Genomic DNA, 72,089 nt, shown 5'->3' with positions numbered 1-72,089 from the left:
ATTAATTGACTCCTTGTGTTGTTAAGAAGTAGTGCGCTATACTGTGGTGGTCAAGAATCTGGCGCTTGACATGGCTAAAAACTGGATTTAAATTATACACCTTCAACTTTGAAATCCTGTAATTGAGTTAGCCTCTCTGAGTGATAGGTTTTCTTACGTAAGAAATGAAGGTAGCAATGCCTACTGCACGGAGTAGGTATAAGAAGTACCTATGGATGCTTGCTGCGTGTTTATAGGTTGCTACTGTTCCTGGCACCACATTCCAATCTCTGCATGGTTCTATCTCTGGTGCTACAGAATTCTCATTGTCTTGATGTCTCTTATGCCCTCAGCTGGCTTAATTCCTTGAAGCTGAAGTATGAATCTTCTTCATCTTGGGAACCTGAAACAGACTTTGATGGATATTTTTGGAAGAACTGATGCAAGGACAAATATTTGTGTTCCATGGCACTGGATCTTTCCTGAGATCCAACTGTATAATCACAGTAGGAAAACATGTCATATCTTTTTGGTTAAAGTCCAAGTTACTCGTGGAGCCAAACCTTAATAAACAACTATCTAGCCGAATGTAATACTTTCAGGTATTTACTCTTTTAAATAAGATAATATTTAAAAGTGAATAAGCAAACGTAGAGGTAAACTAATAAGCTAAAACTCCATTATCCCAGTTAATTTTAGCTCCTCTCTTTCCATTATGTCTATGTCTACACCTGAATGAATTTATATACCCTCAAATAAACCACTCTTTCCCCTGTCCTGGGACTTTTTATTGAGCCTGAAACACTATTCATCAGTCTTAATGTTACATTATTGTTTGGAGGAAACTTGCACAATCTCCAAATCAGGCTAAGGCGTCCCATTACTTCCCCAAAGCTGCACCAGGGTCCCACTTGAGAGGGAATGGGTTCCTGGTGTCATGGAGAGTCACAATTCTTACTCTTTGCTCAGCACTGAGCATGTAGGCAACACTTAGTGGGTCGCATGACTGATAAATGACTAGAGCTCTGGGTTTCTTCTGCTTTGCTACAACACTGAAATGTAACACAGGAGTTCTCCTGTCAGAGTACAAGACTAAATCCTTTGAAAGTGCTTCATGGACAGGAGCTATAGATTTGTCCTATAGGAGGAAAGACTGGACAGAAGTAAAGTATCCTCTGTGTCAACCAAACGACCAACAGACATTGTTTAACTGAGGATGCGATGGTGAAAGGTTTTCAAAACTAAAGGGGGCCCAAGAACAACGCTCTCAACCCACAGTGCTAGGCAGTGCTCCACCTAGTCCAATGGCCCCATCTGCAGAATTCCTGACAAGCCATGTTCATCTCTAGACTGTTTCTACGACAGCTATCAGTCACGTTTTCTGTGATCTTCTAAATGGTTACTGCCTTGGAATCTTGCCTTGTTTCTTTGCCTGTATAACATTATATATGCACCCCCTTCCTGAAAACTCAATAAAATATTAATGACTAGTAGTCTATAGTTGTGTCAATAGACAAACATTGTCAATAACCCTCTACTAATGGAAATGATCCTGTAAAGTTTATAAAATACTCTGTCTACCTAACAGGAGCATTTGTCATTGCCTATTCTGTATGCTCATGTGTGGTGCCTTCTCTTGCCATTTACTCCCATTGATGGGTCTTCCCTAAATTCTTCCCACACAGCAGCTTTGGCAGAAGAGACAGGGCATTGAGCTAAATTCTCCCTTAGTCATCAAAATCTGTCCACTGCTCAGGATCTCCTCTGTGCAGTGAACCACAGGGGCAGAGCCAGAACCAGGGGGATGTCCTGGCAGCAACTGAACAGATTCCCAGAAGCCACTCCTGTATCCTTTCCCAGTCCCACCAGGCCTGCTGTAGCTGGCTGGCTGGCTCATCTCACATCCACTTCTCACCCTCGCTTGCTCTTTCAAAGGACACTTGTAGGCTATATTTCCCAAGCCAGCACAGCCACTTCTGATGCACGGTACACTGCTAAAGCAGGACAGCTTTTGACAGCTTTCAAGTAACTCTTTCCTCTTGAAGTGTTGAAGAAAAGTCTGTGTTAAAAATTCAGGACCATAATCAAATTAATCATGACAGCTAAATGTACAACATCAATAGAGTTGCTCTATACCAAGGTCAAAGCCAAGATCAAAAGTGAGTAGGGTCCTGAAACCTGGAATGTAGAACCCTTAGCTCAAAGAGTCGGAGATTCTTAAATATCAACCATAGCAAAAAGCAGGTATTCCCAAAGAACTGTTTACCATGGAAACAATCCCAAAGAGAGAGAGGGGGGTGATTCGTAGGATGCTGTTTTCTTTTAGAATCTCTAATTTGGGCTGGAGATGTGGGTCAGTAAGAAGTTTGCTGTGTAAGAGTAAGAATCTAAGTTCAAATCCTAAGAACCTATATAAAAACCAGTTGCACAGCATCTATAATCCAGTACACTTATGTGAGAAGCAGAGACAAAAGACTCTTTGGAGGCTTATGAGCCAGCTATCCAGGCATAATGGTGGAAACCAACAAAGAAACCCTGTCTCACACAAACTGGAAGGCAAAGGTCAATATCCAAGGTTATCCTCTGACAACACATGTGTTCCCACAGTCACATATGACACATGTGCACCCACAGTCATGGATACAAATGCACACACACACACACACACACACACACACGAAACACACCACATCCCATGGTAAAAAGACCCTTCAGTTAGAACACACATATCAGCACAGAGCAGGGAAACATAGCCTGCCTGCTTCAAGAAATGTAGGGTATTGCTAGTATGTATCATCAAATATTAGATGTGAAAGAAAATTTCAAAGTAGTTAAATGAAATGGAGAAAATGGAAAATGCAAAAATATGATAGTACACACTTCATTACTGTGATGATACCTACACACTCTCAAGAATCAGGTTCCAGCAAGGATCACCGAACCTAGTCCTCATGGCTGAGATTTTCTCTTAAAACTTACATGTGATAATGGCCTACTGAAATTTTCAAACTGTAAAGACATTAGAATGGAGTTACAATGAAATTTCAAGAGTCTACTGTCATGCTATGATTACCAGGACAAGCCAAGAACACTCCTTTTGTGTTAGTAGAAATACTAAATTCCAGAATAATAGAAACCAGGTTTGCAATTGATTTTCTGTAACCATGAGAATATGATTATCATAATGGTCCAGAAAGCAGGAGCCAACCTTTAGGGATATACAGAAATAGTTAATCAATCTTTTGTACCTAGGAGAGAGATAACTGACAGCTGACCAGGATATTGTTCAACCTGTATGTTCCAAAACCTTGCGAGTAAGAGAGCAGATGGTAACCTCACCTGCCTAGGTAGAAAAGAAACAGCTGTTCATGCAATAATGTCCCTGACTGATGCTGGTTTACATACAAAGCGCCTTCTTTGAAGAGAAGATCATATCTCCTTGAGCAAGACTCTACCTAGCAATTATAGTAATAGGTAACATATATTCTAGTTAATCTCTCACAAAGAGGTTTTCCACCATAGTTAGTAGGACTGTACATTGTGAAAACATGCAGATCTTCTGTAAGGGAGTAAGTCTGAACTGACATTGATAAACCCAAAGTGCCCTCCAGATTCTCCTGATGATATTTAGATGTACTAAAGTGGTTTGCATGTGAAAGTGAAATCACATGCCAATATCTGTTTCTCAGTGAGTTCAAAGAGTTCACGGGTCTGCTATCTTACATCCTCTAGATTTAAGCTCATATTGAGAAAAATACACTTGGAAGAGGCCAAGGCTTTATATTAGTCTTGTTAGATGTGATACAGGGGCATTACGATAGGAAAGTACACGTGGAATGCCTTGAAATTGACTCAATTCTTATCCCACATACTGTAAGAAGCAATGTCATGTGCAGAAGAAGTTTTAAATTCTTCCTCAAAAGTTTCCTTTGATTCCAGGGTTATGTTCCCCATGGCATCCTTAGTCAATGGCTGCTGTGACCCTTCCAAATAGCAACTACTCATGCAAGGAGAGGTTGTACAACGCGTTCATACAACCTGTGACATCTGTTGGAGGATTTCTCCATTAATGGGAAATATCATATCCAAATCTCTGACTTGATCCAGGGCAGAATACACTCTGTTACCCTTCATTGTAGCATGGTCCATGGGGACCTTGATTTTTTTAACATTCAGCTGACAATGTTGATAACATCAAGTTAGTTAGCCCTGTGTCACAGGAAATGGCAAGTTCCCCAGATAGCCTGTGAAGATAATATATACAGCAGAATGGGAGCTAAATGACATGGATATTTAGGAGCTTGCCACATCAGAGGTTTTAGGACACATACATATCCTGGGAGGACTGAAGAATCCTTTCCTGGTAAAGGACAAGTTATTGTACCTCTTTTCTCTGCCAAAACAAGAAAGCAGTACATATCTTGGAGAGCCTTTCTAGATTGGGGCGGGGGGGGGAGGGCAAATACTGTTTAATTCATGTTAACTCCAAAGGCTCTCTGCTCAATTCAAGCTACCATGTATGCTTGTACTTCAAGTGCATTGGTCATCTTTCTATCACACTATCATGATCCCCAAGACACTTGACAAAAGGAATGGTTCGTTTGTCTCACAGTTCACAAGATGCCATCTGCAGTCTGTTGACACACTTTCCTTTTGCATCTGTGGCAAAGCAGTGTGAGATGGAGACAAGTGGTAGAATGAGCTTCTCTACTCGTGGGTGCTGGGAAGCAAGAGAGAGAAGCAACCCTATAGGATCACAGTACCTCCTCCAAATCACAATAGCATTTCATCAATGATATAACCTCCTCCCACTAAACTCCACCTCTCAAAACGTTCGCCACCTATCTACACAAGTACAGGCTGGTGACAAGGCCTTGATCATACTGTCCCTTGGATAAACATTTATCTAAACTTGAACACTCACCTTGAGTGATGAACTAAATGTTGGTCGTGAAATTTCTGGGAAGACCCAGCAAGAGAGCCGAAGCATATACTTCCTGAGTTCTAGCGGAGAGGCTTGTTTTTCTTCAACAGTACTGGACCACTCGCCATCTGAAAAACATAGTTTTTAGTATCTACGGTGGTAACAATTTGTTATCAACTTGGCAAGACTTGCAGTCACCGTGGAAAGCTCTGGGTGTCTCTGGGACAGTTTTGAGATTGGGGCACATTTGGAAGACCTTCCCTAACCCTAACGTGAGTGGCAACACATGCTAAGCTGGAGTCCTGAGCTCAATTAAGAAGAGAAAGCAAACTGAGTGCCAGCATCCATTGCCGTCTGCTTCCTGTCTTCAAATGCGATGTGGCCAGCTGCTTCCAAACCCTGCAGCCATGACACCCCTAATATGATGAACTATACCCTCAAAATAAGCCCTCCTATCTCCCAGTTGCTTTTATTGTGTCACAGCAAAGAGAAAAGTAATAAATATAACAGCTTTAAAATGCATCTGATGACCCTGGCGTCAGGGTCAAACCTGAGGGTGTGAGAACAACAGAGCTGGCTCCGCCCCCCCCCCCCCGCTGCCATGCGGCGCCGCATGAGTGAGGGGAAGATGCGCTCCACCTTTGCCCCCTGCTTCCTGCAGCAGGCCAGGAGATGGTTCCAGGGTCGTGAGAGGGAAAGAGCAAGCCCTGCCCCTCACCAGTTGCAGCACAGAGGAGAGAGGACCCTGTACTCCATCTGGGGAGCACACTAGAGCTGACCCTGTTGCTGGTGGCACAGGTGAGCCAGCCTTTGGGGCATGTGAACAGGAGAGCTTACCCCCCCCCACCATGTCCCCTACAGAATTGTGAGAAAGGGCCCTGCACCGTGAACAGTAGAAGTGGCCCTGGCAGTGTGAGTGTGGGTGGCCCAGACCTGAGGGCCTGAAAACAGGAGAGCTGGCCCCACTCCTTGCTGCGGGCTGCATTAGGTGAGCTAGCCAAAACAGTGCGGGAGAGCTTGCTCAAGTAGGAACCATGAGGGAAAGCTGGCAGGCTGACCAATCCCGCTACCACCCAGGCTCAGAATCAGGGCCCACGCCAACGTCCACCTCATCTATGAACTGCTGGAGCCTGTGAAGGGAAGAAACCTACTGATCCAAAACAGCAGGATCCCCATGACACAGGACGACAACCGGATATCCAAGAGAAGCCCCATGACAGCCCATTAGCAGTGAAGTAGCTGAAACGAGAGGCCTCAAGCCAGACCAATGACTTGTTGCAGTGAACACTTGCGAGCAAAGTGTAACACAAAGGGCCACACTGCAACTTCCACGACAAAATCCTTCTATTTTTTTGTTTGTTTGTTTTCTTTGTTTTATATGGTTTTGGGTGTTTTTTTTTTAATATAGAAATTTTGTTTTGTTTGGGGGGTTTGCAAAGGAAGATGTAGGGGGATGGGGAGATGAGTGAGATATGAATGCATGATGTGAAATCCACAAAGGATCAATAAAGGTCAAAAATAAATAACTAATAAAAATAGTTAAAAATGCATCTGAATATAGGATATCAACTACGCATGTCATCAGAAGTTCCTGTTGAGAAGGGAATAATACCACACAATCATGAGGTCAGTGTGCACGGTGACAAGAAGAATGTTATATTTAGAAACATCTAGATGTTCCAGGGATTATATATCACATAAATAGATGACTAATAAATGGCCTGTATTCCCATGTCATCTGTCTGTATTGCATGAATGGCTCTCCAGCAACTTAATATCTGCTTTGAAGGGTGTTTCTCTATGAACAATCAAGGAAGTAGGAAATTACCGAGGTCTAGTTCACAGCTGGGTTAATGTGATATGTGGGTATTAGCCCAACATATACCTATAGGCTTACAGAAACAATTCTAAAGGAATTGGTAGAAGAGATTTGGAGCAGACACCAAAGAAGCCGGAAAATATATCCAACCATCTACTCCCCAGAGAGAAAAAGGGTCTGGAAGGTACATACATGAATGTCCCTGATGACAACCAAAGGCTTGGCTTGTTTTTAAAAAGCAGACCATTTAAAACTGACCATTAAAACTGAAGGAAAAGAAGGCATGTGGGAAAGGTTGTAAATGAACTTATAACAATGGGCTCAAACTGTACAGCTCTTCATGTCTTAAGAGCATCTCCTCCTTAAGACTCCTGCAAAAAGCATGGGGGAAAGGGGAAGGAGGTAGGAGAAAGAGGAGAGGAGAAAGGGAGAGGAGAACATGAGGGATCAGGAAGATTGAGTCGGGGGATGAATAGAGGAGAACAAGGAAATAGATACCTTAATAAAGGGAGCTGTTACAGGTTTAAAGAGAAATCTAGCACTACGGAAATGTTCAGAGATCCACATGCATGACTCCAACTAAGAATCTAAGCAATAGTGGAGAGGCTACCTTAAATGCCCTTCCCCGATAATGAGATTGATGACTGCCTTATATGCCATCCTAGAGCCTTCATCCAGTAGCAGACACCCACAGCTAAGCACTGAGCCAAACTCCTGGAATCCAGTTGCAGAGGGAGGGGTGATGAGCAAAAGGGTCAATACCAGGCTGGAGAAACCCACAGTGACAGCTGACCTGAGCAAGTGGGAGCTCATGGACCCCAGTCAGACAGCTGGGGAACCAGCATAGGACTGAAGCAGCCCCCCTGAATGTGGGTGACAGTTAGGAGGCCTGGGAAGTCTATGGGACCTCTTGCAGTAGAACCAGTATTTATTCCTAGTGCACAAATGGACTTTGGGAGCCTATTCCCCTTTGAGGGATGCTCTTTCAGCCTAAATACATGGAGGAGGGTCCCCACGGGGAGAGCCCTGCTCCAAATGATGTGACATCCCCCATGGAAGGCCTCACTCTCCCTAGGGAGAGGATGGAGAATGAGAGGGAGAGGGAACTGGGATGGATATGTAAAATAAGATTGCTTTTAATTTAAATAGAAAAATAAAATTTTTTAAAAATGTGGGGGCTCCTGAAATAACCACATTGACAGAGTAGCTTCTCTGGCAGGCCTCCCTAATGCTATTGCAATGAACCTGTTAAGTCGAGTGGCCACGTTAGCAAAGGTGAAGACACAGCACAGGTAGAACACGGTCCATTCCTCTTCCCAGAACAGGTTGCTGTGGATGTATAAGCATGAGCTAAAGGACTGTGTTAAAGCCTTGTTTTCCCAGGATTGCACTAATGGGGTGGGGAAAGGGGTTTCCTGAAAGGCTCTTGGGTTACAGGAGGTATACTTGTGAAGATGGTAGTCGGACCGGCTTCTCGGTCTCCCTTGTCTTCTCAGTTCATGAGGTTACCAGTTTTCTCTACCATGTACCCCTGCCATGATCTGCCACACACACACACACACACACACAGACACAGACACAGACACACACACACACACACACACACACACACACACACACACACCAGAGCCCCAGATAGGTGGGACTGCTGGATTAGGCCCTCCAGAACCATGGCCAACGTGGACTTTTCTTCTTAGAGAATTCATTGCTTTGGGTATTTTGTCATAGTGAAAGAAAGTGACTACCATTCAGATCTAGCTGTTTTTATTACAGAATGACCTACTTGTTTGCAGCAAAAACACCAAGTTAGTATCAGTTGACTGCACTTGACCTCAGCCTACGTGAATCATCACTTGGCCCTACTAGAAATTTGTATCTACTCCACATACAGTTTCCCTTTATTCAGTCTACATTCTCATCATCACCACACTTAAAAGCTTGACTTACCAACATACCTTCTCTTCCATCCAGCACTGCTTCCACTAAGGGATTCATTTCATGCACACAAAAAAAAAAAAAAAAAAAAAAAAAAAACGAAAAATCTTAAGAATATATTATGTAGAACCGTGGGATCCAAAACCCCTGAAGGGACCAGGCATTGCTTGACTTGAAAGTGATTAATAAAGGATACAACAGCATGGTGAAGACTCTGGGACTACCCTAATACCAGTTATGGGTTGGGACATCATACTTCAAGATGGAATAACACACTGAATGGCAGTGTTGTGGCCCCAATATCTGCAGTACACGGCTCCAGTTGGAAGGAGCCTTCTCTCTTTCCATTACTTATAGTGTACAACTAACAAGGTATATCCTTCCTTATCCTAGAAATTTAGTTTCTCCTGGAGAAAGGTTTACCTAGGAGATACTAGAAAACCTCAGTAAGTCATTGTAGCCTTTAAACCTATACCAGTGAGAGGACTTTTTAAGGAATTTTATTTTACACAGCTGGATGGATCTTTTAAGAAGATTACAAATAGCAGTGCTCATATGTCTGCTGCAAGATGGAACAGGCAAGTGGGAAGGAGAGCCACACACAAAATGGACAAGAATAGGGATACCTTAGAATCTGGCAAGGTGGGCTATGACCCCAGGAGGGACTGACACCTGTGCTGTTCTTTGAGGCTCCACGTTCTGTAATTTAGATTCTGCAAGCCAGAGACCAAAGATTGCAGGTGAGGGAGCACGTGTGGAGGACTGGGGGTGCTGTTGATCTGACTGCTTCCTCGGTGGACTTCAAGCACAGTGGCTAGATGGCAGAAATTGGGGTGCATATGTTCTGGGGAATCTGAACTGCTCACCAAGGCAGATCTAGTTAGGACGTCAGCTGAGTATGGGGGACAGGTTGTGAGGAGAAAACACAACCCATTCATACACACACACACACACACACACACACACACACACACACGCACGCACGCACGCACGCACGCACACGCACGCACGCACATGCACACACACACCCTGACCCCAACTGCTACAGGCTATCATTCTATTTTGCCAGAAGCACCCCCTGGCCACCTGATGGCAGACTGTCCCATGGGGGACACTCCAGGATGAAAGGTAGTGACATTTCCACTAAAGCTCATACTACTGATCCTTGTCAGCAGAATCGAACTTCACGGTCCTTCGACTTGTGAAATTCTAGTTACTATTACTGAGTGTGCCACAGCCTCAGAAGTCAGAGGAAGACCACTTTTCTTTCCGCCTTCAAATGGGTTTCCGGGGTTGAACTCAGGTTGTAAGGCTTGAGCAGCAAGCACAGTTGCCAAGTTAGCCATCTCACCAGCAATGATCTCATATTCTTGGATCCATTCTCAGTAGCATTCCTTGCATATCTGGAGGTGAGTGGAAAACAACCTGTTCGCATGGGGCATGGGGCACAAGAGCTGCATTTGCAAACAGAGGAGTCTCAGCAGGACAGAAGAGTCCTTAAACCTTCAGCGTTGTGATAATGTGCCCGTATTTCTCCATCCCAAGTCTTTGCTTGCCTCTAGTTCCCAACTGAAGTCTCCATCTAACACAAAGTATCTCATGATTTGGGGGTTATTGATTATGTAAGTCATTCAGAGAACTAGGCTTTGGGTATGGTTTCCTGAAATCTTAGCTCTGTGACTAAGCTGTGTGAAGGACTTGTTCACTGTTTTGTCTGTTTGCTTTGCTTTGGTTCTGGCTGGTCTGATCTTGTCTAGTTGGGTTTGTCTTGGAGGACCGGCACTCCCTGAGGTTCCTGCTGCCCTTTGTAGTTCTTAAACTGGAAAGTCAAAGCAGTGAATCCACCACTTTCTCCAGAATTTCCAGCATACTTCATTATTGTCATTTCTTCTAAAAATGGAGACACAGACTTAGCCCCATAAAGCCTTATGTTCCCCAGGTACATGATTACAGAAGAAAATTCAACATTTACCTTGGAATGTGATGAGCTTTCAGTGGCTCCCTTGCCATGGTAATGGTTACTAATGTTTTAACATTTACGCAGATAAGAAGATGGGCTCAGAATGCTCACCCTTAAGGTTCTGCTTGTTCCCCTCTAGTACCAAATGTAGCCTCACTCAAGATTTGAACAAGGACTAGAATGTTGGGGCTGCTATCAAAAAAGGGAGGGGGATTTATTTGGGGGCCTTGCCTACACTACTGAGGAAGCTGATTAAACAGACTGTGTGGGGCAACTCCTTTTGTGTTTGGAGTGACCCTGAAGTCACAAGGGTTTGTAGTTGAGAGAAAAGACGAACATTTTATTTTCATCTGAAATGTTCCCCCAAATGCTCATGTGTTGGCTTTGTCTCTAGCCTGGGAGATACTGGGTGGTCATGCAGCCTGCAAGAGGTTGGATGTAGTAGAAGGGAATTAGACCACTGGGGATACTCCTTAGAAGAAGGAGGAGACACTGAGCTAGCCAGCGCTCTCTCCCTCCCCCTCCTCCTCTCCCTCTGCTCCACCAAAGCAGGGTGAACAAGTTTGTGTGAACACACACTCCTAGCGATAGTGCACTGCCTTGCCACAGACACAAAGCAAGTAAGCACAGCAAACATGGACTGAAGTTTCTGAAACTGTGAGCCAAAATAAACCTTTTCTTGCAATCTCATTGTCTCTGGTGTTTTGTCACAGCAATGAAACACTGAGTAAAGCAGTAGACATGTAGTAGACGTGGTAAAGAAGTATTCAACGATAAATTAGAACCCGTGCGTATCCCTCACTGCCATGAACTTGGGTGGTGCAAGCTACCTCGTCTGAGATGCTGGAATCCCTCCTCATGGAGTTACAGCAGTTACACCAATACTTAGCCCTGGACACAGGACAAGCAGTAAGTCAAACTAGTTCAAAATCGTCCTAAAAGTGGTCATGCTACTTTTCATATCACCTGAAATTATTAACTAACATTAATTTTTATGATGATCTGTCCAAAAGTGAACAATACATTTTCCAAGTAATTTCATGATGCCTAAAGCCATGTTGTGAATGCCCTGGGCTACCACCTGAGACAGTGTTAATGTCTGTGGCCCATGCTGTAACACAGGGCTGGGTTTATGTCCATGGTCTATACTGCCCCAGAGACTGGAGGTCGATGGCATGTCCTGATTATGGAGACCATGTGGAAGCCCACAATCCATGCTCCCACTTATGGCAAAAGGCAAGAAAGCTACTTTTGCCGTGTACTGATAACTATAGACTCACAGAACGCCTATATGACAACTCCTACCTTCACCCTCCCCCACCCCCAGAAAAAGTAATACCTAGACAGAAAGCCATAGAAAAGAATCTTGAAATTTTTAATAAGGATGCTGAAGTGCAGCTCTCCACAATTGATGGCTTCTGATGAGCATGTGGATGGGGAAGGACTCAGTTTTCTTTAAGGAACATTTTTTGCTTGCATGTTTGTCTGTTTGCTTGGAGTTTTTTGTTTTTTTTTTGTTTGTTTGTTTGTTTGTTTTGTTTTTTTCCTTCTTTTTGTTTTTGGTGAGGGAAGTCACAAAGGTGAGGGATGGACCTTGAGGGACTAGGAAACGAGTGTAATTGGGGTAAGGGATGGGCCTTAGAGGATGGGGAAGTGAGTATAATTGGGGTTCATCATGGGAAATTCTCAAACAATCAACAGAAATGTTATGTAAAGAAAACATATGGTTACATTCTATCAAGCATAATATATAGTATTATTCCTAATTTTATATTTTCCCACCATATTTAATTTCAAGAAGATGATTTAGACCATTCTTGTTATATGCAGACTGCACAAGAGATGCTGAATATGTACACCGTAGGAAAAGAGTCCAAATTCTAAAAGCTCTGGCTGTGGCTAAATTTCACACAGTAACATGAAAGAAGATTTTAAATTAATTTTAAATCAATTTAAAGGAACGAGAACAACATCCAAGCATGGAAAAGTTCAAGGGTAATACGCTAAGGAGATAGCATTCAAGCTGCATTTAAAGCCTGAATTGAGTTCCTACTAAGGACTAGGAGAAGGTCTTTAAAGATGAAGAGAAAGCAATACAATATAGGCAATGGTGTATTTCAAAGGCAGCTCAGAATGGCTGCAGGAACAGAAACTATTGCATATTGGCTGGAATGTGAATAGATTTAGGACAAGAAGAGCAGATTGAAGGATTGATTCAGGAATTTAGGCTGAGTTTGGGCAATGACGCTGTATTCAATGGCCCATAGATATTCTAGGAAATTTTTTTAAGATGTATTTTATTTCATTTTATGTGTACTAGTGTTTTGTCTGCATGAATGTTTGTATATGTAACACATGTGTGCCCTGGGAGGCCAAAGGAGGGTAACAGATCTTCCCAAAACTGAAGTCACAGGTGATTTTGAACCACCATGTGGGTTCTGGAAACAAACCTGGGTCTTCTGAAAGAGCAAGTGCTTCTAACCCACTGGGCTGCCTCTTCATCCACACTGAAAGATTTTAAATATGAAAATGACATGTGCAAAGCAGTGTCAGTAGGCATAGAAGGAATTGTAAGGAGGAGAACTGGACAGAGAGAGTTCTAGATTGCAAGCTGGGAACCTGGTCACAGCTAACCAATGTCAGTTTTTAGGCAAGTGGTTACTCCCATGGGATCTGGTTTCCTCCTAAAAAAAAAAAAAAAAAAAAAAAAAAAAAAAAAAAAAAATATATCATGATGGAGGAATTAATTATCTCCTAATTATCTCTTTCAGATCTAGAAGGTGATATCTGTGGAAAGCCAGTGTGATGATGATAATGTGGGCAAATTATTGACTTGAATGAGTCAGAAAGGTAGATATTCACACTTTGGGGTACACTGAGGGCCTCAGATATGAAATGCCATTTAGGAATCAAACCAATGACATTTAAAGAACAAATGGCTATCCTGTAATTTAGAGATTATTCCAGTCGGACTTAAATGTTAAGGTTTAATAGACCAAATATTTTGTCTACTATTCCAAATATTTCCACTTTTGATTTTTAATCATACGTCTACCTAACATATTCCCAAGCCTTAACTAGAAATAACATTAAACACATTTCTCCAAGATAATCTTTCCAAGCATGTTAATCTCCATGTTATTGAACTCACAGGATATTTGCTGCATATAAAAAGAACGAATACTCAGGATGAATATGTGTGTGTGTGTGTGTGTGGATGAGGAAATTGTTATGCTACTGCAATGTTGTAATTACATTTCTTTAAACCTGGAAAGTTTTTTAAACCAGGCTAATGCAAGGTGGCTTCAGACACTGGGTGCTTTTGTTGTAAAGCTAGAAGGCCTTTACTTTCTATTTGCTGTCATGGCCTGATCCCTTTGTCTCAGCTCTGTAGCCAAAAACAAGACAATTAAAATTTCCCAGAGGTCCTTTTCCTTGGCTCTCCACAAAGCGGCTGCCAGGGCCCTGTCTCTTCACAGCAATGGTTCTTGCCTTCCACAGAGAAAGCTAAACTGAGTAGACTTTTCCAGACTGTTCAGAACTTGCACATTGAAATGCAAACTCCTCTGGCGCCTCCGAAAATTCTGAGAAATTTTTGGGCTTGGGTGGTGTTTCCAGGAAACCTGGCACTCTGGTCCTCTTGGTGGCTGGTTTGAGTTCTCCCTTTCCCAGTGACATTCGAGTCCAGCCAGCCCCTGACTGTCTCCTGAGGGCAAAATCCCAACTTGAACACTAAACAAAAGAGTGACTTTTTTTTTTTTAATTTGGAATGGTGACCAGCAAACCTCAAAACTCTTCCTTTGTTATATCTTCTCTCCAAATGTGATTTAGCTTCCTGACATGAACCCTTCTTCTTAACCCTGTGGATGGACCAGCGCATGCCTGCGCGCAGCTTTTAGCGACCTTGTGTGCCCTGCAGGATGGCCATTTGGATGTGATGAGGATGGTGTGGGCACTGTTCTGGTCTCTCTGATGTGACATCCTGACTGCACTAAACTTTGTTGGCCCACGGCTTCTACTTGTGTCATAGAGGATGTACAGTCCCTGCTCTGACTCTCGTGTAAAGTGAAGCCACCTGTCTTTTCTGTCTTCCTTTCCTCAATTGGATTGGTCAGAAAGCAACTGCCAAGCCCAATTGCCTCATCGCTAGCTCTAACCTTATCTAGAATCAGCTCCATTATATTGTTTTAAAAGGTGGTTCTGCTCCCATGACGTCATCATATAATGTTGTAAAAGATGGTATCTCCCCATTGTCTCTCACACACACCTCCACGGATAGGATAGTGCCTGGCTTGTTTTTTATTTTCCATAGATTTAGCTCAGTGGACATTTATGTAACAACGATGGCTTCAGCAAAAGCTTAACTACCTAGCATGTTGAAGGAACAACAGGGCAAATTCATGCCACAGCAGAAGGTAAGATCTCACTGGAAGTAAGGCTTAGGGGATCTAAAGATTCCAAGAGAAGAGCAAGTGAAAACTAAGAAGGAATAAGCTGTCCTCTGTCAAATGCTCTACAGTGCGTTGATGTAGGAAACTGTATACACTCCCCGAATCACAAAACAGGGTAATGTAAACACTATAATGAACCCAAGTTAAAAACACAATCCTATATTTAATAATAAACATGTGTGTATGTGTGTGTGTGTGTTCATCCGTGTGTATTGTATGCAGGTGTGTGTAAAGGCCAGGGGTTTACATAGTGTTAATTTTCTTACATGGCTCTCCGTCTTTTGAAATGACATCTTCTGTTGAACCTGGTGCTTGCTGGTTCAACTAGAGAGACTGGGCAGCAAGTCCCAAGGATTCCCCTATCCCATCCACTCAACACCCCTAATAACTTGGTTACAGAATACTACACTTGGTTTTTATGTGGGTGCTGGGTATTCAAACTCAGATTCCCAACATCCAGGACAAGCACTTCACTGGCTGGGCCATTTTCCCATTCTCAACAAGAAACTTCCAGGATACTATTTTATCTTGTGAAAAGCAAGGAATCTGACAATATGGTGCTCAGATCACACTGACTTTAACTCTGAGCCATGGCTATGCAGTCTTAAGGCTCTTATCTGAGAGCCTTTGACCCTAAATACACATAGAGATCATAGTGGTTTTCTTTAAAAGTTTAGCATTTTTCAATCCGGATGGAAGCACAGATCAAAATAGGAAGAAAACAAAAACAGAAACCTCCTGGCTTTTAGCTACCCAATACCTATAGTCCACACGTAGACATGATGAAGAATCAAGCAGTACAGTGCTGGACGCACAGTTTGTGCCTGGAGCAAACTCTCTGACTCTCTATACAAATGCCCTGCAGTATTCCAGAGAGCCAGGGCACCAGCTTCAAACCCTGTTTGCCTGTCAGCATGCCTTCTGGCTCACACGGGCACAGGGAGGGACGAAGCTACACCAGGGGTGCTGACCTCACTCTTATGGCCAGGGAAGGCATCACCAAGACTGGCTCCCCAGAGCCAATCATCCCCAACAACTCTCCATTTCCCTCAAAGGCGGGACAAAAGGCTTGCCTCTAAGCATCTGCCATATATTTTTGTCTGTCTGTCTATTTGGGAGATGTGGAGACCCAAATAGAATGCTAAGTCCACTGAGACATGGCTCTTGTCCTGCTACATGGCTCTTGAGGTTCTAGGAAATAGGTTTGTCTTAGTGTTGATGTGTGACTGCGGTTATAGGTTCCCAAATACAGCTTATAAATGATAATAAACTAAAATATCCCAAGAGTTATAAAACTTTCATTTGTAATGAAACCCTAGTTTGGAAACCAGCTATAGAGCAAACCAGCTCTCCCTTTCACTACAGATCTGCCCCACCTACAACCCACCTCACAATAAGATGAAAATCGCAAACATAAGAGTTATGGAGAATGTATGGAGGGTGCTCAGTTATCAATGCTTAATGTCTTCTGATAAATGCATCACTAGAAGAAAAGACTCTTTTTTCTTATATATGAGATATTATACAATTGATAGCATTCATTTAAAAAATTAAGATGAGAAACAAGATTTTGGATGAATGACCTATATATGTTTTAGAAAATGAAGTTGTTCAAAGCAATGTACCTAGTTCTTAGAAGTTTGCAAGTAAGCAGATCGACAGAGCAATTAGTACAAGCAGTTCAAGGTGAATACTGGAGAGGGGGGAGAGGGGTGTCTCCCGGTTAAAGCGTGAATGCAGGGCTGGGGACAGAGCCCAAAGGAGAGTGCTTGACTGATAGTCACAATGCTCTGGGTTTGTTCACCACCATAAACTGGGGGTGGGGGATGAATGAATTTAATCTTGTACCTGTAATCCTAGAACACAGGAGTCTGAGACAGAAGGATTACTATAAGTTTAAACCCTGCCTAAACTTCTACACAGTAAGTTCTAAGCCAGCATGAGCTAAAGAGTGAGATTGTTGTCAAAAAGACAAATAAAATAATGATGATAAAGATGATGAATATATGCCATCATCTTCACTCTGTCACACACTTCATATTTTGGAAGTGATGTGAGGGTTCTCATACTGGGCCCCGAAGCATGTAGAAGGTCACAGAACCCACCTCACAGGAGGCAGACGGAAACACAGGAACCCTTGGTAATACACTATAAAGCAGCCTTTTCATCAGAGAATAAACAGTGATGTGTCAGTTTGCAAAGGAAAAATAGCTTTCAAAGGCTTCAGAGTGGTCTCTGCTTTGAGGCATGGGGAAAAATTGATTTCAGTAATTGAAAGAGAATTGCACAGTGCATGAACAGTCAGCTCCATGGGAGATCCTGTCTGTATGGCAACCATCTTCAGGGACATCAGAACGAGGAAGTGTTCCATGCACAAACACTCCAGGTAGGCTAAGACCCCAGTCTTTTTTCCCAGGAGCTTGAAACATCACCATGTTAAGGTCTGGAAATGGAGAAAGACCGTTGCTCTGGTGTGGCCCTGTCAACACCTCCTAACCAAAAGAAAGATTGTTTCGTTGCAGACTAAACAGAAATTCCTGAAGATTGCATATTGAATCAAATATGCATTATAAAAAAAAGTAGCTAGCATAGCCAACATGTAATATTGTTAGACAGAGTGATGTTAAGTGGAAATCTGAACTGAGTGTGTACGTGTGTGTGTGTGTGTGTGTGTGTGTGTGTGTGTGTGTGTGTGTGTAGTTAAATATTACCTAAAGGCAATGACACATCTGAACAATGCATCAATTAGTGATGTCATCATACTGTGAACACCACAAAGCTCACTTACCAACAACCTACATGGTACAGAACAATCACTAAATATATCATATAGATGGGAGACATTTTTTAAAGGCTGTGTCCTTATGAAAATCTATACTTTCTTGTCCCACGATTTCCACCACATCTGGATTACACAGGCCTGACCCCTCTAAAATCAATTTCCCCATCTCCTTATCTCATGGAGGCATTAGAAAGACCAAATGAAGAAAAATAGGAGAAGGCTATATGTGGTTCTCTCAGAAACTGACCTCCCATCTACAATCTGATTATAGGGAAAGGGCATTTAAGGTAGCCTCTCCACTATTGCTTAGACTGTTAGTTAGGATCATCCTTGCAGGTTTCTGGACATTTCCCAAGTGTGAGATTTCTCTTTAAACCTATATGTCTCACTCTATTATGGTATCTCTTTTCTTGTTCTTTCATATTCTTCATTTTATGTGTCTGAGTGTTTTACCTGCATGTACACACATGCACCACGTGTGTGCCGATCCCTGCAGAAGAAAGAGGGTTGGATACCCCGAATTAAGCTATGGATGGTTGTAATCATGTGACTAGTGGGAGTCAGACCTGGGTCCCCTGCAAAAGCAACAAGTTCTCTTAACAGCTGAGCCTTCTTTCTGGTCCCTGGGTAAATACTCTTTTACAGGACCAAAGAAGGCTAAGAAGCAGCATTAAACTAGATAGAAAATAAACATGGAGAGTGAAGTTGAAGGGAAGAAAAACAAGTGTTCCTAAAAGGCATTGCATTATGGGTAAGATCTCTGGGATTAGAGTGACAGATTGGAGACTCTGCACTTCAGGTGAGAGATGAATGACTGTGGACAGCTGCCCTCGGTTCCCAAGGAAGGACTTGATACCACTGCATTGCCCTGAATTAAATGAGCTATCTCATGCAAGGCTTTCAACATCTGTGCTCAGCACTAACCATGATGGACCAAGTGCTCACTACAGCCAGAAGCTGCAGAGGGTCAAAGAAAATCAGAAGAGCGCTTGTCACATGGAGTCACAAAACCAGAACTTTCTGGGCCCTGAAGAGAGTAATCATAGGAAAAGCAGGGAATAGAAACTAGATCACAATGTTCTGCAAAGACCAATGAGTGTACAGAAACAAGAGACAACTATTCAAGAACAGATAGTTCTAACAGGGAAGTACTTTCAGATTCAGTGGTCTCTGGTAGATGACTTGGAGTTAAACATACAATTGGACATCCTTCCAAGATGGGTGATATTTGGACATGCTTAAAAGCTAGCAGAAAGGAGTGAGTGAAAAGTTATTAAGACAGCGATTAATTGTTTAGATCAGTATGTCTCATGGCATGGTCTACACGCCCCTCTGCATCCTTGAGATCTCTTCTGTGGAAGCCTAGTAAATGAAAACTGTTTAATAAACAAGGTAATGCATCGTTGTTTCCCTTGCTGTCCATCGATTCTGCTCTACCTGCATGAACCCAACAGTAGACCACACTGCTGGCACTTTGGCATGCATTAAAACACAGCCATCAAGACTTCCCCTCCACCATCATACACCTTAAAGTCAATGCCAGCTCCTTATAATGTCCCTAATGACGGACAGAAAGTGTGAATTTTGTGCATTCCTAACCCATGAGTACACATCATTTTAATATTCCATGTGGCAAAATGGGAAGCGTGTGGGAAGCGCTCGTGATCCAGACCCAGCCAGTGGTTTCGCTCACACCACATGTGAGCCAAACTCCTTTTTTTCAAGAAATACCATCTTGACTTTAAAGAGCAGCTGGCAGGCCATGGTTATTCAAATCCAACGTTTGAAAACAATTTCTTGCAAATAAACAAAATGAGCCTTTCACTCCAGGAAAACTTGACAGTATTATTCCCATTAATAATATTTGAGCTTTCAAGCAAAAATAATAATGTTGAAAATTATAATTTGTCTGCCCCTCCATGAGTTTGACCGTGCTCTCAATATTAAACACTTTCTTGATGTGATTAATGGCAGTGTTTAATGAATATGGTGTTCTTATGTTGTAAAACAAATGTCTCAGCGCTCAGGAGAGTGCTAGCACTCAGTAAACCAGCACTTTCCACATGACAGAGCATGCGTTAAAGCCTCTATACATTTCAGCTAAAGTTTAAAAAACTATTGTTCGGTGTGGCCAAAAGGATAGTATTCACAATTATCTGTGCAGATACTAAAAGCCCCCCTTCCCAGCAGTATCCACATCAGAGGCATGATTTCTTACCACACTTCCCCACATGACCTTTTCAGGCAGATGGCACACACAAGTGGGTATAAAAAGCCACTGTCTCTGTAAGGCCAGGTGTGGACAGACTTGTACAGAAGTAAACCAATGACTGATTCTTCACTAGTTGGTTTTATTTGGAAGAATTATTTGTATTGAAAACTTTGATCTGAGCCAGGCATGGTGGGTCACACCTGTAATCCCAGCACCGTGGAGGCAGGGCAAGAGGAGCTGCTAAAAGTTTGAGACCATCCTAGTCTGCACAGTTACTGTCAAGCCAGCCAGGGTTATAAAACAAGACATTGTCTCAAAAGTTTTTAAAATTCAATGTAGTTATTATATACTGGGTTATAACTGTTATTAACACTAGTAAAACTTTTAAGTTATTTGTTTCAGTTACTAATATAGTATCCACACCAAAAAAAAAAAATGCACAAAAGCTCATGGCAATATTCAGCTACTTTCCTCTGACAAGGGCTCTTGAGGATATGTGAGAAAGTTTAAGATGTCTCCAAAAACTGTCAGTTGCAGACCCAGTCTTGGGGGTGGGGGTCATGAAAAAATTGGCAGCAGTAATTTGTTGTTGAATTCCAATGACAATATTTTTTTTTTCAAAATCTAACAGGTGATGAATTTGATGTCACTGTAGTCTTGTTTCTGAAGACATAGCATGAGCACTCTGCACTCTGTCACACCACGCAACACCAGCGCATACTGCTAGAAATTCTTGGCTCAGATATAGGACTATTATGTGTTATGAATCTCGGTGTTTTTACTGCGCATGCCAAGTTTTCTACTCTTGTAGAAACCCAATGGTTTAATTATACAAATAATTATACAAAAATTGTCAACATAATTTGTCTTTGGACTGTATTGGGTTAAGACGTTTAATTTTGAAAGTAGATATTTGAATTATTGATTTGAGTTTCATTTAAAATGATTAAATGAATTTTGGTTCAGGATTAAGACAGAGTTTCCAACAATTTTTAAAATGCCCCTCAACATGCCCTGTCATTTTGTATTACATATCTATGTGAAACTGAGTTCTTGGCACTGATGATTATACAATAAAAATACTGACCCACTCTGAAAAATGTTGTAGATGCACTATCTGCAATGTCATACATAACCAAGAGTTATTCCCTTATGTAAGAGTAAATAAACATTTTATTACTATGCAAATTTGCTTTTACATCTAATAAATTATATTTGTTATTAGTTCTGATATATAATATCATTAAATATTAGCATATGTGTCAAAATTATTTAAGAATCTAGAATTTGATATCCAACTTCTTGATTTATGTGTTAATCTAAATACCTGGGTGCAGGTAAAGATTTCTCAGGTGAAAAGGTCTTAGGGGATCTGGATTAAAGAATGGTGCCACCCAAGTTGTTTCCCAATACCAAATGGTCACCCACAGAAACATACGTGCAAGTAACATTATACAGGCTGAACAAGTTGTAGGGAGGAATATATATGAGCATATATGCATGCAACAATAATTAATTAAAAAGAGGTCATAAATTTGAATGAGAGCAAATAGAAGCATAGGGGAGGGTTTGGAGAGAGGAAAGGAGATGAAAGAGGGATATAATTACAGCATAATTTATATACAATAAAGTACTATAAGTATAGTATGGTGATGTAATCATAATATAGTAAAAAGTAAAAGGAGTAATAGAAAAAGAAGAATCATGCTAAGGAGACAGCAAGGCATGGGGTAGAACCAGGAATAGAAGTAAAGTCGGTGTGGCAGTGCACACCTTTGATCCCAGCACTCAGGAGGAAGAAAGAAGCAGATGTATCTCTCTGAATACAAGGTCAACCTGATCTGCATCATGAGTTCCAGCCAGCCAGGGTACGTGGTGAGACCCTGTCAAAAATAAAAAATAAAAAATAAAAAAAATAAAGGAAAGAAGGAAGGGAGAAGGGTTGGAAGGAATTAAAAAAAAGAAGATTTTTAAAGGACAGCAGTAAAGGAAACACAGAATGATACCACCCACAAGAAACTGAGGAAGGAGATTAGGACAAGGAGCTCAGCCACTCATAGAACAACTCTAAGGGACAGAATCACCTGGCCACAACCACAGAGGGACAACTGAGCACCACGGACTCCAGGAAACAGTGGCTAGAGAAGGATCTGTTCCCAGATACTAACAGGTACCTGAAACCAGGAATAGTATTGCATTCTCTCTCTCTCTATCTGTCTCTGTCTCTCTCTCTATCTGTCTCTGTCTCTCTCTCTGTCTCTCTCTGTCCCTCTCTCTCCCTTCCTGTCTCTCTCTCCCTCTCTCTCTCTCTGTCCCTCTCTCTCCCTTCCTGTCTCTCTCTCTCCCTCTCTCTCTCCCTCTCTCTCTGTCTCTCCTCACTTCACTGTTTTTAATGCAGACAAATGTATAATAGAATTGGCTTTCTACATTGGAGTAATAGATTAACAATAATAATAGAGAAATCATCATATGTCATAATACAGTCATAAGAATATAGCACCTACACATCTTAGTGTGCACACTCACTACTGTTGAGGTGATGTGAGGTACCACGATGCCTGAATACATTGATGAGCTGAGGTAAATGACAGATCCTTGTGATGAAACCATTAGGCCACTATGTCCCTATGACAATATAGGAAGCGATGGTTTTGGTTTATCTTAGAGCATACGCCAAGGTGATGTCATCATCCCATTCACTCTGGCTGTGCCTGACCTTAAGGAGCTGAAACCGAGGAAAGTGGTACCACAGAGAGGAGAGTGTCTGTGTCTCTGAAATGGGGACAGACAACCCTGCACTTCTCACAAGCAGGGGAACGGAGCAGCAACACTGAGCATGCCCGCCAGCTGGCCTCTTCCCACACACCTGACCCCTACAGAAGCACGCTGCTAGCTCAAACTCCTTTCTGCCCACTCCCACTCATATTAACAAGTTTCTAATCTTGAAAAGGTCACACAGACTATAACTTTGCACTAATTTATATCAGAACACTATGAAATATTTTTAAACACTTGAGTAGTTGTTTAGTCCAGAAGTTGGGTTTTTGGTTTTGATTGTTTTTATAAATCAACAATTTGGAAATTCATTTTCTGTATTTGACCTTAAATCTAACTCTGCATTTGACCTTAAATCTAACTCTGCATTTGACCTTAAATCTAACTCTATAACTCTGAACATATCATATTAGCTGCAAGGACCAGACAATTTCCCACAGAAAATGGTTGAACAGTGTTAGATTCCTTCTCTGTTTTAAAAAGTCTATGATGACCTGCTGACTCATTACATAGTGAACAAATCCTGAAACAATAAAAAAGAAAAGAAAACTTTGTGTTTAGCTTCCTTAAGTAATGTGAATAAATTCAGTGTTGATGCCCATGTGTTCACCCAAACTCTAGAGTTTGCTCATGTCCTTTACTGTATAATTTTGACAAATGACTAAACATTAGAACTTTAATCTTGCCAACTCTGAAATCACCAGAATAAAATAGTCTACAGAATACATAATACTTTGAAACATTTGAATTGTATTCATGTTGGTCTGCAGTTGAGCCTAATGTTCTCAGCTGAGGCAAGGTGCTGAGATGGTTATACATTCAGATATCAACATCTTGTTTTGCTTTCCCAACAACTAATGAGCCATAAGCTACCTGGGAGAGCAATTATCACCTCTCAGAGCCAGGACACTACTGAGTCCTTTCATTCATTCTATGTAATAACTTTACACTGGAAAAAGTAGCATAAAGTTTCCAGCTCATGGCTGGTCCTGGTGCTGTGTCCTATCTCTAAATCCAGCAGATTTCTGCCACTAAGGTACAGGCCACACCAGCCAGAACTGGAGAGCGATATGCCTGCCAATGGAACTACACTTCTCCCTGGATTCTGTTTCCCAGGACCCTTTGTCCTGGCCATGCTGTCCTGGCCCCCCTTCCACCACCCCCCAACCCCCAGCTGCTGGGCCCAAGCCCTAACCCCAGTGGACTTCCACCACTCAGGCTCGGGGCACACTGGTTAGAACCAGTGAGTGAAGTGCCTGTCAGTAGTATCTCTCTCTAGATTCTGTCCCCCAGGGCCCTTCCCCAGGCCCACATCAACCCAGTTCATTGCTGGCCCCACTGCTGGGCCCTGCCCCCAGCCCCACCACCCAGGAGCGCCCACCAGTCAGAACCAGTAAGTGACCCACCTGCCTGCAAAACTGCCCCACTCATAGATTTTGAATCCCAAGTCCCTTCCCACAGCCCAGTACATCTCAGCTCATCTCCGCCCACTGCTGAACCCTGCCCCCAACCCTAGTGAACTTCTGCCATTCAGACACAAGCCACACCAGCCAGAACAGGGGCAAGTCACAGCAATTTGAGGAAACTCCAGCTACTCAGGTGCAGGCCACACCAAGCAGAAGAACAAAGAGCCCCTGCTACACCAAAGGCTAAGCTACTCACCAGAAGGACAACCCCCAGCTTAAACAGACTCCCAACTAGATCAAAGGTCATGCCAGGCACTAGAAATCCAGGCCATAAAGACTAGAAAAACAAAGATCAAACAGTAACCAAGGAATAAAACACCCATCCAACAAAGACAAGCTCAGAAATCAGGGAGTAGAACTAATCATCCCAAACCCAGATGCCTAAACACCAGTATAAAAATACAATCAACAACAGCCAAGGCAATATGGGACCACCAGAACTCAGCTATCATGTGACAGCAAGAACTAAATATTCCAACACAGCCAACACAGAAGAAAAGTACCTTTAAAATAACTTTATGAAGATGATAGCTGTCCTGGAAAAAGAAATTTAAAGACATCTTAAAGAAATTCAGGAAAAGACAACCAAAATGGAAATCAACAAATCCTTAAATGCCAAAAAGACCAAGAAACAACAATAACAAAAAAAAAAAAAAAAAAGCAAGTGAAGGAATCTATTTGAAAGTATTCAAAACATTAAAATGGAAATATAAAAATAGAAATAAAATAGAAATAAAGAAAGCACAGAGAATTCGGCAAATGGGAAATCTGGGAAAGAAAACAGGAACAATAGACACAAAGCATCCACAGAATACAAGAGGTGGAAAAGAAATAATTTCAGGGATTTCAGAAATAGATTCTGAAAAAACAAATAAATAAATAAATAAAAGACACCAGCTAGACAGTGGTGGTGCACACCTTTAATCCCAGCACTTGGGAGGTGCATCTCTGTGAATTTGAGACCAGTCTGTTCTACATATTGAGTTCCAGACAGGCGAACATAAAACATTCATGAAATCTGGGACCTTATGAAAAGACCAACTAAGAATAATAGAAATAAAAGGAGGAAAAGAATTAGAGCATTAAAACCCAGAAAATACATTCAGCAAAATCATAGAAGAAAAATTCCCTGACCTAAAGATGGACATGCTGGTAAGGTATAAGAAGCTTACAGAACACCAAATAGATTGGATCAGGAAAGAAAGTCCCCAAGTCACATAACAATCAAAACACTAAATATACAGAGCAAAGAAAGAATATTAAAAGCTGCAAGGGGAACAAGCCAAGTAGCATTTAAAGTCAAATTTATAAGAATTACATCCAATTTCTAAATGCCATAAAAGATCCTGGAAAGATATCTTGCAGCCTCTAAAATACCATGGATGCCAGACCAGACTAATATACCCAGCAAAACTGTCAATCACCATATATGGATAAAACAAGATATTTCACAACAATGTCATATTTAAACAATGGTTATCTACAAATCTAGCACTACAGAAAGTGCTAGAAAGAAAACTCCAACCCAAGGAAGTTAACTGTACCCACAAAAACACAGGCAATATATAATCTCACACCAGCAAAATCCAAAGAAGGGAAACAAACAAACACACACAGAGACACACATACACACACACACACACACACACACACACACACACACACACACACTACCACCAACAACAACAACATAACAGGAATTAAGAAGCACTCCACATCAATGGACTCAATTTGCTAATAAAACGATACAGGCTAAAGAATGGGTACAAAAACAGAATCCTACCTTCTGTTGCAGGCAAGAAACACACCTCAACATCAAAGGTAGACATTACCTCAGAGTAAATGGTTGGGAAAATATTTTCCAATCAAATGGGCCTAAGAAGCAAGTGGGTGTAACTAGCCTAATATCTAACAAAATGGACTTCAAACCAAAATTAATCAAAAGAGATATAGAACACTCCATACTCATCAAAGGAAAACTCCACCAGAATGACATCTCAATTCTGAACATGTATGCCCCAAGTGCAAGGGCACCCACATTTGTAAAAGACACATTACTAAAGCTTAAATTGCAGATTGAACTCCACACATTAATAGTGAGAGACTTCCATATCCAACTCTCATCAATGGACAGGTCATCTAAACAGAAACTAAATAAAGAAATAATGAACTAACAGACATTAGGACTCAAATGGTCCTTAAAAATATCTACAGAATGTTCTACTTAAACATCAAAGAATATATTTTCTTCTCAGTACCTCATGGAACCTTCTCCAAAGGTGACCATATACCCACTTACAAAGCAAGCATCAACAAATACAAGAAACTTGAAATCACCCCTTGTATCCTATTAGATCACCTTGGATTAAAACTGGATTTCAACAATCACAGAAACAAAAAAAAAAAAAAAAGATACAAACTCATGGAAACTGAACAACTCTCTACTGGGTTACCACTGGGTCAAGGAAGAAGTAAAGAAAGAATTAAAGACTTCTCAGAATTCAGAGGAAATGAATGTACAACACACCCAGACTTATGGGATATACTGAAAGTGGTGCTAAAAGAAAAATTCATAGCACTAAGTGCCTGAATAAAGAAATTAGAGAATTCTTATACCAAACACTTAACAGCATAATGGAACAAACTCTAGAAAGAAAAAAAGAAGAAGAAGAAGAAGCAGACACACCCAAGACAAGTAGACAGCAGAAAATAATCAAACTCCGGGAAAGAAAATAATACAATGAATCAATGAAACAAAGAACTGGTTCTTTCAGAAAATCAACAGGATAAACAAACCCTTATCCATACTAACTAAAAGGCAAAGATAATATCCAAATTAACAAAATTAGAAACAGTAAAAGGAACATAACAATAGACACCAAGGAAACCCAAAAAATCATTAGGTTATATTCAAAAACTTACACTCCAAAAAATTGAAAAATCTAAAAGGAACAGACAATTTTCTTGATAGATCACTTACCAAAGCTAAATCAAGATCAGATAATAAAAAAATTAAATAGACATAGAGGCAGTCATTAAAAGTCTATCAACCTATAAAAAAAATAAGGCCAGATGGTTTTAACAAAGAATTCTACCAGACTTTTAAAGAAAAGCTAACACCAATATTCTTCACATTTTTCCACAAAATAGAAACAGAAGGAACATCAAGAAAATTGTTTTAAGAAGCTACAATCCCCCTGACACCCAAACCACCCAGAATCAAGATGGAAAGAGTATTACAGACCAATTTCCCATGAACATAATGAACATAGATGCTAAAATATACACAAACCAAATCCAAGAACACATCAAAAAAAAAAAAAAATCCACAAAGATCAAATAGGCTTCATTCAGAGATGCAGCGATGGTTCAACATATGAAAATCTGTCAATGTAATCTACCAAATAAACAAATTGAAAGATGCTGGAAAAGTCTTTGACAAAATTCAGCACCCCTTCATAGCAAACTGAGAGCCAAAGTCAAATTAAATGGAGAGAAACACAAAGCAATTCCTTCAAAAAAAAAAAAAAAAAAAAAAAAGGAATGAAACAACATTGTCCACTCTCTCCATATCTATTCAATATGGTACTCAAATTTCTAGCTAGAACAATTAGACATCAAAAGGAGATCAAGGGGATACAAACAGGAAAGGAAGAAATCAAAGCATCATTATTTGAAGTTGATATGATAGTACACATAAGTGACCCCAAAAATTCCACCAGGGAACTCCTACAGCTGATAAACACCTTCAGCAATGTGGCTGGATACAAGATTAACTTTAAAAAAAATCAATAGCCCTCCTATGTACAAGTGGTAAACAGTCTGAGAAAGAAATCAGGAAAATAACATCCTTCACAATAACCACAAATAATATAAAATATCTTGGGAAAACTCTAACCAAATAAGTGAAAGACCTGTATGACAAGAACTTCAAGGCTTTGGAGAAAAAAAAATTGAGAAGATATCAGAAGATTTAAAGTTTTCCTATGCCCATGAATCAGCAGGATTAACATAGTAAAAATGGTCATCTTACCAAAAACAATCTACAGATTCAATGCAATCCCCTTCAAAATCCCAACGCAATTCTTTACAGACCTTGAAAGAATAATACTCACCTTCATGTTGAAAAACAAAAACCCAGGATAGCTAAAAGAATCCTGTATAATAAAATAACTTCCAAATTAATCAATATCCCTGATTCCAAATCTATCACCATCCCTGATTTCAAGCTCTACTACAGAGCTATAGTAATAAAAACTTCTTGGTATTGGCATAAGAAACAGACAGGTGGACCAATGGAATCAAATCAAAGGCCCAAACATAAACCATCACACCAATGAATGGCTAATTTTAGACAAAAAAGTCAAAATTATACAATGGAAAAAAGAAAACATCTTCAACCAATGATGCTGGCATGTCAGCATGTAGAAGAATGCAAATACATCCATATTCTATCACCATACACAAAACTCAAGCCCAGTGGATTAAAGACCTCAACATAAGTGCAGATACATTGAACCTGACATAAGTGAAAATGGTAATAGCCTCAAATGATTTGGCACAAGAATCAACTTCCTGATTATCAAAAATTAATAAATGAATCTGAAAAGCTTCTGTAAAACAAAGGACACTGTCAAAAGGACAGAACAGCAATCTATAGAATGGGGAAAGATCTTCACCAAGCCCACATATGACAGAGGGCTAAAATCCAAAATATATAAAGAGCTCAAGAAACCAGACATAAACAAACCATATAAGATAATTTTAAAAATTGGGTACAGATATAAACAGAGAATTCTCAATAGAGGAATCTCAAATGGCTGAGAAACACTTAAAGAAATGTTCTGATGTCCTTAGCCATCAAGGAAATGCAAACCAAAACTACCCTGAGATTCCAGGGTTGTCAGAATAGTGGAGATCAAAAACACAAGTAATGTGGACTGAATGTGGAGCAAGAGGAATACTCCTCCATTGCTGGTGGGAGTGTAAACTTGCACACCCAGTTTGGAAATCAATATGGCAGTTTCTCAGAAAATTGGAAATCGATCTACCTCGAGATCACCCAGCTAAACCATTGTGTGTGTGTGTGTGTGTGTGTGTGTGTGTGTGTGTGTACACTTCTAGGCTTATATCCAAAGGGTGTTCCACAAGCACGTTTTCACAATTATGTTCATAACAGTATTATTTGTAATAGCCAGAAACTGAAAACAACCTAGATGTCCCTGAGCCAAGGAATGGATAAATAAAATTTGGTACATTTACACAATAGAGTATTATTTGGCTGTTCAAAACAGTGACATCAGGTAAGTTGCTGGCAAATGGATAAAACTAGAAAAGATCACCCTGGGTGAGGCAACCCAGGCCCAGAAAGACGAACAGAGTATGCACTCACTCACAAGTGGATATTAGCCATACAGTAAAGGATAACCATGTTACAAGACACACACCCAGAGAAGATTAAGTAACACGTGGGGTTTGAGGGGGAGAGAGGCATGAATCTCACTGTGAAGGGGAAATAGTATGGACATTGTCTGTGGAAGGGAGGCCTGGAAGGGAAATGGGGTGGGAACAGGAGGGGTCAGTTTGGGGGGGTGAACAGAGAGAGTAATGGGAGAAACAACTGGAATTGTCGGGGGGCAGGGGAGGGGAGCATCTCTGGGATGAGCTAGAAACCTAGATCAAAGGAAACTCCCAGGAACTTATGAGGGTACCCCTACCTAAGACTCCTAGCAATGGGGGATACAGAGCCTGAACCAACCATGTCCTATAAACAGGCAAGACTTCCAGGGGGAGGGATTGGGACAGCAACCCAGCCACAAGCCCTTTGACCTACAATTTGTCCTGCCTACAAGATGTGCTGGAGTAAAGAAGAAGAGAAATTGTGGGAGTGACCAGCTAATGATGGACACAGCTGGAAACCCACACCCTAAGAGGGAGCTCGCCCCTGAGGATCAGGACCCAGGGACTAGATAGCCCAGAGACACAGGATAGAACCAAACACTAATGGGGAAAAAGTCAACGAGGCTTCATCCAGCAAATGATGGGGAACAATACAGGGACCCACAATCAAACATCAGGCAAAGTGCAGGGAATCCTGCAGAAGAGGGGGCAGAGGAAGGATTGTAGGACCCAGTGGTATCAAGGACAGCAAAAGAAAATCCACAGAACCTACTAACAATAGGCTCACAAGGGCTCACAAAGACTAAACTGACAGCCAGGGAGCCTGCATAGGACTGACCTGTATGTTACAGTTGTGGAACTTGGTCTCCGTGTGAGACTCCTAACAGGGAAAGCAGGGGCTGTCTCTGACTGTGTTGCCCACTTTGGAGATCCATTCCTCTTACTGGATTGCCTCACTGAGCTTTAATAAAATAGTGTGACTGCAACTTGATACACCATGGCTGACTGAAATCCCTGGGAGGCCATCCTGTGTCTGAAGAGAAACAGTGGGGGAGGAGTGGATGGGGTGGGGATGGGTGGAGGGGAGAGGATCTGGGAAGAGGGGAGGGAGGGGAAACTTTGACTGGTATGCAAAAACAAAACTATATAAACAAATAAACACACATAGATAGCATTAAGGGCTCGGGACATAGCTCAGTAGTGAAACCCATGGCTAATTACTCATGAGGCACTGTGTTCAAGCCATGTAAATAACAAACCTTTAAAATACAATGTGATCAATAGCAGCCCCATGCTCTCATCATTCATAAAACCATTATCATGGGCCCCTTGGTGGATTATAAAAACTATTTCAACAAGTGCACATACATGGCTGGCTTTTTGCATAGTTGCTGGGATCAGAACTCCAGTCCACAGGGATGCATGGCAAGCACACTACCCATTGAACCATCTCCCCAGTTTTGTGTGATGACCTTTTAAGAGACTTAGGGATAAGGTTTTGCTGCTGCATTAGTTACTTTTCTGTCCCAGTGATTAAATACAATGATCAAGGCAACTTGTAGAAGGAAGGGTTTATCTGAGCTTATGGTTCCAAAGGGACAAGAGTCCATTGCGGAAGGGAAGCAGAGCATCAAGCCATAGCATGGCCCCTAGGGCAGGAAGCTGAGAACTCGCATTCCCAACTATTAGCACAAAAGATAGAGTGAATGAGAAGTAGAGGACAAGGCCTCAAAGTCCTCCTTCAGTGACATTCTTTATGCAGCAAGGCCTTACCTTGGAAACTCCCTAAACAGCACCACAAACTGGGAACCCTGTCACGCTTCAAACCTCCCCAGATGGGACTCTTCAGTGAAGAGGTGACTGCCCAGATGTATTTAAAGACAAATCAGAGAATCGCATGACAGACTTGGGAAGGGGTCACCTTTAAGACCACCAACGTAGGGGGTGGCAAGGTGTGGCAGCATGGGGTCTCTACAACAGGAACACAGACCAGTGTGCAACAAAATACACAAACACGGGAAGACAAAAACCACTGGAAAGGAGACTTGACGCTCCTGGGATCTGGTGAATTTCTTCAACTACACCTTTCTAATGGCAGCAATGTAGGGAAAAGGACATGCAGAGGTGCAGGATGGGAGGAAGTTCTGTCCCGAGTCCATCAAAGCTCATCCCACCAAGCGTATTCTTCATTGCTTGATGGCTGCAAAACCAGTTACTTTGACAGAGTTGTACCATGCAATCGCCATTAGCTGCTTCTGCTTTGGAAAACATTCTGACTCTAGCATTATTGTAAAACTTTTTTTAAAAACCTAAAACATTTTTCTTGCTCAACCTGCTGTATCATGGTAAGCACAGAATTTGAAACACCTACTCTGCTCTAGTATACTGGGGTGGGGGTGGGGTTGTGCGTGCGTGCGTGCGTGCATGCGTGCGTGCGTGCGTGCGTGTGTGTGTGTGTGTGTGTGTGTGTGTGTGTGTGTGTGCACGTGGGCCAGAAGCCAGAAACCAACATCCGGGTGCTTCTGCAATACTTCTCTGCCCTGTTTCTTTTGAGATAGTCTCTCATTGAACATGCAGTTCACTAATTGACTAGATTAACTAGGAACAAACCCCTGGGCCCCTCCTGTCCCCTCCTAACCAGCACTGGAATTATAGACTCACTGCCCTGCCAGGGTTTCATGCTGGGGTTGGGATCCAAACTCAGGCCCTCAGCTTGCACAACCACTGCTCTGCCGAGCCCCCTCCTCAGCCCATGATCTACTCACGAAACTGAGTGCATATCTGTTAGTCTGTACAGATTCTGAGCTGCTCTTAGTGACCATTATGGGTGATAGTGACCACCAAAGTGCTGCTTTAACTCAAATACAGTCTAATGAATTCAAACTTGGAGCAATCCCTATTCCAAGCTACATTCGGTTGATTGATTTTTTTTAACCTGGTCCAGCTCAGCAGATCCCCCTGTTATTGGCTTCCCAGCAAGTCGATTTTCCCCTGCAGTATCTACGTTGCCTCTAAAAGACTAGCCGCACTCTGGACTGTCATATTAGCTGGGCAGGAGATAAGCAAGAAGAGCATCCAGTCATCCAACCACATTTCTGCTTTTTTGTACGAGCTGCAGATGAAACATGGTCACTCAATAAAGTCCTGTTTCTCTTTCCCTCCCTCCCTCCCTTTCTTTCTCCCCACTTGCCTGAGCAGGGGAACCCTAGACCCTTTGGAGGTCCGCCAGTCACACCAAAAGAATCTCTTGACTCTTTTCCCAGGGAATTCCTGCCTTAAATGTCAGCAGAGCACAGCTCAGCAGCAAAGGCAGTGGCCTACAGGTCTGAATCAAGGGAAGTGAACTTGCTCTACCAACTCTAACACTCCACCCCATCCACGAGGCACTGGGGAAAGAAAGGGAAGATTCATTTTTTAAATATTCTGCATTCACTGGGAAGCAAGTTTGCTCACCTCCACTTCAGCTAGCTGAGCTCATCAATCAAGTCCTTGCTGCTGTTTAATCTCTGCTCTTCTCTGGCTGTGTGAGAGGGGAGAAAGGCTGGAGATCAGCCTGGATTACCACCCTGAGACAATGTCTCTGATGAGAGCACAAAGCTTCCCTGGTCCTTTTGCTGTGGTGGCTTTAGTGGCTGTGGAAGGAGCTGTCGTTATTTTTTTTTTTAATGTGTTAGTTTCTAATAAATATACTGATACAGAAGACTTTGGGGAGAGGGGGGGACTCATGATGCCAAGATTTGTGAATGTAAACAAGATTATTAGAGGGGACCCAATCTTCTCCACCAGGCTGCAGATACTTCCCAACTGGTACTGAGGCATTTCTGTGTGTGTGTGTGTGTGTGTGTGTGTGTGTGTGTGTGTGTGTATGCATGTGCATATATGAGTACATATGAGTGTTTTTCAGTCAAATGTCAACATGGATGTCTTCCACGTGCCCTGCACCTTCCTTTGTGAGGAAAGTGTCTCACTGAACCTAGGGCTCACTGATGCAGGTGAACTGGCTGGCCAGAAAGCTCCAGGGCCCTCCTGCCTCTACCTTCACAGGTCTGGGATTGTAAGCACATGTCACTATGCCCGCTCTTATAAGGGCGCTGGGGATCAAGCTCAGGTCCTCAGGCTCACATGGCAAGTACTTTACCAACCGAGCCATTGCCGAAGCCCCATTAGTCCACCTTTAAAAGACTTAGGCTCTTGCTACCCAATGTGAGGAAACAAGTTAATTCCTACCGTCCTTTGCATCTAAACCCAGATCCAAGCAGCTCAGTTTAGAAGCTGTTATCACCTTGACTAAGTTTCCTACCGTCTTGCCGCCATTACCTCAAGCTTCCTTCCTCCCTGTTTTCTGTACCCATGTCCACAGTCAAGCCTACAGGGAATGCCTGTCTATATCCAGGCAAGTAGCTTGCCTGTTGCTCTAACAAGACACTGCTGTGGCAAGATGAGAATCGTGACCTCAATTACAAATGGGAGAGCCATGCCTAATGAAAACCACCTCTGGTGGATGAAGAGTTAACCTCTGTTCTGTCTTAGGCCACTAGGCAGAGTAGCAATGCCTGTAAGAGGTGGTGCCAAATGGGGTGGCTCCTCCCTTGATGGGAACACTCACCCCTTAGGAACTGGACTGTCAACACATCAGCCAGCCAGAGAAAAGGGAAACCGTGGCAACCAAGTTTTGCTGGCACTTTGTGAGGTAGTAACGGGAACTGCAAAGGCCATGGAGAGCATGCTGATGAGCCCAGAGAACATGCAAAGAAGTCATCCCAGCACCCACAGCCCCAGGGAGTACCTGGCAAGGTGAAGTCTGACACCTCAGTGCATGGTGGGTCCACAGTGCACCAAGCCCATCAGGACTCCTTGAGTTCAGGTGCCTCATAAACACCTGGGCACCATTTTCCACATGGCCAAGGCAGTTACACTTAGCACATCTGCCTAGAAGTGGAAGGTTTTAATCAGGGAGGAAAACGCACAGCTTTTAAAAATCTAAACAGTAACCTCAAGAGTCGGTATGAAATGCTTCTAACGGTCTTTGTGGGTTCTTGCAAAGTCACCCCCCAACATCAGAATATTCTGACCTTAGGAAGGATATCCTTAAAGGTCTCACAGTAATCACTAAGCAACAGTACTCTGAGGGAAGTCCATGCAAATGTGTTTACGTAGGGGATTACGGAGAAAATGCATCCAAGTATGCCTCTGGAATTCCCATTCAAAAATGTAATTTCTTTTCCAAAGGAGAGCTGAGCATTCTGTATTCATTGCCTTGTCTCAAGGGAACAAGTCAGGCACCCAGAGAAAAGATGTAAAAGTGTAAAAGTCTTTCACTTCTAAAAGTCTTTTTTATCATACTGCTTACTGAAAATACATACACACACACACACACACACACACACACACACACACCTCCAATCTGAAATGAAGAAATCAGTTGAGAGCCAGAGAAGCCCACAGGTAGAGGTATTTATCAGAGTTTTAGTTGTTGAGTTGAGCAATGAATTCCTGATAATCATTGTATTGGTTATCCATCATCGATTAATTATTAAGACGCACTCATAAACCAGGGGTTAAGATTAGTCCATTATTATGCACCTGGGGTCTATTTTAGAAAAAAGTCCTAACACTGATCTGGTAGGGCATGTAAATATTTCCCATACCCTCTGCAGCTCACCAGGCAGGGATGGCTTCATTAACTTGCAGCTGCAGCCATGTATGTAGAGGGGACCCACATGCTGCCAACTCCCTGCTGTGACAATCTTACAATCCTGAATAATTTGAGTAATTTCCAAGCACTAAGTCCTGCACTCATTTCAAACAGCAAAGAATATAGTCAGCCCTGTCTCCAGGTTTCCAAATATTAAATTTTATCTACTAGTCCAAATAATTCTGTCCCTATCTAACCTCTGTTTGTAAAAATCTACTGCTTCATACACAGAAATTATTATAATAATCACTATTATTATTAAACTCGGGGAGTAGATGATCTAGGCTCACGCATTTCAAATATAACTCACTGGCTATTTGCCAAGTGAAAGTCAATGTCTATCTCATAATTCATGAATTTCTGGATCGTACAAACCCATTTTCTGTTAGTTGTTCAGTTTCAATAAGAAACCAACAAGGCAAATCCTCTCCAATTCTTGGTGGTCAGAATGAACCAAATAAACTCGGAGGGAAGTCTTCACTTGAAAAGCTCAGTAGCTAAAGAAGTTTGTCAGCAAGTGCTCTGCATTCCTGAAATGCCCAGTGTCTATAGTGATCAGGTACAGGGACCGTTTCTAGTTCAAATATAACCTAGTGATTGCCACATGGTGCAGAATCTTTCCACCCCTACACTCCAAAAACCCAATCAGACAAGTGCCCGTAATCTGACTCCCAGTTCACTGGAGCGCAGGGGCAGGCAATGAGCACTGCACTCTAGCCAGTGACGGCATGAGTGACAGAGCTGCGGCCAGGCGGTGGGGGTAAGTCCTTCTTTGCTTTAAGGAAACAATGCTGCACACTAAAAGATGAAACTTTCTTTGCAGCTATCTGCGTCTTCTCATACAGAATCTAGAGGGTGACAACAGGTGGGGGCATCTTTTAAGCTTGGGGACTAAGTTCAGGCACAGGAGTAGCACAGAAGGGAAAAAAAACAAGGGATGCTTTTAGCCTGGGAATTTGCTCTGTAATATTTTTCATTAGAATACTTACTCACCGGGGAACTGTCCAGGAGTGGATGAGACAGTGTATTCAGTAGAAAGTAGCATGTCCGGTTCATTGCAGCCCCATCATATCAACAAAACCCTCTTTGTTCTGAGGGGGGGGACCAAAACAGCAAAAACAAATCTTGTTGGTCCATTTCCTATGAATGTAAGCACATCAGGGCACCTTGATCGTGGGGCTCTGAGACCAGTGCTGGGGAGATTCCCACAAAGACAGAGGAGTACACACATGCTAAATGTTTGGACATCCGCAGCTTGCCCAGGCTGCTTTGGGAGATCGGATTGTTTGCTGTGGGTTTTAAGAAAAAGAGGGAGCTAAAACCATTTTAAGGTTTCTATTTGTGGTTTGCAGACTTGGGTGTCTTGTTGCCTTTTCAGTTTCTCTGATGAAAATTTGAAGTTCAAAGAGCAACTAAGTTTCTTGCTTCGGTCCCTGGAGAGGGGACAGGTGTGTGCTCGGAGAGGTGACAAAGGGGTGGTAGAGAGAGGCTGGCCTTTTGCAGGACCGCCTCCCCTGGGTGCTCTGCCACTGAGCGGGGACTGTTTCCTGCCCACCCAGCTCCCTTCACTTCCTGCCTGGCCCTCTTTCCCCTGGGTGGGATTGTAGAAGACAGCGCTGACATAGCACTTTGCCCTTCTGTCACCTGGCTACCACCTGGGCTGCTGGTGAGTTCAGAAGTGACTCTCCTCACTCCTTTTGCAATGTGAATTCTCGGGGCTCTTCCCTCTTGGGGGCCTTTCTAATGACTCCCCAGGGGCGCCCTCTCTGCCCCATTCCAACTGGGGTTTGTCTCTATATTGTCCTCCTCTGAGGCATAGTCAGCACTGTCCCAGCTGGGGCCTTTCATAATTGTATGATTCTCTTAGAGGACTTCGCTGGGGCAGGGGGCATTTGGGGTGCAGCTGGCTGCTCCATCGTGGGTGGGTGAGCATGAGCGCAGCATGCTTTCCCTTTCCAGGTCAGAAGGAAAGCCCCTTCCCCTTTCCAGGTCAGAAGGAAAGCCCCATAGCCAAACTAACAGCAAAGCAGAAGTCCTACAGGGTTTCCTCACTTTCCGCACAGAACCCAGGCTCCCTGGGCCAGTGAGTGATGTCCAAAAGATAAGAACCTCACAATTCTACCCTCCTTGAGCTCTTGGTTTTCCAGCCTACATAGGCTACTGTGCCAAATGCTGCCTGTCTGCCTTATTACAAATGAGGGACAAAAAAAAATGAATGTCTTAGGTAAGGATGCAAAGGATATCTTCCAAGCGAGGGATGGGGGTGTTCATTTCTGGCACTGGTGTCCCCCAACCCCACAACCCCACCCTCTTCAACTCCAAAGATCTGAAGGCCGTAAAGAAGGGAGCCAGCAAGAGGAAAGGAACTCCCTTCCCAAAGGCTGCTGGGGCATCTCTCACTTCCTGAGCCCCTTCCTTCCCTCACCTCCTCTTCACTTCCCCACCTCCACAAGCTCTTCAAGATGAGGCATGTAATGCTCGGGGCCAAACCCATGGGAGAGAAGTCCTCAGTAAGAAGCCCCATGACCCTCCCCACAGAGCCTCTGCACTGTTTCCTGACACGCCCCCTTTTCTTGCTAATCTTCCTAGCCCTGTGCCCTGTGGGTGGGTAAAGTTCATGGGACTGGCTTACTTACTCCAGACTCCAGGAGCTTGGAGGAACAGGTGTTTGGGAGAGCTGCCGCATTAATGATTAGGGGAGGACCACAGGGCGCCCGCCCGCAGAGGCACTATCCTGCCTCGACAACCCTTTTAAAAGCTCCCCTCTCTGGTGCCTGCCCCCTCTGACAGCTACTTCTTTCTGTCTGTTCACCTGGCCACTGCCTGGCAGCCTGGCACCAGCGTGGATTGCCCACAGCTCCGCCCTTCCAGAGCCTCTCAGGCTCCCCCCTGGGGATTGAGATTGTCACATCCCAGTGTCCCAGTGCTGCAAGCCCAGATCTGCCCAGGGGCTAGGGCGCAGATGCCCCTCCGAGTCCCAAGCTACTGCTGCCTGCAGTATGCCACCTCCTTGGCCAGGGCAACAGCAGGAGTGTCCCTGTCCCAGCCTGTCCCCGGGGCCCACGCCAAGTACCAGAAGCAACTCTGCCCTCCACGAGTTTACCTTCCCAAGACATGCAGTCCCAGCTTCCTCTAAAATCCCCAAATCCAGACCTTTTTTAGGACAAGCGTACAAACCCATTTCCAAATGCCCCTTTGAAGCCACAAAAAACCTGGAAAAGATCTGCTTCTTTAAGATATATTTTTCTCTCTCTTTTTTCAGAAAAAAAAAGTTATTTTTCTTTATTCTTCAGAAATGTATACATAAATGAGCACATCCACCCACATTGTCACCCTGTCCAACTCTCCCCATATTTCCACACCCCCAACCCCTGGGATGCCCTCATCCCGGGCATGGGAGCTTCTCCTCGAGGTGGGCAGCAGACGGTGCAGAGATGCTGCAGAGATGCACTGGGAGTCAGTGGGATACTAAGCGCTCCACCCTTCCTTCTTCCGCTGATTTAGTCTATGTGTGTGATGAGTGTTCTGCCTGCATGTATGTCTGTGCCACCTGGGTGCGGTGCCCATAGATGGCAGAAAAGGGCTCTGGGGCCTCTGGCAGTGAAGTCAAGTGGTAGACTGCCACCCTGTGGGCGCTGGGAACCAAACCCTGGTCCTCTACAAGAACAGCCAGGGCTCTTAACTGCTGAGCTATCCTCCCCCCACCCCCCGCCCTGCATGCCCCCTTCCCTTAAACTGCTTTCTATGCAAAACAAAAACACACCTGCAAAGTATACATTTTAAAGCTTACCTAAGGGAACGAACTCCCAGATAAACATATTTTATTCTTAAACTGTTAGGGAACTTGGTTGAGAAAGTTTTGTTTCTAGGGACAGGTGGGGTTGCTGTCTAGGGAACAGGAAATCCAAGATCATCCCAGAAGCAAGTTGAGGAGGCTCCCAGAAACATTCTGTCTTGGTTTGCAAAGAATGTTTGCAGCCCATCCCCAGTCTTCAAGACCAAAGACCTCACCCCCTCCACCAAATCTCAGTGCCCCTTCCAGCTGGAAAGCTAAGTGGATGGCTTCTGACTCTCACTTTATCCTTCCTTCCAGTAAGTGTGGACGTTCGTGCAATAGAGAGAGGATCATGGTGGCTTTCAAAGGGGTCTGGACTCAAGCTTTCTGGAAGGCGGTCGCAGCAGAATTCCTAGCCATGCTTATCTTCGTTTTGCTCAGCCTGGGATCCACCATCAACTGGGGTGGATCGGAAAACCCCTTACCTGTGGACATGGTCCTCATCTCCCTTTGCTTTGGACTCAGCATTGCCACCATGGTGCAGTGCTTTGGCCACATCAGTGGTGGCCACATCAACCCTGCTGTGACAGTGGCCATGGTATGCACAAGAAAGATCAGCATTGCCAAGTCTGTCTTCTACATCACTGCACAGTGCCTAGGGGCCATCATCGGAGCTGGTATCCTCTACCTGGTCACACCCCCCAACGTGGTAGGAGGCTTGGGAGTCACCACGGTGAGAACTCTTAGGTTCTTATTTCTGTCCTAGACTCCAGGCTTCTTGCAAACTCTGCTGAAAGGAGGCTCACTGGTCTGGGAGGCATTGATAAAAAGGCTAGATTAAGGAGCTAGGGCTATAGCTCAGTTTGTAGACTGCTTGCCTGGCTTGCAGTAGGTCCTGGGTTATAGTCCCAGCATTATGTGTATGAGGTATAGTGGCACACATCTACTGTACCAGCACTCTGGAAGTAAAGGCAGGAGAACAAGATCAAGGCCATCCTCAGCTACATATGGAGTTCAAAGCCAGTCTAGACTACATACAAACTTGTCTTTACAAAAAAAAAGTAGAAACCTATTGTGGTAGCTTTAAAAGTATACACAATAGAGCCAGGCATGGGTGTTGCCTGTAATCCCTGCACTTGGAACACTAAGGCAGGAGCATCAGGGGTCAAGGCCACCCTCTACTACATAGTGAAATTCTGTCTAGATAGAGGAAAATATTGAGAGGACATTATTTGAGTGATTTGAACATGATTAAAAAGATCTCAAAATGTTTTGTTTTGTTTTTCTCTCCCACCATAGTAATCACAGGAGTATGGTTTTGTTTTGTTTTGTTTGAGACAGGGCATCATATTCATTATCTAGCTCAGGCTGGCCTTGAACTTTTAGCAATCCTCCTGTCTCAGACTCCTATGTGCTGGGATTACAGGTGTAAATCAGCATGATTGAAGTGACTGTATTTTTATCTTAAGGCCTTACAATTATGTATTAGCAGGGGCAACCATGTGTTGCTTTGTGTGTAGGCGACTTTAGTTCTTCATAAAGTGTCATACCTTTCATCTCAGCTCTCAGTAGGCAGAAGCAGGCAGGTTTCTAAATTTGAAGCCAACCTGATCTACAAAGCAAGCACCAAGATAGCCAGGGCTACACAGAGAAACTCCAACTCAAAAAAGAAAAGAAAAGAAGGAAGGAAGGAAGGAAGGAAGGAAGGAAGGAAGGAAGGAAGAAAGAAAGAAAGAAAGAAAGAAAGAAAGAAAGAAAGAAAGGAAACACACAGTCATTTGATGTTCATGTTACTCTTTGTGGGTTGGCAGTTTTACTGGTTAGCTCTGCACCAGGGATGCCTTTAAATACATGGTTTATGTTTTAGTTGAGGTACCTAGGAACTAACCTAAGCCTAATTAATGAGTCTAATAATTGCCCTATAACATTATAAATCTCTGAGGAAAATCTTTTACACCCTAACTGCAGCAGTAACACATTTTGCTTGTGTTGCTAAAAACAACGTTCAGTGAAAACTCAGTCACTATAAAATTATCTGCAAATGAGTGTAAATCAATTACTTCTTTTTAGGAGGTGGAAGGCATGGAAATCTCAGCCTGATGCTGGTAGAAGACTCAACTTAACCATTGCTTCCTATGCAGATAGAATACACCCTTCAGACCTAGGCTCTTGCTTCAATTCTAATGGAGCATCTTTCTCTCTGTCTAGGTTCACGGGAATCTTACTGCTGGCCATGGACTCCTGGTGGAGTTGGTAATCACATTCCAGTTGGTGTTCACTATTTTTGCCAGCTGTGATTCCAAACGGACTGATGTTACTGGTTCAATTGCTTTAGCAATTGGATTTTCTGTCGCAATTGGACATTTGTTTGCAGTAAGTTTTAAGTTCATTTGAATAATTGATCATTTCATTTAGCCTCACCCTGAAGCAGGCCTGAAGATGCTGTTTATAGCGGAAGCTTTCTTCAGTTGTTTTTAGTATTAATCAGCTGGAAACACTGTACTGTTTCCTATGACAATCCTTTACCAATGTAGTCAGTGACCTAGCCAGTACAAAACTGCTGTAACATTTGCATAATCTCAAGAGTATCGTTTACTTCAGTGTTACCTTCTCCACAAATAAACACATTTTTTAAAATGGTCTGCCAACTAGCTGGACACATGCATGTACCATGTAGATTACACCATAAAATACACAGTCATTCATACCCCGCCATATCTGTTGATATTAAGTGATCGATAACTTTGCCAACTACAAAGTGGATAAATCTCAATGTTCCTCCGAGGAGACAGCAGCAGGTTGTAGCAATTGGCATCTATTAAGGCCTTGTTTCCAAATGTCTGAGGTTTTGTTCTTTTCCCCTGCAGATCAATTATACAGGGGCCAGCATGAATCCAGCCCGATCCTTTGGACCTGCAGTTATCATGGGAAATTGGGAAAACCACTGGGTAACTACTAAATCGATACACCCCATCTTCCTGAAGTTAGGAACAATTGTCCACGCGACTCTTTTTTATTGGCCTAAATTAGCTTCCTAGTTTCCATTGCTTTAACTCCAACTCTCAGCTTATTATTGCAATCTGTCACAGGAAGGAGAGACAGCCTAGCAGAATCCTGCTGCAAAAGATTTCATAGCGTTTGGTTCTAGGTCTTCACTGACAGCTGGGTTTTCTTGAATCATTAGTCTGGGCAGATGTGGGACAGACTGCAGCAAAATACTTGGTCCATGGGTTTCTTCTGCAGAATAAATTCAAATCTAAGAGTGTGCTTGAAAGCTTGGTTCATTCTGGGCACATCAGTGATAGGATAAAGTGTTGTTTACTGAAACTCTGCAGTGTTTAAATTGTGAAACAAAGCCTTCTTAGCAACAACAGAAAATAAAGTTTAATTTTAAGACAGAAAGAGTATCTCTTTCTGTCTTAAAGTGCCTATGACAAAGGTATTTACCATCCAAGTTTACATAAGCCTAACATAATTAATGGTATATAGGAGCTGGAAGCATATGGACTATGGATGGTACCAATGATGTAGATGTTTATGTCACTGTCACCACAGCTGTATCTAGAAAAATAAATGAGTTCCAAGAAGGTGCACTTTTTAATCCCAAAACTAAACTCTGTCAATCTGACCTAGAGTAGTGATAAACATAATCATTTTTGTTTCAATTGTTTCTATCAACAAAAGAATGTATGTCCTTTGAATTATGCACTACTGTGAAAGCCTCTCATGCATTAATTTAATTTACCTACAAATACTAGGAAAATATATTCATATGCAAGCTTGAAAATAGACCTAATTTTTATTGCCATTCATATATTGTGAATGTGCTTTCACATTTTGTAAAATTATGAATGTAACAATCTGTTGTTTGTGCTTTGATCTTATGCATATGGCTGCAATGGATTTAGTCACAACTAGTCAGGGATAGCATGACCCAGCAAAGGAGGAAAACATCACACCATAACTGTATAAATCCCCTTATACAAAATGTGTACTGAGCTGTTAAGACATAATTTGGGCACAGATATGCAAAATCTTGCACCAGACTGGTCATTTTGCCACTGATATTTCTGAAAAGACTACATTAACAAAATATGAGTTTAATTTCTCAGTATATGTGATATAAGTTGGTGTGTGTGTGTGTGTGTGTGTGTGTGTGTGTGCATTCACAAGTGTGAGTGTAGGCACACATGTCCTATGGCATTTGGAGGTCAGAGGACAACCTTGGATATCAGTTCTCATTTTCCACCTTGTGTGTAGCAAGGTCCCTCGCTGATCACCAGGCTAGCTGGTCCTGGGGAGTCTCCTATCTCCGCTTGCTTTTTCCTATGCTCCTGTGAGAACACAGCAATTGCAGACATGTGCTATGATATCTGGATTGTATGTGGGTCTCAGGGACCCACATCCTCACACTTGCATGGAGGCACTTAACCTACTGACCATTTCCCAGCCCCCAAATGGAAAGTTTGAAGGGGAAGTTTACACACAGTACAATAAATGAACAAGTTTTAATTAGGTGATGTAATGACAGTTTAGGAAGTTTTTAAAGAACACTTTTATGTAGTTTATGTGTTTTTCCTGTTTTCAGCAATAAAATTATTTCATAAAGATCGAAAAGCACTTTAAAGTTCCAGAACTTTGTGTGGGAATAGCAGTTTGGCACCAAGATTTGTTTCTGAGAACATGGAGCTAGCGATGTCCTCCAGAGTGTCATGGAAAGGGTAGTGATTGTTTAACAGCGGCTGTTCTCCTTGTGGGACTAGAGGCCTGTGAAGGAGCACAGATCTAATGAGACCTTCCCGAGGGAACAAAGAGCAAAGGCATTTAGAGGAGGGCTCTCATTTCTCCTCTGAAAGGGCACAGAGAAGATAAACTCTCCTTTGGGCTCTTTCATGTTCAAGATAAGGAGCGTGCTTGGTCCAGCAACTCTCAAAGCCATTTCCCCGTGCTCAGCTTCAGCTGTCCTTTGGGCTCTACAGTGAAGATGTCAAGTGCAGTTCATTTGCAGGTGGCGTTTTAAGCGAGACATGGGTATTTTTTTCAAATGAGAGAGCAAACAAAAAGTTGGTAAAAAAGGGTATCCTGAAGAAGTCGCGTAAACAAGAGATGTCATCTCAAGTCTGCGAGGTATGCCATCTTAAGTGAGCTTGTAACCTCCCAAACTGCCAACTTTCCAATCCACAGGAATGTAAGTTTTAATAGTACCTGTCTGTATCAAAGGTTATAATGAGATAAGAAAAGTGTTCAATGTAGTCTGTTCCAGTGCTCAGTAAACAGGGATCCGGTCCCAAATGACTCTGTTGACCAGCGCCTAACATTCTCGTGTGTGCCGTAAAGGCGTATTCCAGCCTAATCAGAGTGCAAGCGTAGTCCGTCCTGGGCGCATCAGTGATGTGATAAAATGTGCTGTTTACTGAAACTCTGTAGAGTCACTCATTAGTCCTTACCTACTCCCCACCCCTAAAGTCAGTACAGGTCTTCACTAAAGCTCAGTGCAGAGGGAACCACTCAGATGAGAAAGACAAAGAAACGACTTCCTCTCCAATTTTTAAAGAGGAAGATTATATACTATAAGGAAACTAATGAACAGCCAAGTCAGTGACATGCAGCTTTAGATCCTCTGGGAAGCAGGAACTGAACTGATTTCCGTGAGAGAAAACTACTAAGTGGAATTCCATTTAGTCCTCATGACCTTGTGAAGTGCATACGATAGCCCCTTCTTTGCAGATAAAGAAGTGAAGCCTACAAGTTAAGTCACTAGCGAAATAATCTAATTGGTAAAGTGTTTGCCCAGCATACAGTGAGCCCTTGGTTCTCTCTGCAGCTCCGTACACACTGGGCATGGTAGCACATGCCTGCAATCCCAGCATTCCAGAGGAAAAAAACTGAGGGATGAGTAGTTAGTTCAAGGCTATCCTCAGCTACATGGTGAGTTCAGCACAACCTGGGATACAAGAGACCTTGACTCTGAATGGAAAAAGGGCCTGACATAAGCACTCAGAACTGCTAAGTGGTGGAGCATGAACTGAATGTATTGTGCCATACTGAATACCATATAGTCTAAATGATTAAAAAGTCAAAGGGCTAAGATAGAATACATAAGAGAAACAGGCTCCAAAAATTCCATTTTCTTCTTATTTTAAAGAATTCCTAATAGAGTCTGACTAAGTTGTGGAACCATCAGTGAAGTGCTATTTTAGGTTAAGACTTTGCACAATGTTGATAAGCCTGATGTGATAGTACCCACCGATATTTTTCACATCCGTGATGCTAGGAATGGAAGACGTGTGTTCAAGGCCAGCTTGAGCTATGTAGTGAATCTTAAGAGCAGCCTGAGCTAGGCCTTGTCTTAAACAATAACAATAAAAATCACAACATTAAAAACACATTATTAAAATAAAGAAAATAGAAGGCATTATTCTCTCTTATGTTCTTTAATATCTTACAGATCTTTGGTGTAGACTTGGTATATTTTATCATTATTTTCAAGTCCATCTGTGTGTGTGTGTGTGTGTGTGTGTGTGACATAGTTGCTGCCTTAATTTAAATTCTATAGTCTATATTCAGTTAAATTCTATATTCATGGATTTCACAGTGAAACCACTGTTCACTTTTCTCTACTCATCTCCCATCTCCCCTTCTTCCATCTTTCCCCCAGATTTACTGGGTTGGACCAATAATAGGAGCTGTGCTGGCTGGTGCCCTTTATGAGTATGTCTTCTGTCCCGACGTGGAGCTCAAACGTCGCCTCAAGGAAGCCTTCAGCAAAGCGGCCCAGCAGACCAAAGGGAGCTACATGGAGGTAGAGGACAACAGGAGCCAAGTGGAGACTGAAGACTTGATTCTGAAACCTGGGCTGGTGCACGTAATTGACATTGACCGTGGAGAAGAGAAGAAGGGGAAAGACTCGTCTGGAGAGGTATTGTCTTCGGTATGACTAGAAGACAGCACTGAAGGCAGAAGAGACTCCCTAGAGCTGGCCTCCGATGTTGTGCCACCCATTAAGGAAACAGATTTGTTATAAATTAGCCATGTGCAGGTGTCTCGTTTCAGGTCTTATTACTCAGTTTAAACCACACATATTTTGCTATTATCAATGGGGGGAGGAAGAAACCTATAATGAATATGAAATTTAAAAAAGAAATATTTTTTTTAAAATGGCCCCAAAGCAAATATGCAAATAGTTTATCAAGTTCCCTTTCATTAATTACAACTAGAAATGTGTACCAAGGTTAGATCAAGTCTTGCCTTCAGAGCATGTGGGCACCTCTGTGAGGAAGTTGATATTGCCATCCTCACTTGAATATTGACCTCACTGGATTGATTTACCAATGACAAAATACAGTATGTCACAGTGCCATGCTCATTCAAGAGGGAAAAAAATGTAGTAAGATCTTTCATGAGCCATCCCTTACTTATAACTACCTCGAAGGAAAAAAACTTAGCAAGGGCCATCACTGATAAGCCATTTGTTTTCATATGGCAAATATCTGGCTGGAAGATCCCAACCCTGATTCATTATAATCCTTCTTCCTCCTCAAACTCCAAGAAACTGCAGGACTGAAGTCAAGAAATTTGTAAAGAATATTGATTTCTGCCCATTTATTAGCTCCATTTGATGAAACACGCCCATGGGACATAAAGTGAGGATCCAGGGTAGACAGAGCTATGGAGTCTAACGGAAGGCGGGGCAAAGGCCTTTCAACAGTCAGAGGGAAGACGATCTGTGCTCTGTCACCAAATGATTGGTCTGTTTTCAGTGCTATTCTTAATTGCACCACACAAGACTAACCACCTAGGCCTTTAATGCTGTCACTTACTTGCTAAAATGCATAGGCAAAATAGGGATGTGTTTGTCCTTCTGTTATCTATACTAGCTGAGATTAGCCGAGTCCTGCCTTTCTGTTGGTGTCTAAGCCCTGCTTATTCTTGAAGGTGTAAACTGTTCCTGCCCATCTCAACTTGTGATGCTGTCTCACGACATCTGTTGGTGATCTTCGCTGTGAGTGTAATAATACCTAGAGTGAATTAAAGTATGTGGCAGACAGGTACAACATGGTTGCCTAATAAAAGGGTAAGGAGACTGCCTCTGTTTCAAGCTCCCATATAATCCACCTTTCCTCTTGCATGTAGCTTAGTGTCTTTTTAAAGTATTTACCCTACTGCCTGGCTTATTTGTTAAAACCATTTGTTTTTCCCGTACTGCTCTGCCGTCCACCAATAGAATGCTGTGCGGAAACCCCAGATTCTACCGTCGTAACTGTCTAGTCTAGCACTGATCTAGACAATGTGCTGCAAATGTCAATTTCACTGAACAAAAGTTAGTAGTGGAAGAGAGAAGACCCATCTCTTCAAGGACTAGCTAGCTTATAAATAGCTGATAATCAAGGGCTTTCTTTTCCCAAGCACAGTTCCAACTGTGTGTGACTTCTTATTGTTAATGGCAGTTTTGTGTCTGTGACAACGAGATAATGGACCACTATTAAACCTGATTCTCTTCGGTGCTAGGAAACTGATGTGCAAGTCCCCAGACAGCCACAAGACCTGTGTATGCCTCTCAGTGCCACTGGGATATTTTATGGTAGCTGCTGGAAGCGCGGGTTCCGTTTTCAGGGTGTCAAAAATAATACATCAGACACGTAAATGCCCTAACAGAGTGGCACTCACAGAACCAGAGCAGAAACCTCCCAAGGGTGGTTTGTGCCCATTATTTCAAGAGTCTTCACAATACACCACGTAGGCTTAAGGTTTGGGTGCTCCAGTTGCAAAGGTGATATCCACCATCAACAAACGTGTCAGGTCAAAAGAAACTTAGCTAACACAAACAGCTAAGCAGATTTCTAATTACTCTTTCAAATGTCCTAGCCTGTGGTTATTTCTATTGTGCTGTATAGTTTACTTCATATGCATTTGCTTTAGCACTCACTTCCAGTGGCAGTATTCAGTATGGTAGAGGCTGCACAACAGTGAATCATGGCTTTGTGATTTGTTTTTTTTTTTTAAGAAACAAGCATATTATTTGATGAAAGTATATGACCCTCATTTGGGGTTTAAGCATGCCAATAATCTGTTCTGATTTTTCATTTTGCTCAACATTTAATAGAAGTATAATTTCTAGGACTGTCAAAGGGAGGCAACATGAATGTGAAAACTAAGACCGTGTCTTTACAATCGACCGTTTAAGGGGAAAGGGCTTCGGTATTCTTTATCTTTGCATAGGAGACAATATGTCTGGTGTTTCACTTAAGGCTCTGCCAGTAGAAACATAATGAAATTGTACCTTTCTAATGACATCTATGCAGCAGGGGTCCATCGCCTTGTGGATGGAGGGCACCAAATTAGCCAGTGTATTGGAGATCGGGGCGTTTTCTTTATTCCTTCCTTATTAATGAAGTGCAAAGTACAAACAGCATAGTGCTGCTCCCAAGAGACAACTCCTGGCGGATACACAGCAAAGAGATCAGAAAGGAAAAGTCAGGAAGACATGAAAGATTTATACAAGCCACGGAACAATGCCAACTGTGTTCCCTCAGGTGGAGAACACAGACACCCCCCAAATTTCAAGGTGGTCCGTACACTGATGATGCGCAGTCTGTCAAAACAGTGCAGGAAGGAGCCTTTTTTTTTTTTTTTTTTTTTCAAAAAAGATTTTGAGGGTTTCCTTCAGATGTAAGACTCAGATTTTAAATGTGTTCTTCTATTTTCTTCCAAAACCCTTTTCACATTTTACACTACAAAGAAAGTGTTTTCTGGAGACCAAGCCACTGGTAATTTTAATTGTTTCTGTCATTTGACACTACTCATAAAGCCTTTTCCTTTTGATCACTAGAGGGGTGTCCTACCACAGCTCACAGGCACTGCTGGCCACACCTTCCCTCTGCTGAAGATTTAATAGGTTAGAAATCTGTAAAATGTACATGACAGGAATGAGCTGATTCATTAGAGGTCAATTCCAAAGCACAGCTCTTCTAGATGAGTCCAAGCAACCACTGTACTGGTACCATCCTCAGGAATGGATGCAAAATCCCAAAACAGAGTAACAAATTAAGATGCTGGCCCTAATCCTTGCATGGCCCTTTGGTGCAACATGTTGACACCTATAAAACTTTCTTATCATAAGACCACAGGATATGTAAATCTAAAACATTTTGGACCTGATAGTTATTACATCTTTCCCCAGCAAACTCACAAGTGGAAATTATTAGGAAAGTATGGTTACTATATTAATAATAAAATTCACTTTCCTTACAACAATTTTTCTGAGTTCATATCTAGCTTTCAATGCTTTTCAGAAAACCCTCATAACACAAACCTTTGAAAACCATACTTCTGAGAAATAAATGTTAGACCTTTAACTTCAAAAATCAAAAACTGGGAATACTAATTTTTTTGCAAATAACTTCCCACAGCCTGTGAAAATATATACCCAACAAATATTATACAACACATGCTGTAGACACCAAATTTAAGAGCAGTTACAATGTTACTCTTCTAAGTCAAAAAAATCAAGAGCTGAAAAATATACGTAAGTTATATATCCCATTGTAATATATTTCTAGATTCTCTTCAGGACTGGTTGAATAAAACATGTGATTTATGGAAACATATTAACAATTATGTATCATTTTATGACCCAAATCACAATAAACTTGTAACTCATGATGAACTAAGCAAAATAAAATGAGTGCATGGTTATCTTTACAGTTATTTATTAACTGAAACATTATTCCAACATTAGAATTCATGTTAAAGAGATTTAAACTGTAATGTCTAATACTTGGAAAACCCTATTAAAAAGTATTAGCAGTGTGGTTGGGTTCCATGTCTTACGTTGTGTATCGTATTACTAGACTTACACAAATAAAGCTGCAAAGGTTTTTAAAAGTAAACTGTATATACAGTGGTGTTTTAGAATTCATTTGTAGCATCGGCGCTTCCATTAAAATGAACAGGAGGTTTTGATATTTGAATATAATTACAGCAACCGGCAAGGTGCTGGCACTCATAAAATCATGCACACTTCATGAAAGCCCACAGGGTTTATACTGGGGTAGGGCCCTGACACAGACAATGAAGGCTGAGTTTTCATAGGCTTCATTCTTCTTGTCCACATCTACAAAATAGACTACAGGATATAAGCTGCCATCACAGTGAGTCTAAACTCAAAGACTCCAACACCGGACGGCCCTGCTACATAGATGCCCTAACTTCAGGGTATCGAGCAACTCCTGTGCATCCAGATGGATAACAAGGGCTCAGTAAGTATTTATGTGCCTGCCCCACTGTACTTGGTTTAAGGAACTTCCCAACTTTTAGCAGTTACAGACTTTCTTTGCAACGTTGGGGGTAGTCATTTATGAAGTATGCAAGCCATCTGATGGGTGAATGATCCTTAGGAACCAGGTCAATATGTCTCTCTTATAGCTGAAACAGTTTGCTTAGGTGCCTGTCTCCTCCACTAGAATCTGAACAATTTAACGGCTATAAATGTGTCTTATTTGTCCTGTGTGTGTGTTCCTCTTCCTCCACTCTCTACCCTGTGCTCTAAGAGGTTTGACATTCCACTGGAGAAGTGCTTGCTGTAAGGGCAAAGCAATTAAAGAGTGTCTTAGAATCATGAGGAAATCAGCACAAGGCTCTGTTCCAACACGGTCGCTTTGTGCTGCTGAGATGTGTCTGCTAAATATTTGAATTCTTATAATTCCAGGTAGGAGATCAAAATTAGTCCGAACACAAAAGAAAAAGGAAAGTGCCCACAAAGCATGCAACACTAATTGGATTTCTAAAATTTATACCCAGTGTAGAGGCAACAAGACAGGTTTTCATTGCTGTGTTTATGCAATGGCCAGATGTTAGATGAAATTTAGTTCAGTTGAACACTTCAGCAAGCAAAGTATGTTAACGAGCATGGCAAGCTTGAGGTGGAAATGTCAGCTGCTTTTGATGATTATTTGGTTTGGGAAATGTCCAAATCAGTGTCACCTGAACTAGTTTTTTTTTTTTTTTCCTTTCCATTTTCACATTTCTTCCTTGTTTTGTTTTGTTGTTTCAAGTGTTTATTTTCTATCCTGGCCACAGCCTCCTTGATCCTTTCCTCCCAGTCCTTCCCCATCAACACATGCCCCCTCCCAATCCCCAATCTCCTCCTCTTCGGTCCATCCAGGAAAGGTCAGGTCTCCCATGAGCATCAGCAAAACATGGCATATCAAGTTGCAATAAGACTAAGCACCTCCTCATGTGTTAAGGCTGAGCAAGGCAACCCAGTATGGTGAGTAGGGTCCCAAACGCCATTAAAGAGTTGGAGACAGCTCCTCTTTCCTGTTAGGGGTCCGATAAGACGACAAAGCTTCACAACTGTAACATACATACATGCAGAGGGCCTAAGTCAATCTCATGCAGGCTCCCTGGTTGTTGGTTCAGTCTCTGAGAGCCCCTATGACTCTAGGTAAGTTGACTATGTGAGCCTTCCAATGGTGTCCTTGACCCCTCTGGCTCCTACACTCCTCTCTAGGATTCTAGAACTTCACCTAATTTGGTTATGGGTCTCTGCATCTGCCTCCATCAGTTGCTGGAAGAAGCCTCTCTGATGACAATTGGACCAGGCCCAATCTGGTCACAGGAGAAAGAGAGATCAGGCTACTTATCTGCTATTGCTAGGAGTCTAAGCTGGGGTCCTTCCTGTAGACTTCTGTAGATTCCCCTACGCCACCCCTGGCAATCCCCCTCAGCACTCTACACCTCTGTGCTCCACAACTTGATGGCCCATCCCCATCCACCCTCAGTCCACTCACAAGGACTCTTCTATTTCCCCTTCCCAGAGAGACTGGGGTGTGTCCACTAGGTAACCCTCCTTGATACCTAGGCTGTCTTGGTCTGTGGATTATAGCATAGTTGTCCTTTATTTTACACTTATGAATGAATGCATACATACCATGACTGTGCTTCTCAGTCTGGGTTACCTCACTAGGATGACTTTTTTTCTAGTTCCATCCATTTGCCTGCAAATTTCCTGGTGTCCCTGTTTTATTTTTTGTGTTTGTTTGTTTTTATTTGTGTGGTTTTTTTTGTTTGTTTTGGAGGGGGTGGATTTTTAAAAACACATTTCTTTATTCTTGAAGTATTTCATAATGCATACAATGTACGTGTCTTTTATTAAATTCTTTTCATTTATTTTACATCCTGACCAAAGTTTCCCCTCCCTCCTCTCTCCTCTCTTCCCATCCCCTCCCCACCCCCTACCTCCCCAGCCACTCCCCTGCCCTGCCCCCATATCCACTCCTCCTCTGTTACTGTTCAGGAAGGTGCAGGCCACCCATTGGTGTCAACAAAACATGGCATAGCAACTTGAGGTAGAACTAAGCTCCTCCCTTTGTTTTAACGCTGGGCAAGGCAACCCAGTACAAGGAGTGGGTTCCCAAAAGCCATCTCAAGCATTAAGGACAGCCCCTGATCCCACTGCTAGGAATTCTGCAAACAGACCAAGCTATACAACTGTCACGCATACGTAGAGGGCCCAGGTCGGTCCCTTGCAGGCTCCCTAGCTGTTGGTCTAGAGTCTGTAAGCTCCTATGAGTTCAGGTAAGTTGTTTCTGTGGGTTCCCTTGTAATGACCTTGACATCCCTGACTCATATAATAATTCTTCTCTCTTTTCAACTGGATTCCTATATCTCAGCACAGTGCTTAACTGTGGATCCCTGCATTTGTTTCCATTAGTTAATGGATGAAGGCTCTCTGATGACAATTAGAGTCATCACCAATCTTATTACAGGAGATAGCCAATTCAGGCACCCTCTCCACTATTGATTGTTAGGAGTCATAGCTGTGTCATCCTTGTGGATTCCTGGGAGTTTCCCTGGCACCAAGTTTCTCTCTGACCCCAAAATGCCCTCCACCCCCAGGTTACCCAGGATATTTTTTCTATTTTCCCTTCCCAAGGAAATCCATGGGTCCCTTTTTAGGCCTTCCTTGTTAACTAGCCTCTCTGGGGTTGTAGATTATAGCATGGCCATCATTTACTTTACAGATAATATCCACTTATGAGTTAGTACATACCATGTTTGTCTTTCTGGGTCTGGGTTATCTCACTCAGAATGGGTTTCTCCAGGTCCATCCATTTGCCTGCAAATTTCATGATGTCATTGGTTTTTACATCTGAGTAATACTTCATTATGTAAATGTACCACATTTTCTTTATCCATTCTTCAGCTGAGGGACATTAAGGTTGTTTCCAAATTCTTGCTACTACAAATAAAGCTGCTATCAACATAGTTGAGCAAGTATCCTTGTGGAATGATTGAGCATCCTTTAGGTATACGCCCAAGAGTATAGCTGGGTCTATGGTAAGTTGATTCCCAGTATTCTAAGAAACCAACACACTGACTTCCAAAGTGTCTATACAAATTTGCACTCCCACCAGCAATGGAGGAGTGTTCCCCTTGCTCCACATCCTTTCCAGCATGAGCTGTCACTTGTGCTTTTGACCATACCCATTCTGAGAGGTGTAAAATGGAATCTCAGAGTCATTTTGAATTGCATTTCCCTGATGGCTAAGGATATTGGACATTTCCAGAAGTGTTTCTAAGCCATTTGAGATTCTTCTTTTGAGAATTCTCTGTTTGGATCTGTATTCCATTTTTTAATTGGATTATTTGGTTTGTTCATAACCAGTTTCTTGAGTTCGTGAATTACATATTTTGGAAATCAGCTCTCTGTCAAATGTGCGGTTGGCTAAGATCTTTTCCAATTCTGTAGGCTGCCATTTTGTCCTATTGATTGTGTCCTTTCCCTTAAAGAAACTTCAGTTTCATGAGGTCCCATTTATTAACTGTCGATATTAGTGCCAATGCTATTGGTGTTCTGTCCAGGACATTGGCCCTGTGTCAATGCATTCAAGATTTCCCACTTTCTCTTCTATCAGGTTCAGTGTAACTAGATTTATGTTGAAGCCTGTGATCCACTTAGACTTGAATTTTATACAGGGTGATAGAATATGGTTATATTTGCATTCTTCTACATTCTGACATCCAATTAGATGAACACCATTTGTTGAAGATGTTTGCCTTTTCCATTGTATCATTTTGTGTCCTTGTCTAAAATCAGGTGTCCATAAGTGTGTGGGTTTGTTCCGAGTCTTTTTTTATTGCACAGGATTGTTTGAGCTATCATGGATTTTTCTTTTTGTTTGTTTTTCCATATGAAGTTGAGTATTATTCTTTCAAGGCCTGAAAAAAAATATGTTGATATTTTAATGGGGATTGCATTGAATCTGTAGATTACTTTTGGTAAGATGAACATTTTTACTGTCAATACTACTGATCCATGAGCATAGGAAATATCTTCTGATATAGTCTTCAATATCTTTCTTCAAAGACTTGGAAATTTTTGTCATCTGGGTCTTTCATTTGCTTGGTTAGAGTTACACCAAGACATTTTGTGTTATTTGAGGCTATTGTGAAGGGTATTGATTCTCTGATTTCTCAGCCCACTTATCAATTGTATGTAAGAGGGTTTTGAAGATGATAGAGTTCTTTGACTGGGTTTTAGGAGAACATTGAAGGCTTTAAAAGATGAATTGTGTTTTATATCTTTGTGTGTTCTAAAAATCTCTGAAAAACCATGATATCCAAGTTGACAACCTTTTTATGTACCATGGAGATATCAAATAGCTTGTACCCATGAAATATAAGATGAATGGGTGAGCAGATGCACACATGCATGGATGCACATGTGAATGAAAAGAAAAAACACTCTGATCTAGAGGCGTGTCTGTGAAGGAATGAAAATCATAGCCTATATTCCTTCTTCCCTTTCAAAAGACCACTTGTCATAAAAGAGTACAAACCTTTGAAAGTATTATCTAAGGATAAAGAAGACAGAGAAAAAATTAATTAGAATAATTATCAACTATATAAACTGTGGCTATAGAATTTACATATTATTTTCAATCATTTTATCTCAACCTCAATATAAGGTTAGCATCACTATCATTTTCATCTACAAAGATGAAGAAAACACTGTTTCATGAAATAAATAAATTACCTCACACTGCACATGGTAGAAAATCAAGCTCTGAAACCCATTTCTCAATCTCAACCATCTGTATGATCCTCCTTCATCTAATACAGATCTCTCAAGGCCCTACCAACCCAATTTGCCTTCAATGACTTGCACATACACGTGTGTGTGTGTGTGTGTGTGTGTGTGTGTGTGTGTGTGTGTATAGAGACCATACAGGGTAGTTGTTGCCATTATGCAGATACAAGAGGAAGCTGAAGTCTAAGAAAGTCAACCAGAAGGTTCAGTCATGGAACTACCAGGGGACAGAAATGAGATTTTTTTTATCCAGGCAGCTGGCTGCACCTCCTTGCTCCTGGTCACTGCCTTCTGGGGACTCAGAGCTGAGCCATATTCAGCTTCCAGTAACTCCAACTTCCACTATCTGTATTTTTCATGCCTTTGATTTTTATATCAATTGAGATTACAATATACTGGGACACTTCAGTTGTGCCCGACCTAATCTCTCAGTATCACCTCAGTGGCCTCTGAAAGATTTAAGCCTCAAGTGCAAATTCCACACAGATAAACTAGCTAATCTTACAAAGTGTTTTTAAAGGGGACTTTGAGTGGCCAGGGGAGCTTTCTTTGGTGAGCATGAGTAAGCCAAAAACTTCTCCCACGTCATCTTCAATTTTTCTCAAAATTAGCAGCTCTTTGTCCAGGGACCCACAGAAAAAAAAATGTGAATTTATTTATTAAAATATCTGTAAACAAAATATTAAGAAAGACATTTGTAAATAGTATTTGTAAATAATCCAAACTTCTTTATGGTCACTGTGCATGGACAGACTATAGCATTAAAAGACAACTTTTGGAAATGTTCAAGGTATTTTTGAATGAGTCACATTGTAATGGTACCACAGTGGCAACAGCCACTTGGCATGGTGACTATTGACAGTAGTATCTCTCTTAGTAAGAAGAAAGCAGTTTGTTTGGCAACAAAAGTGAGAAGCGGGGTAGGGAGGTCTTCTACACCTCACTCACCACAAACATGACTAAAACTTTCATTGTCTTTACATAGAGAAAAGTCCATATGCAGTCATCCCTGCACGGTGACACATGTCTACAGCCCCATAACTGGCAGGCTGACCCGACAGGAGAGCAAGTTCCAGGCCAGTCTGGGATATGTAAGGAAGCATTGTCTGGAATTTTTGTTTTAAGAGGGGATCAGGAGAGACAGCTCAGCCAGAAAAATGTTTGCCTTGCATGCAAAAATTAAACCCCTCCAGAACCCATGTAAGACACATCCAGGCTACTGGTATATGCTGCACAACTAGCAATAGTAAGACAAAATGGGTGAATCCCTGGAAGCTCACTGGCCAACTAGCCTAGCTTACTGGGAGTTCTGGACCAATGAGAGAGCATGTCAAACCAAAACTGGAAGATGCCTAAGGAATAGCACTCAAGATTGCCCTCTGACAAATGCATGCAGGCACACAGACAGCATGCATCTCTCTCCCTCTCTCTCCCTTCCTCCCTTCCCATGTATGTGTCTATCTGTCTGTCTCTGTGTCTCCCTATATCTCTCTGTGTCTCTGAATGTCTTTCTATCTGTCTCTTTGTGTCTCTGTCTCTCTCTCGCCTCTCTCTCAAAATGGTCCCTGTGCTAAGTCAACATCATAACTTGTGTGGTTTTGTGTTGCAATTATTGAACCAGAGAGAACTGGCTTGTATAGCATCTAGGTCAGACTTCAGCTCTAACTTCAATAATCAAAACCTCAGGTCTAAAGGGAAGATCTTCCTGAAGGATGAGAAGGGATTTTCTGCACCCTGATGTTCAATAAGAAATGTGGGGTAAAGGCAAAATTTCCTCATTTCTCTTAGGAAATTCCTAAAAATTGTTTCTTTAAAAAAATAATAAGGGGCTGTGGTTGAAACCATACTGTTTTAGGAAACAGAGTTCAGTTCTGGCATCAGTGTGGGGTAGCTCCCAACCGTCCATAACTTCAGCATCAGTGAATCTGTGGCCCTCTTCTGGCCTCAGAGACCACTGCACTCATGTGAATAAACACACACAAACACACATATACACACATCATTAAAAATGAAAACAAAATATGTGTAAAATAATAGTGAAGCAAGAGTGTGAATCTAAATCCCAGCCCATGCTCCTTGGAAAGCCACTCCAAGATTTCAATGTCAAAGCTTATCACAGAGGACTTGAGTTGATCTTACTGTTCTCAGAAAACTGATTATATAGAAAAAGTCAAACTTAGGAAGGAGAGGCTGAGATTTCTCCAGTGGCCTGCAATAAGAAAAAGTCGAGAAGTACTGATGGAGATTATTCAGCCCTGTGGTGTTGGTGCATTGTGGTTAAATCATTCATATTCTTTGAACTCTAATAAATCCTCATCAAACAATGATGACATTGTCATCTCATCAAAGTTTAATCACAAGAGTATTGTAACTCTGATTTTCTTCACCTCAGTTCAAATTGAACATAATTGTCAGAGGTTACTTTAATTCTCACCATTACACCCAGTCACGTGTCTCCTGTGTGTTATTAGTGTGGCCCATTCATTCTCTCAGAGACATGTCATGTTTTCTATTATTTGAGCAACCTCAGAACTTTATCCTTTACTTACAAATAGTACATGTAAAACTCATTTTAAAACACATTTCAGATACATTAACATGAATGGCCATTGGCTTTTTTTTCCCCTTAATACACAGACAGGCTTGAGTGGGAATAAATTCTACTGAATTAATTTATATTGGGAGACTTCCTAATTGGCTGAACCCTTGATTGCTTCAAGGAAATTGTAACCAGCCCCAGACATCTGGGCTTGCCATGCACAAAAGCAAAGAAGGAAGAATACCTGCTTCGCTCTGTGGCCTTGACACTTGGAAGACACTTTCTCCTACAGGAACAGGGCAGAGGTTTACCCTGCTGAATAACAGTGGCCTCTTCTTTCTTTCTGACATGAGTGTGTGTGTGTGTGTGTGTGTGTGTGTGTGTGTGTATGGTGTGGTGTGTGCATATAGTGTGGTGTGTGTTTGTATATGGTGTGTGTGTAGTGGTGTGTGGGTATTGTGGTGTGGTGTATGGTATGTGTGTAGTGTGGTGTGGGTATGTAGTATGTGTGATGTATGTGTGTAATGTGGAATGTATGTGTGTGGTATGTGTGTGTTCTGTGTGCAAGTGTGTCTGTGTGTGTGTGTAGTGTGTATGTGTATAGTGTGTATATGGTGTGTGTGTAGTGTGTGTGTGTGTGGTGTGTGTGTAGTGTCACGTGTATGTAGTGTGGTGTGGTGTGTGTGTGGCATGTGGTATGTGTATGTGTGAGTGTGTGTTTGGTGCATGTAGTGTGTATGTGGTGTGTGTGTGTGTGTGTTATATGTATGCAGTATGTGTGTGATGTGTGTGCATGTGTATATGGTGTGTGTTTGGTGTATGTATTGTGGTGTGGTGTGTGTAGTATGTATGTGTGAGTGTGTGTGTGTGGTGTGTATGTGGTATGTGTGTGTTATGTGTGCATGTGTGTGTGGTGTGTGTGTGTGGTATGTGTTTAGTGTGATGTGGTATGTGTGTAATGTGGTATGCGTGTGGTGTGTATGCAAGTATGTGTGTGGTATGTATGTGGTGTGTGTGTATTGGAAACAGCTGGGTGTGATCTTGCCCTGAGGTCACCACTCCCTTCATCCAATTTCTTAATCTGTTTATCACCTTGAACACAGAACTTAGCTCCATTACATTTCCTACTAGTCCTTTTCTCCTCAAAGTGTTCTACATTGTGTTTTTTCTTGCTCAGCTTTCTTCTTTTCATTGTAAATCTCTATTAGCATTAACACTAATAACCACGTGACAGAATCTATACTAGGCTGTGTTGGGGTTTCCTCTGCCAATGTAATTAATTCAAAAACCTTTCATTTAGCCTCAGGCAGACTTTCTGGACAAGGGCAAAAAGTAGCCACATTCTTCACCAAAATATTACAACAACATACTACCACTCTTCTCCTCTGAAATCTCTTGAGCCAGAACCCCACAGTTCATTAAATCACACTCAGCACCACTGTCTTCCATGTTCTTGCTAGAATGGCCCATTAAGCAGCACTTACAGCATTCAATTGCTTTTCTAATCCACAGTCCCAAGGTCCATATCCATTCAAACGAAAGCAAAGCATGGTCAGGCCTATCCAGCTCCACATTCACATTGAACTTGGTTCAATTGTGAGAGTTTTCTCTGTGTCTTTCCTCTACCCTGTTCCCATCTTTATGTGCCCTGTTTCTTCTGCCTGAAGTTCTCTGTTAAGACAATTTCCACTCTTTGAACTCAACTGATGTCTCTCAAAACTGTAGACACTTCAGCTGTAGGACCACCATGCTTAAGCACACATTCGGCTTTCAGAAGGCCTTGGATTGATCCTCAGCCACAGGGGAGGAAATGTGTTAAATACCAAGCTTATTTTAATAGTTCTACTAATATGCTAAGATCTCCACCCATTTCCTGTCTTCCCCAGCAGCCAATCACTTCTACCTATTCTAATAAATAGTTTGGTAGTTACTTCTGTGTCTCTAGGCAACGAATTTGTACTGTCACTTGCTGATTTTGCTAGTGCTCCACTTTGGATATGTATTACTTACCTGATGCTAGTAAGAATATTTACTGTTCCTTCTTGCTTCTTTCCATTGTGCACAAACACATACCTGCACCCTGAACTGTATTTAACTTTGTTTTCTTTGCTTCCTTTACATGAGTTTTTGTCTTCTCTGAAATTAGACAGTCATGGTTAGTTTAACCTCCAGCTTCTTCCACAGGTCTCCCAGTTTCTTCTTGATGTGTTTAGACATAGAGTCCTTTCAGCTTCTTAGATCTCAAGAAGCCTCTATGTGAGTATTTCTGCTCCAATCTGAGCAGGGGGGATGCTTCTCCCTCCTGACTCTGTCTCTAGAGTTGGCCTTCATCATACCTTTGAGAGCTCCTGCCCTTTATCCCTCCATCCCTCTCCCCTTTTTTTACTTTTTGTTTATACTAACAATTTTCAATTTTGCTGATTATGAAAATTTTGAAGACTTCTGATTTACAGCTAATAAAAACTCCAATACAATTTATCTTCCTACTCTCTCCATCCTTCTCTATAGGTTTTCCTAGTTTTTTTTCCCTCTAGTGCATTGAAATTGCATGATAATATGTCATTTCTTTTTTCATTCATTCTGTTTCACACAGCACCATCATTTAGAGTATGACTCCTTCATTTATAAGAGATCTGTATTGGCTCAGGTTCCCCAAGATCAAGTTCTCAGCACAAAAGAGACTTATTTGCCACAGAAGGACTGAGAGCAAGAAATAAAAGACTAAGACAGAAGACAGAGAAGGAGAGAGAAGGGGAGAGGGACAAATCAAAGGGGATAGGGATATGTGTCCCACAGGGACAAAGGATTGCCTTTGGACAGAGAGGAGACAGACGACATGGCCCACAGGAAAAGGGCAGTTTATAAAGGTACAAGGGGAAACTTCATGTTAGAATGAGATGCTTAATTTTGATTGGGCATGTTAATTAGATAAGCAAAAGCAGGCTTTTGATTTCTGGACTTCAACACTTTAATAGCTGGACGTTGGTAGTCAGGCTCAGGAGAAGGAAGTAGCTAAATAAGGGAATAGACCATGGTGGCTAGCTTTAGAAATGTGATCTATTTTTTTTTTTTTTTACCAAGGCAGAGGGAATCAAGAAGGAGGGTAGGGCCTGCAGAACCATAGTTACCATGTTTCAGACAGACAAAGTGTCTCTTCAGTCAATTATTTTTCTGCTTACCAATATAAGTGCCAATTACAGGTGCAAGTTCAGCAGAAAGGAGCAGAAATGCTAAGTCTAGAAACAAATTGTGACAGAATGACAAAAAGAAAACTTTTATGAAATATTTTGATGTGAGCTGCATAGCCTTCCAGATTAGAAGCCAAATAATATATCCAAATGAGGAAGATGCCTGAATCCACAAAACTCAGGAAAAACAACAACCCCCTCCCATGTCCAAAGATAAACTGAAACTAGACTAAGATAAAAATTAAGCTGTTTAGGCCTTTTTTTTATTGCTTAAGTCAAATGCAATGTGAAAAGTGAACAAATTGTACCCTTATTCTAAAATCCTATCATATGAAGAATAGAAAATGATTGAGATTTTTCAAATACTTCCCACAATAATTTTTCAATTTCCAGTTGCAAGTATCTGCAACATATGATAATAGAATGTCTTTACTGAATCACTTCCACAGTAATGCTGAATTCAGTCATTCAAAAAGCTATAAAGATGTCCATGAAGGATTATAGAAGATTTGGGAGAACACAAAATTTGCCTGAAGTAAATATCACTTCCTGTATCTTTTCTTCCTAACCTATTGTTATAGACTTCCAGAATTTGCCATGTTTAACTCCACCTGTTTAAAAGGTACCAGATACACACAAAAAGGAAGGTAAGAAATAGTAAATGATACGGCTGGAATGGTGCTTGCCTATGTTCAGTCAGAGGTGAGATACTTGAGCTAATGTTTCTGATATCAAGTCAAAAGAGGAAATATAAAGGTTTCTATTTAATCTCCTTTGATGTCAAAGAAAGTTAGTATACCCATAGGTTGGTGCTGCTCTCAATGCCAGGCAGAGAAGCCTCTTCTTAAAGTGGTCAGCAGTTAATCCCAGCTGCTCAAGGTGCTCACAATGAGTGACTGTTGAGTGAAACAACCTTTCAAGAGTTACTACCTTAATATTGTATTAAATTTTAGGAATAATCTAAGCCTATGGATCTTTATGGCTAGATAGCTACAATACATTAAATGTTCATTATGGACCATGAACTCTTCTTTGAATGATCAATAATTTAATCCTCACAACCGCATGGCAAGACATACTGTTATTTTACAGGCTAAGAAAATAAAGGCACAGAGAGAAACATTACCCATAATTCTCTCCAAGAAGCAGTAGCTATTACCTAGGTGGTATAAGCAAGTATGGGTGTTATAGATCTGGAGCTGCAAAGATACCCTGACTTATTGGGAAGCCAGGCTACACCTAGAGCTGCAATGGGACAGCTCTGGATGCTGAAGCCCCAGTAGGACAGCTGGAGGGAGATGTGCCCTGACTTGTCAGGAAGTCAGGTGATACCTGATGCTGGGGTGCAGTAGGAGATGGTGTCCCCACAGTCTATTCCTGCTCCTCTCCTAGAGGGAGCCTTTACAGCTGAGCTCTGCTCTGCTCCCCTAAGGGAACATCCTAGCAGAGCTATCCACAGCTTTTTCTGCTGTCACCCAAGATGTTACTTCTTCGGCTACAGGGGAAGCCCCTGCAGAAATGTAACAATCTCCTCAGCTCCAGCAAAAAGTTGTTACTTTTTTCTACTGAGCCTTGCTTAACCCCGTGAGGTAACCCAGACCCAGAAAGACAAACATGGTGTGCCCTCACTAAAGGTAACCCAGACCCAGAAAGACAAACATGGTGTGCCCTCACTCATAAGTGGGTATTAGCTGTAAAGGATAACCATGCTACAATCCACAACCCCAGAGAGGCTTGGTAACAAGGAGAGCCTGAAGAGGAAACCATGGATCTCCCTGGGGAAAAGAAATAGATGAGGTCTCCTGGGGAAACCACAGGGGAGGTTGTGCTGGTGGATGGGAACATGGGGGATCCCGTTGGTGGGTTGGGAGTGAGACAGAGGAGAAGAATAATGAAAGGGATGTCTTGATGGGGAGGGGCACATTTCAGGGTTGGGTAGAAACCTGGTGCAAGGGAAACTCCCAGGAATCCACAAGGATAATCCCAGCTAAGACACCTAGCAATAATGGAGAGTCCCTGAAGTGGCTATCTCCTTAATCAGAGTGGTGACCATCCTAAGTGTCACCAGAGAGCCTTCGTCTAGTAACCGATGGAAATAAATTCAGAGATTCACAGCCACACACTGGGCCAAGCTCCGGGAATCCTGTTGAAGAGAGGGAGGAAGAATTGCACAAGCCAGGGGGGATCAAGATCATGATTAGGTATTCCACAGAGGCAGCTGACCTGAGCTCCTGGGAGTTCAAGGGCTCAAGAGCAACAGCTGGGGAGCCTTTGTGTGACTGGGCTCGGCTCTCTGCATGTGTGTGACAGTTGCATAGCTTGGTCTGTTTGTGGGGCCCGAAGCAGTGGTATCAGGACCTGTCTGTCCCTGACACCTGAGCTGACTTTGGGAACCTATTCCTCATGCTGGGTTGCCTTGCCCAGCCTGGACACAAGAGAAGGAGTTTGGTCCTGCATCAGCTTGATGTGTCATGCTCTGTTGATACCCATGGGAGACCTGCCCCTTCCTGAAGGGAGGAAGAGTGACTGGGAAGGGGGTTGAATGGGAGGCAAGGGAAGGAAACAGGAGGAGAAGAAGGAGGGGAAACTGTGGTCGGTATGTAAAATAAATGAAAAAAAAAATAATTAATAAAAAAATATTAGATTCAGTCCTCTAAGCTCATGAAATTGGAAAATGAGGTCATACTGAACTCACATGGTGACAGCAGCCATAAGCTGGTGCGGAGTGGCTCCGGCTTCTTTTGGATGAGGTGTGTTTCTGAACACATAGGCTGACACCACTGCACGCTGTCCCTTCCACGAGACGCTCTCGGCTCCTGTGTGTCACCTCTCCACTGCTGGAGGCATTGAGACTGTGTCCTCGTGATTGGGGTGCAGTGAGGCAAAATTAGGGACAGTGATAGGAAGCAAGTGCTCACGGTGCCAACAGAATGAACTGGCATTGGATTCCGTCTCTACAGACTCTGAGGGAAAGTTTGTGTACTTAATCTGAAGGTGCTACAAGCATGGCTAAGCACAGACGGAAGCCAGATGTGCAAAACTGAGTTCTTCCAGGGACTATAACTGTGACAAAAGGGGAGGAGGAGACAACACGAATGAAAGAATATCCAAAACCTAGTAGTGAGAGGCCACGAAAGGCAGTAAAAGAATGGTACAAATAGAAAGCTGGGTGAAGCCCGCCTGGCCCCTATAATGAAAATTCTTCATGGGCCCCATCAAATCCTCAAGTGCTTTTGGTGACAAGCACCGAAGAAGACAGTTGAAAGTTACCACAAAGATTAATCTGAAGTTTCTGGGTTCAGGGAAGCAGAGAGCTAGATCGAAGTAGAACTAAAGATGCATGGTATCCTGGGTAGCCCAGCTTCCACAACACCCCAAAAGAGGCCACAACAAGGAGGCTCAAGAGTTTGGCAGAGGGTGTGATAAAGGCAGGGGGTATAGTACTCTACTCAATTCAGTCCTAAAGAACCAGGAAACTTTTACAGAATGCTGTGGGTAAACTGTAGCTCTGTAATGTCCCTCTCCCCACCAATACAAGACTGTGGCAAAGGTGCTCTTAAAAAATAAATAACAGAAATAACAATGGATACCTTTGTATCTCACAAGCTTATTCTGATAGGATTACAATGACTTTGTGGAAAAAAATTAAAGGGGATAAATGAACCTGATGTATAGCAATTACTGGTAATCTCTTGATAATTATGCTCTCTTTTTTCTTTATTTTTGCTTTTCAATTATTTTGAAAAGACGACCCCCAAAGGCCAAATGTTTAGGATCAGGATATGATTAACTGACAGTCAAAATGATGTTGATGACAATAAGCAACAATAGTGATCAGAAGAAATAGTCTCCATGATAGCAACAATAACAGAGGTGCCATCAGAGCAAATGTTGCTATGGAAACTGTGAGTGGAGGAGGGTGAGAGGCACAGGAAATCTTTTACAATGGAATGTGGTGTTCCTGGAGAGAACAGGCATGTTGTATCACATCTTAAATATGATTCAGATAAGTAGCAATCTTGTGTGATATACACAGCAGAGTGAAGAAAAATGGCTTGCAAGGCTGAGGGTGAAGAGCTGGCGATTGCCTCCAGGTTGTGTCTCTGAGAAACAGCTCCCCCAGCATCCTTTTAGGAAGGAATCTGAGCAGCTGCCCTGTACAGAATATGCACAGCAAACTGAAAGTGTCCCCGGCATGGTCATTCTTTTCCATCTTCACACTGTTCAGAGCGGTTCAAGTCTAATAGTGGCACACACCGTTCTTTAAGACACAATACAGCAACTTTCTGAGCTGTTTGTTTCTAATGTGAAGGCTTATGAAAATCTCACTGGTTATTCTCCAAGAATAAAAAAGAGAGGCTGGTGTGGGAAGAAGTCTGAAAACTCATCTGGATGGCTTTTAAGCTCGGAGGTTAACCATGGGTGTGCTTTTGTTTCGAAACTTTCATCGCTGTGTTATGCAGTTACATGTACAATCACCCTCCTGTTGGTCCACACTTGTGACTCTCATTGCACAGCCCACCTGTTGGGAAGGAGTGTGGTGGGGGCAGGGACTGTGGCACAAAGCAGGCTCCAGAGAGTTTGCATCTCAGAGGTGGCCAGCACCTGCTAGATGGTATCCACCTCAAGGTCACCAGACAACGACCTCACCAGATGGTGAGAGCTTGCCCAAGTATAGCTTGCTAAAAGGATCCTTAGTCTGACATCTGGGTGACAAGGAAGCTGGCAGCTGGGCTGACACCATTAGTATAGACCAGTCTCCACACTCCCTCATACTTAGGAAACCCAGCTACTGAGAATGTGTGTGTGTGTGTGTTTGTGTGTGTGCATCAAAACATCAAAAACATGGTGTCATCAAAAACATGATCTATAAATAACACGATAGTTTAACATAAACTGTGCATTTTTTAGTCATTTTCATTAATCACAACTTGGGAAAAGGGAAGTAATATTATGTATTTCTCTCATCCAAAGCAAATAGCAATGAGTAACAATACTTCATGTGGATCTCAGACAGCTCCATCAGTGGTTTTGGAAGACAGATAGAATAGTATTTAAAACTCACCTTCACCACTTACCATCTGTGGGAATTTCATCTTCCTAAACTTACATTTCCTCTTTGTAGAACAGAGATGAGAAAATTGCTCAGATTTGGGGAGGATGCAAAAAAAAAAACAACTTGTTATCTTGTCTGTGAGTGCTCCCTGCCTTCATTACAGGTGACTAGTGAAAATCTGGTAACTTGTTCCACAAAGGAAGAGTACAGAAGATGCTGAGTCACTTCTAGTATAGCCAGAATGTTGGTCCAAAAGGTTGGCAGATGGAAAGGTAGAATGCCCTTGAGGTCAGCCAGTGTAGGCCAGAAGGTGTGGTACCCTTCATAGAATATGGCCTAGAAAAAATTCAAAATGATGACTCTACTTTAAGAATTGCCCCCAAATAGGTTTTAAAGCCCTCTAAGGACAAAAGATTATACTAGGCAGGATTCTCCAGAGGAACAGAACCAATGGAATGAATATGTATATATTGTGAAATGGGCCGTAGCAGCACCTGGTGCTGCTCAGTCCATGAGGCTGGGGGCCTCAACAGTCCCAATCTGGTACCGAAAGCCTGGAGGATTCTTAGAGAGCCTGAGGTCTTCAGACCATGTCAGAAGGTTGTAAAGACTGGATTCTGATGGTGGAGAAGCATGCTGCCACCTACAGCAGGAGATCCACAAGCAGCAAAGGCATGCAGCAAGCAAGACTGCTTTTTTTCTTAGACCCCTTTATATACGGGCTCTTCTCCCCTCAATTAACCTTCCTAGAAACACCCTCATAGACATAAAGCTGTCTCTTGGGTGATTCCAAACCCAATCAAGTTGATAACCACGAGCCACCCTCCCAGCTAATTTCACTCATTGCTTCCCTGGTGCACCTGACAAGGAGTAGCCACGGCTTCTGTGCAGAGGTCTTCTCAGATCACAGACTTGGCTCCAAGCTGCTTCTAACGCTTCCCTAAATGGCTATTTCCACAGAGTGCCTTCCTGCTGCTAATTTAGAATTCTGCAAATGGTCTAGAACAAAGACCTCAGGCCTCTTCATCTCTAAAGATTCACTTCTCCTAATGCCACCAATTGCAAGAATTCAGAAAGCGGATGAAGCGCACGCTGCATTACCTAAGTCTCAGGTCCCATCGTCCCCTTTGACTTCACTGAAAGCAATCATTCAAAGGACATGGTATCCCAAACAAGGAGACTGACATGAAGCAGGAGCCGGTGATTTTAATTCTAAGAGGCTTTCCCTTGAAAAAAAAAAAAAAAGCTTTTGTAGTGAGGTTGTGATGCTCTGAAAGAGGAAAGGGGGCAGAGTTGCAGAGAGAGCTTAGTATAACTTGAAAATCAGATGCAGTCTCCACATTTAGGAGTTAGATGATCACACAGGGAAATCCATTAAGATTTCTATTCTGTCTCCTATGAAGGCTGATATCAAGCAGTGGGCAAGCAGAGTGCGCACCCCCATGCCCACAACGGAAGGTTCAGAGGGCTCCCCCGGTCAAGGTTGGCCCTGTCATTAGTAGGAACAAGTAGTAGCCCCAAGCTGCAAAATTTTAAGAGCAATGAAAACACAGAGTGGCTGTGGGTCCTGTGACTGACTGCAGGCTGGCAACCAGCAACACTTAGCAATCCACCTGAGCAATGAGTCTTCATTCCCTCCTTCCCATTCGGTCAGAGACAGACAGTATTGATTTCCAACATTAACAGCACAGACAGTCCTTTGACTGAATATAGCTAACCCTGGTTGTTTCTATGAAAACAAAAGGGGAAAACTTGAAGAAGTTGGACAATTTGATGTACTATACATTCAAACCTATTTGAATAAGCAAATTGTATTGATTTATCTGGCACCTTTACTACCTGAATCCCCAAGACAAGATGTAGTTTTAAAGGACTTCAGACCGGATTTGTTTACAGGCAAAATGCATCACAAAGCATCATGCTTCTGTGTGATAATCGTGAGCTTTTCCAAATATGCCACCCATTAGCACACACATCTAGCAGGTCTCTGAGCCATGTGTTTACCAAAAGGAAGACAGCTATTTCTAAAGACACTGCGTGTGCTATTACTATGTAATATCATTAAATGATATTTTTTAAAATTCTATATCAGGGCAGGGGAAATGGCTCAGAAATTAGGACACCCCACTGCCCATGCAGAAGACTTGAATTTGATCCCCATACCTACATCTGGTGCCCCCCCCCAGGTGCCTTTAGGGAATCCAGTGCCCCCTTCTGGTTTCCATAGGCACAAATTCAGATAGATGCACACAGATATAAGCAAAACTATTCTGCCAAAAAAATAAGTCATAGACATATATGTAGTGAAAATTTCTGTTTATAAAAATCCTGTCAGAAGTGGAACCAGGATGTATCCCTGGTGCACAAAAGGACTTTGGGAGCACATTCCCCATGGAGGGATGCTCCCTTAACCTAGAGGCAGGAGGGAGGGCCTAGTCCCTGCTCCAAATGACTTGACAGATTGTGATGACCCCTCCTGGAAGACATCACCCTACCTGTGGAGTGGGGGTGGGATGGGATGGGAGGGGGGTCGGGAGACATGGGAGGGTGGAAAAGAGGAAGGAGGGGAGAGAGAGAGAGGGAGGGAGGGAGAACTGGGATCAATGTGTAAAATAAAAAAATAGATTTAAAAAAAATCCATGCAGACAAGTCACCTAAAAGTTCCATGCAAGCAAAGGAGCAAGAGGAGGGATTGGGGAGGGGATAGTCAGGAAAGGCAAGAGAATACCAGAACAGCACTACCCTGCATGATCTTTACATGCTCCGCATGATCTTTACAGGCTCCTTTCGCTTCAGACACTGAGACTGGGCACCATAATGGAGGCTGCATAGATGTCACATGTGTAGGAGCCAATGAAAACCACTAATCACAGGGTCACACTCAGTGGCAATGCCTCAAACCACTTCATAAGGCTAAGGGACTAGAGTATAATTGCGGGTTTAAAATTTAAATGAAATATGTAAGAGCCGTGTAAAGTATTTATCATGATTCCCATCCTAACAGTTCTCATTGGTGAAAGGGCTGAAGTGTCAGAGAAAAGCAAATTAAGACTGTTTTTGCCATTTCATCTCATTCCAGTCAAAGGCAAAACGCGACAACAGATACTGGCCAAGATGCAGAGGAAAGACAAGTCCTCACAAACCGCAAGGAGGGGTGTAAACTGGTGTGACCAGTATGGAAACCAGTACAGAAAAGCTAGAAGCAGAAGTATCCTATGGCCCAGCTCCACCACTCCTGGGTATTTCCCCAAGGGGTTTAAGTCTGCATATGAGAGAGAGATGTGCACAGCCATGCTTATTGCCACACCTTTCACCACAGCCAACTTATAGAACTCACCTAGATGTCTGTCAGCAGACAAGTGGATCTTAAAATATGGGGTAAACATACAAAACAGAATTTTATGCAGCCAGAAAAAGAAAATAAAAATATGGCACTTTCAGAAAAAAAAAAAAAACACAATGGATTGGTGTGTGAAATAAGCCAGAAAGATAGGTATTGCATGTTTTCTCTCCAATATAGAATCCAGGGGTGGGTGTGTGTGTGTGTGTGTGTGTGTGTGTGTGTGTAAAGAGAAGGTAATAGGATATGTGTGACATGAGAGCTAAAAGGGTCTTACTGGGAAAAAAAGACCAGCAGGAGAGAGGAGCGTGAGAAGGGGCCAACAATAGCAGGGTACAATGGCATACATTATGAAATGCCGCAGTGAAGTGTATAACTCTTTTACCAACTTAATAATTAATTTAAAATGAAAACTAAACACAAATATACTTACTCTCTATATTTAAAAAGACCCAGAGGCTATCTGGGAAGGAAGCCCCATGGGAAAAGTATTTGTCACACAAACATGAGGAAACCTGAGTTCAGACCCCAGAACCCACAGAAAGCCAGGCATAGTGTCTCAGTGCCCCTCCTGTGACAAGGGAGGCAGTCAGAAGGTTTTCCAGAAGTCCCTGGGCCAGCTAGCCTAGCACATACAGTAGCACGCAACAAATAGGTCCTGTTGCAAACAAGAAGGCCAAGACGAACACCTGAAACTGTCCCTTTTCACACACATGCTGTCACACACACGCACACACACACACACACACACACACACACACACTACCGCACTTGTATACAGAAATGTAGACACATGTATATACACAAATTTTAAAGTTTTTAAGTTTTAAAAAAAAAATAGCATACTCTCAGGGTAGGAGAGCTGTCTCGGGCAGTAAGAGTGCTTGCTGTGCAAGCATAAGGGCCTGAGTTCCAATCCACAGCATCCACTTTAAAAAGCTGGGCACAGCCATGGGCACCTGTGACCCTAGCACTTTGAGACAGGAAGACCACTGAAGTTATCCACAGGTTTAGTGGGAGACCCCCATCTCAAGAAATAAAGCAGAGAATGGTAGAATGGGACACCTAATATCCTCCACTGACTTCTACCAATAAACCCATATGCACATGTGCACATGTAATAGACACACAAAGAATATGTTATTACTTCAGATGCTGCTTCTTAATTTTTTTTCTGCAAACAAGGCAAATTGTGATGAAGTAGGATACAGAATAACCAGAACACAATACATCCTGTTTGTCAATTGCCTTGTAGACTGTCTTAGAGAGAATTTTCATCATAAACCTCGGTGCAATTTCTCCACTGTCGAACATCATGATAGAAATAGCTGACTTTACATGCAGTTTGTCACTTATTCAATCAAAACAAAAATCCTGGGGGCTTACCTATTATATCCCAGAAACTCTGACCTGTGAGACTTCTCCATAAAGTGGGAGGTGCTCTCTGAATAGCAGTGGCTGCTTTAGCAGCTCCCAGACATTGGCTTCCCTTTAGCAGTTCTTGAGAAAGAAAGAGACTTGATAAGTTTCACAGAGATAACAACTCTCATCACTGCCCCCTTTTGTGTGGAAATCGGAGACATTCTCACCTAACCAACACTGAAGGCGCAGGACTCAGCGAGGTGGCCTCACAGAGGACAGAATGTTGGGTAGGCAGCACCACCTAATGGCTGCTGGACAGAGCCTGTATCACCACCTTGAGAATATTGGCTGCTACTTTTTCACATAGATGAGTTTGAGTTGTAGGCAGAATGGACATCTGTGCTGTTGTTTTTAACCAAAGTCCAAAGAGGCAAATTGCCTGGGCACCTCCCTCCTCACATGCTAGTGCAAACAGGGCTGGATGAGGAGAAGATTACTGGAGCTAATAGCAACCAGTTAGTGTATTCAAAGCTAATGGACTTGGGACTCCACCACTAATAAGAGTCTGTCCTGTGTTCTACTGAAGTCCCCTCTTAGAATTCTTGATGCAGCCAAAGAAAATAGAAACAAAACACCTCAGCATGGACACTGCTGTGGTGCACCATGTCTTAGCATCTCTCTGAAAGTGAACCCAAGGGGAATCCAGCCCAGGCTCTCTTTCCAAAGAGTAACTTCAAAGAAGCTGATGGAAACAAGGGTGGCATCTCCTCCTTCTCATTGCTAAGCGTGGATCTGAAAAAATGTTGCCTTTAGCTTTTTCCACACTAATCATGAATTACCACCAATCAGAGGCAGTCCAAATGTGTACCCAAAGTAACAAAGCATGTTGTTTTATTGGGTTAATTCATTAAAGCATTCAATTTCATTACTTCTACATAACTTTACTGAAAAATAGAACCTTCCTCCCCAACCATCTTCTCCTACTGCTTTTGAATCTGATTTTTGTCTTTGGACTTCAACTCCTTGAATTTTCCTCCTCACTGAGTCTCTAACTATTCATTAATTTTCTCACTAGCATCCTGGTGTTCTGGGGCCCATATACCCACCTCTATACCTGCCCTGCTAATTGTCAAACTTACATTATTCCAGCCAGACATCTTGGGTTGTGTTTGCTTTGTCAGTTCTTTTATACAGATTCTTTATTGCCAAAGCCTCCTTTAGTGATGGAATTGCAGGTGTGTGCCAACACATTTGGATGCCATTCTGGCTTTGGTCCATGTTTTGAACAGTGAGTGTTACTGGGGAACAAAGCCACATACCCTTGGATCTGTCAATAGA

General features: G+C 42.3%; 1 protein-coding gene across 2 annotated transcripts; it reads left to right on the top strand.

Moving 5' to 3' along the window:
- The first annotated feature begins 37,008 nt into the window (after positions 1–37,008).
- On the top strand, positions 37,009–47,152 carry Aqp4 (aquaporin 4). Of its 2 annotated transcripts, XM_051202136.1 has the most exons (6): positions 37,009–37,064; positions 39,492–39,906; positions 41,382–41,546; positions 42,041–42,121; positions 45,832–46,092; positions 47,109–47,152. In XM_051202136.1, exons 2-6 carry the CDS (start codon positions 39,526–39,528, stop codon positions 47,112–47,114), a joined length of 894 nt encoding a protein of 297 aa, XP_051058093.1. In that variant the 5' UTR covers positions 37,009–37,064; positions 39,492–39,525; the 3' UTR covers positions 47,115–47,152. The 2 variants fall into 2 exon arrangements, with proteins under 2 accessions (XP_051058093.1, XP_051058092.1); XM_051202135.1 differs by lacking the exon at positions 47,109–47,152 and having other exon boundaries at positions 37,012–37,064; positions 45,832–46,328.
- The last annotated feature ends 24,937 nt before the right edge of the window (positions 47,153–72,089 follow it).

The sequence above is a fragment of the Phodopus roborovskii genome, unplaced genomic scaffold (assembly GCF_943737965.1).
Source record: "Phodopus roborovskii unplaced genomic scaffold, PHOROB, whole genome shotgun sequence".
Classification (NCBI taxonomy): Eukaryota; Metazoa; Chordata; class Mammalia; order Rodentia; family Cricetidae; genus Phodopus; species Phodopus roborovskii.
The sequence above is the reverse complement of the archived record's forward strand: the minus strand, read 5'-3'. Positions and strand labels throughout refer to the sequence as shown.

Excerpts from the sequence above, each read along its gene's own strand:
- Aqp4 (XM_051202135.1), top strand. The coding sequence starts at position 39,526 with ATGGTGGCTTTCAAAGGGGTCTGGACTCAAGCTTTCTGGAAGGCGGTC. Across the intron at positions 41,547-42,040 it reads CAATTGGACATTTGTTTGCA|ATCAATTATACAGGGGCCAG; the intron begins GTAAGTTTTAAG and ends TTTCCCCTGCAG. Across the intron at positions 42,122-45,831 it reads GAAATTGGGAAAACCACTGG|ATTTACTGGGTTGGACCAAT; the intron begins GTAACTACTAAA and ends TCTTTCCCCCAG.